Raw genomic sequence first — 68831 nt, forward strand, 5'->3', positions numbered from 1 at the left:
ATGTTTTCTCCAAAAGAATACAGACTTAATAAGGAAGGACTAAAGGACTGGAACAATGCAAGCCACTTGCTGAAGGTTCATGAGGATAGCCGGGAGCACAATACCCACATGGCAACATGGAAGGAGTTGGAGGTCGTTTTGCAAAGTGGCTGATAATAGATAAGAGAGAGATGGCACTCTGAGGTTGAGAGATAATATGTTTGTGCAATGTATTGTGAAATTGACTGCGATGCAAGGGGGCGCCGGCTAAGAACTTGCCTAGGGCACCAAATTACTCAGGGCCGGCACTGGGAGGAGCAACACAACTGAATATGAAAGGCTTCATTTTAGAAGTGAAGAGCTGCTGTGTTCTCTCTGTTCTTCATTCACTACAACTGAAGATAATGCAGCTCTTTTTAATCTGGATGATGATCTTCATGTTTCATGCTGGTAAGTTAACTTTAATCAAGTTTTTATTTGACTAAACTCACTTTAAAGAAATACAAATGTCACAGTGAAATATATGTTTGTTCTTTCAGGATCCTCTGAGGATTTAGTGGAACCATTTAAAGATGTGATGCTGGCTGCGGAAGGAGACACTGTGACTCTCTCCTGCAACTATTCAGGCTCTGTTACCAGCCTCTACTGGTATAAACAGAAGTCCAGTTCATCTCCACAGTTTCTCATGACAGAATATTCAGAGAAAACAGAGAAGTTGTCTGTTTCACATGATAGAGACAGAAAGGAGTTTCATCTGAACATCTCCTCTGCTGCAGTGACAGACTCTGCTGTGTACTACTGTGCTGTGAAGCCCACAGTGACAGGAAACACCAAAACTCTGTACAAAAACCTTTGGAGCAAAGACAACACAATATTCCACAACATCCACTAGAGGGAGTCACACACTGTTAAACTGCAGCTGGATGTTAATATGACATCTACCATCTTTGGACTCACAAAGTCACAAACACAAAACAGTGGAACTGATGAGTTCTCTGTGTGATATCATTGCACCACATGACAGTTTGGTCCAGAAGACAAACAGGAGAATGAAATAATTACTGATTACATTTACTGACACATGATGTGTCTGTCTGTATGTTGACTGTGTTCATCAGTAACACATCATTGTTGATCAAATATTTAATGATGTTATTTCCAACCAGATCAAAGACATTCACCAATGGACAGAAGAACTTGTGTAAAACAAAGAGACATTGTGTGATAAAGAGTATGAGCAGAAACTAGAGTCAGTATTCACACACTTACTCTGTTTAAACTGAAGAAGAGCTGCTTGATGTTCAGCTCTCCCTGTTGACACTTAAAGAAATCATGTTTGTAGAGACTGAACAGAAAAGAGTCTGGAGAGAGAAATTCATGTTTCACAGCTGGGATTTTTTTTTTTAAAGAAGCCTCCATTTAGAAAAGAAATGGGATTAATTAATTCCAGCATGTGTTTCACATGTTTGACTCATCAGCAACACAAAAATACACCAACATGAGTCAAACATGATTTATATGTGTGCTACTGCAGTATCAGCATCATTTCAGAGTTGAAGGTAGAGGAATTTTAACAGAAAGGAGAAAAAATACAGATCTAAGAAGAGACTAAGAGAAATTATGAGTCATTTTCATTATTATCATAATTTGTAATTATCCCTAATAATCACTGATTATTATTGACAGCCAAGTTTAACCCAAAACTCCCTGTTAATGTCAGACTGTAGTTTCTGGGCTCTCTTCATCAAATGTCTCAGTGTGTAGCTTGATGATAAAAGAATTCTGCAGAGGCAAGGCTTGATGGAATGCTGGAGAAATCTTTATTGAAATAGGTCTCCAGCCTGCATCCGAACAGGCAGCCACCCTCTGGTGTTCTCAGATCCTGGCAAAGTTCTGCCCAGTGCTTTGCTCTCTGCTCTACCAGAAATCCTCTCAAACCTTCAATCTTAGGAAATCTATAAGTAACCACCCCGACCATCTCTCCCTGTGCGGGATTTTTTAGAGTCCCTTCTCCAGTTCACACCTACTTCTCCTAATTGGTCACTTTGATAAATTATCCAATAGACTAAAAGAGGAGTTGACCTGTCTCCCTGCTCATCTCCCATAACTCACATAACTTGACTGCGGTTGACCTTATGTCTTCTCCCCAAAATTACAGGAACATAAACGTTTAGGCATCTTTCCCCATTTGACGTGAGGGTCAAAGTAACCTTTAACACACCCACAGCTGAAAAACACCTCAGAGAACCCTGGACCTGCAACCTCCACAATTTCTACATTCCTTCACTCACACAAGAAGAAACAGTTAGTCACCATTAAATCTAAACTAAGTACAATCAAAAATCAGAATGTGTTGACATCCAGATGCCTCACGATGAATCACCATATATGGTTCCCCATGTGAGGCAACATACAACATATATCTCTGCATGTTACCAGTAACAAGATTAAGTTGTACAGTGATGAAAAAGTTTTGACTCTACATTAGGAGTACAGAACAAGTACATCTTCTCTTTACAAACCCTGAAAAGATGATCCATCATTGAAATCATCAGACCTACATTTCTGTAATTAATTCCAGTAATCAGCTGTTACAAACTGTTGCCTTCAGTCTGTTAACCAGGAGGAAGAAGAAGAGGTGAAAATACAGATCTAAGAAGAGACGGAGAGATTCAGGGAGGAGCTGAGCTGTTACTGAACTAACGAAGAGAGAGGAACTTCCATATTCAGCAGAGTTCAATACACAAACCAGAAACATTACCTTTATTCAACATGCTGTCACTGGACTATTATGGGCTGTCTCTGATGTTTCTCACTATTATAATAGGTATGTTACATCATGCTTTTATTCTGTCAACTTAAATTCTGATGTTTTCTGAAGGCAGTTCATTTCTTTTGAGTTTTTTTCCTCCAAAGTATAAAAAAGGCTTCTCTTCCTTTAGGTGTCAGCTGTGAAGAACTCAGTCCAGTCAAGAATGAAGAGTCCAGTTTAGAAGACAGCACTGTTACTCTGTCCTACACATACTCCAAACAAGGTGGTGCTGACTATGTCTTCTGGTATCGGCAATATCCAGGAAAACCACCAGAGTTCCTTTTTTCTCACTCTGGAACAGGATCATCAATATCTGATTCAGTCTCTAGACTGTCCTTTAACGTGAGTGAGGATAAAACCAAAATGCATCTGCAGATCTCCTCTGCTGCAGTGACAGACTCTGCTGTGTACTACTGTGCTGTGAGGCCCACGGTGACAGGAAACACCAAAACTCTGTACAAAAACCTTTGGAGCAAAGACAACACAATACTCCACAACATCCACTAGAGGGAGTCACACACCATGAACCCATTACAGTCTGAGCCAGTGTCAAAGGACTGATGACAAATACAACAAAACATCAACCAATAAAGATTCCACACAGAGCTGCTGTGACAACAGACACAAATGGATTGGTTGAGTTGAAGTGAATAAATAATGTGAAGAGCTGATTGGCCCCGCCCATTTAGCCTCAACTCAACCAATGACATCATTTCTTCCTCATTGTGCTGCAGTGGAAGAACACTGCTCATCTGCTGTCTGTCTGGCTTTAATAAATCCAAAGACATGTTGCTTTACTTCTTTTTACTCTTCTGTCACTTTACAGGTGAGTTTTGGAACACAACAGGAATTTAAGTTTTGTTGAACCTGCTGCATTAACCACATATACACAACCTGGATTTCATCACTTTTCTCATGTCTTTGCTCTGACACTGTACACTTGATATTTTCCACTGTCTTCTCCTCTCAGCCTCATGAACAATGTTAGTCTCATGGCTTCATTTTCTACACTTTTTCTAGGACTAATAGCTGGAGACAGCATCTCTCCTGAAAAAGATGAAGTCAGTGGAAGAGAAGGACAATCTGTCAACCTCAAATGTCAATATGAGACAACAGCAGATTACGTTTACCTTTACTGGTACAGACATCATTCTGACCTTCAGGCTCCTCAGTTTATACTCTGGAAAGGAGCAAAGAGCGAGACAGCTGAATATATTCCAAACAATCGATATGAATCTCAAACAACACCAACATCAACTACACTGACCATCAGAGAGCTAACCCTGGCAGACACAGCTCTCTACTACTGTGCTCTAGAAACACAGTGATACAAAGTGTAGAAGAGGCTGTACAAAAACCTGAACACAGATATCTGACTACTCTTCAAAGAGGAGGGAAGTGGTATTCAAACCACAGCTTCATATCAGATGGATTCTGCTAATTCCTGTTTTATCACAGTCACTGTGGTTACAGCTGTTAACACAGTGACTCCAAACCAATGATGAATTGTTTCACCTCTCTGGATGATGAGGACACACCTGCTGTCATTGACTTATACTGCTAGTCATATATCACATTAATACCTTAATTATAAATTTGCATTCCTTTAGTAGAGTTCATGTCATGTGACCCACTGATGCAAAATCAAATCCAAATTATATTATTACTATGACAAATCAGCATTTTTTTGTCACGTGTCCTGGAAATAAATGATAAAACATGCTGAGTTTTCTAAAGACAATATTAATGTTATAAATAATCAATTTCATTAGAAAATATGACATAAACCTGTATCTCCATAATCTTAACTAATAAGAACAAGCCAGCAGGAAGGTATTGAAAATAACATGATCTTTGTTTCAGTCAGACAGTAATTTATTGACGGACCCTGAGTGAAACCTCTGTGTTTCAGAGGTCAGCTAACGTCCTCTGACTGCCAACACCGGGACAAACTGACGCCGCTGGATCCAGAGACAATGTCTGTCCAACATCCAACCTAAAACAAACTTCACTGTGGGTGGAATATATAAGATACAGTCTATAAATTAAAGTATTTGTAACATACATGGTACATGAAATAATTGACCAACAAAATCAGACTGATTGATGAACAATAATGATCAACCATGAGACTTTAGAAGAGACAGTCTGACAGATGGAAACAACCTTTCTGGTTGGAGCTGAAAATCAAGTTTGTAGGTGATTTATGTTTGTACAGGACTCTCATGATTTGACTGGTCCTCACATGGGACACAATAATGTGAACAGTATTGTTTGAGACAAGTTTCCAATCAGTCATTAATATGGTTGTCATGTGGAAGTGAAGGGGAGCACATTGTCAGATTAAAGACTGAGGCGAGTCAGGACCTTCACATGTGCTGTCAGGTGTAAATCAGTGTTACCTCATCAGCTGCTTCTTACCAGATGGAAATGATGGAAGTTAGTGAATAACAGCAGCACAGCAGTGACAAACACACTATCTGTCAGAGCTGTGAGAGGAAGGAGGGAGGGATTAAGGGAGGAGAGAAACTGAGACTCAAGTTCAGAAAAGACAAACTCTCACAGTGGAGTTTCATACAAAAACAGATTGTCTTGATCTTTAAGATGCTGTCAGTGAACTTCAGTCTGTCTGTCACTTTGTTTCTGCTCACAATAACAGGTAGGTGACATAATTCACTTTACAAGAGCTTCAGTGATGAAATATTTACATCAGGAAGTTACAGAGTTATTTCTTCCTTTAGGTGTCAGCTGTGAAGAACAAAGTCCAGACAAGAATGAAGAGTCCAGTTTAGAAGACAGCACTGTTACTCTGTCCTACACATACTCCAAACAAGCTGATGGCTATGATCATTTCTTCTGGTATCGACAATATCCAAGAAAACCACCAGAGTTTCTGTTCTACATCTCAGGGCTGAATGATACAAGACCTGCAGAGTCTCTGAAATCAGACACAAAGTTCTCGACTAAAGTGTCTGAAGAAAAACGTGGTGTGATTCTGCAGATCTCCTCTGCTGCAGTGACAGACTCTGCTGTGTACTACTGTGCTCTGCAGCCCACAGTGACAGGAAACACCAAAACTCTGTACAAAAACCTTTGGAGCAAAGACAACACAATACTCCACAACATCCACTAGAGGGAGTCACACACTGTTCACCTTCAGTAGGATGTTACTTTGACGTCTGTTATCTTTGGACTCACAAAGTCACAAACACAAAAGAGTTTAACTGATTAGTTCCATTTGTGAGATCATTGCACTATATGACAGTTTTCAGAAGACAAATAGGAGGATCAAATGATAACTGATTACTTTAACTCACACATGATGTGTTTCTCTGTGTGTTCACTGTCCCCAGTAACACATCATCCATCCATCCATTGTCTGTAACCACTTCATCCCTTTTATTGTGTCACAGGGGTTTTTGCTGGAGCCAATCCCAACTGTCTTTGGGCAAGGGCAGGGTACTCCCTGGACAAGTTGCCAGCTCATCGCAGGGCTCACTGATGGTGGAGGCTGCCATGCAAGGTGTCAACTGCACATCAGGAGCAATTTGGGTTCAGTATCTTGCTCAAGGATACTTTGACATGCAGCTCAGCTCAGCCAGGAGCTGGGAATTGAACCAGTAACCTTCCAATCACTAGACTACCTGTTCTACATGCTGAGCTACAGCCGCCCTGTAACACATCATTGTTCATCTAATATTTGTCAAACTAAGAGACATTGTGTGATATTGGAGTATGAGCAGAAACTAGAGCTGAACTAAAGTCAGTATTCAGAGACTCAGTCTGTTTAAACTGAAGAAGAGCTGCTTGATATTCAGCTCTCCCTGCTGACACTTAAAGAAATCATGCTTACAGAGGCTGAACAGGAAAGAGTCAGGAGAGAGAAATTCATGTTTCACAGCTGGGTTTATTAAAAAGAAGCCTCCATCGTCAAACGAAATGGGATTAATTAATTCTAGCATGTGTTTCACTTGTTTGACTCATCAACAACACAAAAACACTGGTTTGTCTCCAACATGAGTGAAACATGATTTATATGATGGCGACTGCAGCATCAGTAACAGTGTAAACCAGTAACAACATTAAGTTGTACAGTGATGAAATAATGTTGTCTCTACTTTAGTAACATAGAATAAGGACGTCTTTTATTTAAAAACCCAGAAAAGATGATCGATCCTTGAAACCATCACAGCTACATTTCTGTAATTCATTCCAGTAATAAAGGAATCAAACACAAAAAAACTACAACAAAGAAAACTTCCCAGCTCCAGCTGTTACAAACTGCTGCCTTCAGTCTGTTAACCAGGAGGAAGAAGAAGAGGTGAAAATACAGATCTAAGAGGAGACGGAGAGATTCAGGGAGGAGCTGAGCTGTTACTGAACTATAGAAGAGAGAGGAACTTCCATATTCAGCAGAGTTCAATACACAAACCAGAAACATTACCTTTATTCAACATGCTGTCACTGGACTATTATGGGCTGTCTCTGATGTTTCTCACTATTATAACAGGTAGGTTACATTATGCAGCATGTAAAATGTTTGAAAGATTCTTGACAGTTTTGTTTCAAAGTATAAATCATATTTCTCTTCTTTTAGGTGTCAGCTGTGAAGAACTCAGTCCAGTCAAGAATGAAGAGTCCAGTTTAGAAGACAGCACTGTTACTCTGTCCTACACATACTCCAAACAAGGTGGTGCTGATTATTTCTTCTGGTATCGACAATATCCAGGAAAACCACCAGAGTTCCTTATTTCTCACTTAGGAACAGGAGAAATATTAAAAAATCAAGACACGAGACTGTCTGCTGAAGTGAGTGATGATAAAACCAAAATGCATCTGCAGATCTCCTCTGCTGCAGTGACAGACTCTGCTGTGTACTACTGTGCTGTGAGGCCCACAGTGACAGGAAACACCAAAACTCTGTACAAAAACCTTTGGAGCAAAGACAACACAATACTCCACAACATCCACTAGAGGGAGTCACACACCATGAACCCATTACAGTCTGAGCCAGTGTCACTGGACTGATGACAAATACAACAAAACATCAACCAATAAAGATTCCACACAGAGCTGCTGTGACAACAGACAGAAATGGATTGGTTGAGTTGAAGTGAAAAAATAATGTGAAGAGCTGATTGGCCCCGCCCATTTAGCCTCAACTCAACCAATGACATCATTCCTTCCTCATTGTGCTGCAGTGGAAGAACACTGCTCATCTGCTGTCTGTCTGGCTTTAATAAATCCAAAGACATGTTGCTTTACTTCTTTTTACTCTTCTGTCACTTTACAGGTGAGTTTTGGAACACAACAGGAATTTAAGTGTTGTTGAACCTGCTGCATTAACCACATACACACAACCTGGATTTCATCACTTTTCTGATGTCTTTGCTCTGACAGAGTCAATGCTCCTCATGTTTTCATCAGATTGACAACATGGATGTTCATTGAATGATATTGTTTGTATGTGACTGTGAAGGAGCACAGAGTAACACTGTACACTTGATATTTTCCACTGTCTTCTCCTCTCAGCCTCATGAACAATGTTAGTCTAATGGCTTCATTTTCTACACTTTTTCCAGGACTAATAGCTGGAGACAGCATCTCTCCTGAAAAAGATGAAGTCAGTGGAACAGAAGGACAATCTGTCACACTCAAATGTCAATATCAAACGAGTGATGACAGGGTTCTCCTTTACTGGTACAGACATCATTCTGACCTTCAGGCTCCTCAGTTTATACTCTGGAAAGGAGCAAAGTCAAACACAGCTCAGTATATTCCTAACACTCGATTTGAATCTCAGACAACACCAACATCAACTTCACTGACCATCAGAGAGCTAACCCTGGCAGACTCAGCTCTCTACTACTGTGCTCTAGAAACACAGTGATACAAAGTGTAGAAGAGGCTGTACAAAAACCTGAACACAGATATCTGACTACTCTTCAAAGAGGAGGGAAGTGGTATTCAAACCACAGCTTCATATCAGATGGATTCTGCTAATTCCTGTTTTATCACAGTCACTGTGGTTACAGCTGTTAATGAAACACTGTGGGAGGATTCCAGTGTTTCACCTAAATACATCTAGCAGCCAGGCACTGCTGTGGAATCATCTCGTTTTAATGAAAGATGAGGAGGGGGACAGGTGAAGACAGGATATGAGGAGTGGAGAGGGCTGTGTTATATCTCTAACAGCAGACCTTTATGATTTAATGCTGTGGATGCTTCTGTAGTGTCTGTGTGTTTCTTACACATCCTGGGCTCTAAGACAATAGTGTATAGTAAGAAGACAGAATGGGACAGGACCAGATGCTCCCCTGAAGACAAGTGTAGGAATGTGAAAGTGCAAGCGTCCCCATGACCAGGAGCCTTGATCAGCTCTGAGGTGGGCATCAGAGCTAAGCTACAGGAAGGGGACCACACCAGAAGTTCAGGGCTGACTCAAGGTCATCTGAGTATAGAGAGACCATCCTGTCCACTTTAGCTGACATCAGCAAAGTTAAGTAACACACACAAGAGATATTTCATAGGGGGTGTGAAGCAGACCCATCCTTCTTTTCTCCCATGGGATAGATGTACCTTTAATCTATCAACGTAACCAATTAGGAGAAGTAGGCGGTATGGAAAATAGACCTTAAGAAAGACCCCCACACCAGAGAAAAGGGGGGTGGTAATTGGTAGATCTCCTAAGATCAAAGGCTCGATAGGATTTCTGATAGGGCAGAGGGCGAAGTATGTTGGCATTGCTTTTACCATAGATTTGAGAATACTAGACTAACACCGCATTCTGTTCAGACACAGGCTTGAGATCTGTTTCAATAAAGATTGCTCTATTATTCCACCCAGCCCGGCCTCTGCAGAATTCTTTTATCAACATACTACTTGCTGACGCCTTCGATGAAGACAGCCCAGAAACTACACTTCATATGAAGGTCAATGAACACGCCTGTGTTTAGGGCATATGAACAGACGAGGAACACCTTCTGATAACTTCAGAAAATAACATCATATTATTGTGTGCTGTTAGACACAAAATAACAGCTTGTTTGTCAGATCGCATAGATGTAAATCTTGGCGGACATAGAGGACCCCTTCCCTCATCCTGGAAAACATGACCACCCTCAGTACCTAACTAGCAATGTTGTTAGGAACACTGTAGTGTTCCTCAGCAGGCAGGGTGATGGAGTGTTCATTAGAGCAGTTACCGCACTACTGTTGATGTTATATTTTCATCCCCACAGGTTTGAATTTTGAAAGAAGTTAAAATGACTGTTTCATCGCACCTGGATGTACTTTACCACAAGCATGACACCTCCACTGCTACAACTCCATCATAGGGGACACATGGAAGGAAAAGAGAAGAAACACAACAGAATGTTTCCAGCTCCAGCTGTTACAAACTGCTGCCTTCAGTCTGTTAACCAGGAGGAAGAAGAAGAGGTGAAAATACAGATCTAAGAGGAGACGGAGAGATTCAGGGAGGAGCTGAGCTGTTACTGAACTATAGAAGAAAGAGGAACTTCCATATTCAGCAGAGTTCAATACACAAACCAGAAACATTACCTTTATTCAACATGCTGTCACTGGACTATTATGGGCTGTCGCTGATGTTTCTCTCTATTGTAACAGGTATGTTACATCATGCTTTTATTCTGTCATGTTAAATTCTAATGTTTTCTGAAAGCAGTTCATGTGTTTTGATCTGTAACATAATATAAAACAGAATTTTTTCTCTTCCTTTAGGTGTCAGCTGTGAAGAACTCAGTCCGGACAAGAACGAAGAGTCCAGTTTAGAAGACAGCACTGTTACTCTGTCCTACACATACTCCAAACTAGCTGATGGCTTTGATCATTTCTTCTGGTATCGACAATATCCAGGAAAACCACCAGAGTTTCTGTTCTACATCTCAGGGCTGAATGATACAAGACCTGCAGAGTCTCTAAAATCAGACACAAAGTTCTCAACTAAAGTGTCTGAAGAAAAACGTGGTGTGATTCTGCAGATCTCCTCTGCTGCAGTGACAGACTCTGCTGTGTACTACTGTGCTGTGAGGCCCACAGTGACAGGAAACACCAAAACTCTGTACAAAAACCTTTGGAGCAAAGACAACACAATACTCCACAACATCCACTAGAGGGAGTCACACACTGTTAAACTGGTTGAAATCCTGGTTTGATGTGTGTGAAACAACATCACAGTGAATCAAACGATGAATGAACAATATCACAATGGTTTCAAACACACAAAAGGGGAATATGTTATTCAGATCAATAGAAGCAAAAATCATCTAAGAGTGAACATTTTAGATGTCAATATTATGTCACCAAATCCTGGTTGGATGTTTGTAAAACAACATTTGCAATCACAGATTATATGAATTGTAATGTTTTACCAGAGTTTAGGAGGAAAAGAAAAACGTATCTTCTTTGTAACATTCTCACCATATATGGGACATTATTAATCAGTCATTAGAAGGGGAACACCTCCATTGATTAAGTCATGCAGTTATGGATGGGCTGATGATGAGGTGAACTTGTAGGTTCAGTGAAGCAGCTGGTCTCACTTCTTCAGGATGATGAGTCCAGGCTCAGACAAGGTCTATCTGAGTCCACAGAGGAGACACACAGCATGTGTTCTCTGGTCTTGTTGTGTTCAGTGACAGGCTGCAGAGTTGGAATGCATGGAGCCAAAAAGTCTTCAAGCAAGCCCTTGCTTCTGGCTTTTAGAAATATTTGGAGTCTTTCTTCTCAGATCAGAGTGAGTTCTTGAGCTTTGTTTGTTCTCAGTAAAAAGTGAAAAACAGAAGCCCACATCCCTAAATGCTTGTCAGCTTCATGTCCAAGTAGGAGGGCTTCAACACAGAGAGCCCCAAAAGTGTGATGAGCCAAGGCGAAGAGTCAGGCCAAGAGGACGACCCGAAAAGAGAAAAGTGACCGTAAGAGGGCGTGTGCTGTAAAGTTTTATAATCTAGGCCTGTATCAAATTGTAAATAAACCATACTGGTTAACATTAAATACACTCATGTGGTGCTGTGTTAAAAGTTATGACCAGAATTCATCAGACAGCAGAGTGGAATCATGTTAATTAACACAACACAGGCACAAAGAGACTTTTTATTAAACCATCAAAATGTTGATGGAAGAATTTGGTCTCTCGTACAGTGCCGTTGAAAAAGTATTCACCCCCCTTGAACTTTTCCATATTTTGTCATGTTTTAACCACAGATGTAAATGCATTTTATTGGGACTTCATGTGATAGACATGAAATAGTGGTGCATAATCGTGAAGTTGATGGAAAATGATACATGGTTTTATTACTATTATTATTATTTGTTATGATGAACAACAGAGGTTGAACCCAAATGCACGACTCGACTCAGGTGATTCTGTTCAAGGTGAGATTTATTGTGACCCAGTGAAAAGTACCACGGTGCAGGAGGGAATAATGGCGCGCTAGGAGGGGTCCCACGAGGAGTGCTGGTGGTGCTGGGTGAAAACGTGGTGATCTCCCTGGTAATGGCGGAGCCGCGTCTCAATGCGGTCTGCGTCTTGCTGGTCGGGAGCTTCCCTAAGATGGAGGTCGGGTGGCTGCAGTGACCGGCAGTGGCAGGAGGAGACGAACAGGCGTGGTAGCAAGTAGGCAGACGAACTGGCAGGCAGGCATGCAGGCAGGCAGGCAGGATTAACTGGGCAGAGGAATCAACAGGTTAGAGATGCTGCACAAGCGAAAACACACAAGAGATAACTAGAGGCGGGTGTCAAACTAGGTACCGCTCAGGCTGAGAGTATGAACTGGCGACGAGTGGCTGGAAATCCGGAGGTTATATGGAGAGGTTGATTAGTGGGATGAGATGCACCTGGCTCTACCTGCTGGAGAGAGAAGACCACGCCCATGCACAACACTGACTGGGAAGGGAAGAGACGAGGATCAAACATACACAGAGCAAACACAAAGGAGAGGAGGGGCTGCCATGATGTAGATCATGACAATTATTATTATTATTTAAATAAAAGCAGAAAAGTATTCATCTCCCTTTACTCTGATACACTAAAATAAAATCCAGTGCAAACAGTTGCCTTCAGAAGTCACCTAATTATTAAATGGAGTCCACCTGTGTGTAATCTAATCTTAGTATAAATACAGCTGTTCTGTGAAAGCCTCAGAGGTTTGCTAGAGAACATTAGTGAACAAACAGCATCATGAAGCCCAAAGAACACACCAGACAGGTCAGGGATAAAGTTGTGGAGAAGTTAAAAGCATGATGATTAGGATATGAAAAAATATTCCAAGCTTTGAAAAACTCACAGAGCACTGTTCAATCCATCGCCTGAAAATGGAAAGAGTATGGCACAACTGCAAACCTACCAAGACATGGCTGTCCACCTAAAGTGACAGGCCGGGCATGAAGAGCATTGATCAGAGAAGCAGCCAAGAGACCCATGATAACTCTGGAGGACCTGCAGGGATCCACAGCTCAGGTGGGAGAATCTGTCAACAGGACAGCTATAAGTCATGCACTCCACAAATCGGGCCTTTATGGTCAGGTGAGACCAAAATTGATGTTTTTGACCTAAATGCAAAACACTGTGTGGCAGAAAACTAACACTGCACGTCACCCTGAACACACCATCCCCACCGTGAAACATGGTGGTGGCAGCATCATGCTGTGGGGATGCTTTTCTTCAGCAGGGACAGGGAAGCTGGTCTGAGTTGATGGGAAGATGGATGGAGCCAAATACAGGACAATCTTGGAAGAAAACCTGTTAGAGTCTACAAAAGACTTGAGACCGGGCGGAGTTTCACCTTCCAGCAGGACAACAAGCCTAAACATCCAGCCAGAGCTACAATGGAATGGTTTAGATCAAAGAATATTCATGTGTTAGAAAGGCGCAGTCAGAGTCCAGACCTAAATCCAATTGAGAATCTCTGACAAGATTTGAACATTTCTGTTAACAGACACTCTCCATCCAATCAGACTACACTTGAGTTATTTTGCAAGGAAGAATGGACAAATATTTCAGTCTCAATATGTGCATCGCTGGTAGAGACTTAACCCTAAAGACTTGCAGATGTCATTGCAGTGAAAGGTGGCTCTACAACGTATTGACTCAGGGGAGTGAATACTTTTGCACACCACACTCTTCTGTTTATTATTTGTAAAACAAATTTAAATTCTAATGACCCCCCCCTCACCAAAAGCAGACATCATCATGTTTTGATCCCATTTAGTGTGAGGGGATATTTTTTGAGCCTTTTATTTTCCTGCATGATTTTAAGTGTTGAATAAACATTTTCATAAAGCAAGCATATTTGCCCTTTCTTATGTTGTTAAAAGTATCAAGAACATGAAAAAAAATACATTAAGGTACATTTAGAACAGAAAACAAAATTGCGATTAATTTGCGATTAATCATGAGTTAACTCTGGTCAAAATGCGATTGATGCCGATTAAAACAAATAATCGCTTGACAGCCGGTAAATTAACACATCACAGGTACAAAGAGCCTTTGATTAAACCATCAAAATGTTGATAAAATAATTTAGTTTCTTCATATATTCCTGTGTTCGGTCCGCTACAATCAGCATGAAGAACATTTGAGCTGAACAGATGAAATGTAAATGAGATGTAAATGTAGAGAGTTCCTCAACAGATGATACAGATGAAGGACCAATGATGTGAAGGCCCAGATCCATCAGAGCATCAATGTTCTTCCTCTCTCTCCTCCCCTCTCACTGCAGACATGAAACACTGGCTGAGAAACATCCTGATTCTGACTCTCTGGCTAGGTAACTCTTTAAACCTACTGATTGTTCTCCTTTAATCAATCATCTTTATTGATTCATCTCTTCCTCTGCATGTTCTCTTCTTCCTCAGGGTGTAAAGGAGCAGACAGAGTGATCCAGCCAACAGGAGATGTCATTGCTGCTGAAGGAGACACAGTTACACTGGACTGCACATTTGAGACCAGTGGAACAAATAATTATCTCTTCTGGTACAAACAGGATGGAAACAACAGCCCTAAATTCATACTGAGCCGTATTCAAGGGAATGACGGGAACACACCAGATGAGGTTCAGGAAAGATTTTCATCCGCACTGGATTCCACCTCAAAATCAGTTCCTCTGAAGATCCAGAAGCTTCAGCTGTCTGACTCTGCTGTGTACTACTGTGCTCTGCAGCCCACAGTGAGAGGAAACACCAAAACTCTGTACAAAAACCTTTGGAGCAAAGACAACACAATACTCCACAACATCCACTAGAGGGAGTCACACACCATGAACCCATTACAGTCTGAGCCAGTGTCACTGGACTGATGACAAATACAACAAAACATCAACCAATAAAGATTCCACACAGAGCTGCTGTGACAACAGACAGAAATGGATTGGTTGAGTTGAAGTGAAAAAATAATGTGAAGAGCTGATTGGCCCCGCCCATTTAGCCTCAACTCAACCAATGACATCATTCCTTCCTCATTGTGCTGCAGTGGAAGAACACTGCTCATCTGCTGTCTGTCTGGCTTTAATAAATCCAAAGACATGTTGCTTTACTTCTTTTTACTCTTCTGTCACTTTACAGGTGAGTTTTGGAACACAACAGGAATTTAAGTGTTGTTGAACCTGCTGCATTAACCACATACACACAACCTGGATTTCATCACTTTTCTCATGTCTTTGCTCTGACAGAGTCAATGCTCCTCATGTTTTCATCAGATTGACAACATGGATGTTCATTGAATGATATTGTTTGTATGTGACTGTGAAGGAGCACAGAGTAACACTGTACACTTGATATTTTCCACTGTCTTCTCCTCTCAGCCTCATGAACAATGTTAGTCTAATGGCTTCATTTTCTACACTTTTTCCAGGACTAATAGCTGGAGACAGCATCTCTCCTGAAAAAGATGAAGTCAGTGAAACAGAAGGACAATCTGTCACACTCAAATGTCAATATGAGACAAGTTACACATCTGTTAGACTTTTCTGTTACAGACATCATTCTGACCTTCAGGCTCCTCAGTTTATACTCTGGAAAGGAGCAAGATCATATAGTCATCTGGACTATATTCCTGATAATCGATATCAGTCTAAAACAACACAAACATCAACCTCACTGACCATCAGAGAGCTAACCATGGCAGACACAGCTCTCTACTACTGTGCTCTAGAAACACAGTGATACAAAGTGTAGAAGAGGCTGTACAAAAACCTGAACACAGATATCTGACTACTCTTCAAAGAGGAGGGAAGTGGTATTCAAACCACAGCTTCATATCAGATGGATTCTGCTAATTCCTGTTTTATCACAGTCACTGTGGTTACAGCTGCTAATGAAACACTGTGGGAGGATTCACATGAGCAGCAAATCCACATCAATGACAAACCAGCTGGATGAAGCTTCAAACACCAGAACATTTGAAAACTAAAGACTTAGTTACAGTCTCTCATCATGTCTTCTGTGTTTTGGTCTGGACCCAGATGTTCTCAAGTTTATCCTGGAAGCTAATGATTTGATGGTTTTCAAGCACTTCCTTGGATTTTTAAGGTTTTCTCTTTATCTCTTTTTCTCTTAATTGTAGTTTAGTTGAGACAGAAGCTCAATAAGAGCAGACAGTGCTATCTGAGGGGCAGATGGAAGACAATAACATCCCACCAGCAGAATATGGTGATTTTTAGATAATTTAACATGAAGAGATATTCTGAATTATGTTCTGGACTCAAAAAGCACTAATTCAACATTTAACACATTTGATTAAAAAAGCCACTTAACTGTCTTTTCTTTGACGTCTGTCCAATAAACACTGTAAACATTAATGCAAATATCTGTACAGATTCTGTAAGCTCTGTTTCTGATAACACAATATCAGGCTTAGAGTTTATCCATATTCTAAACATGTCCATTTAAGAGAATAAACTTCTGACACTGATATGAATAATCCTGAATCCATGAATAAAATCTGCAGGTGTGAGGCATTGTGCAGGAGTGACAGGACCTGGATTTGTCCCAACATATCCCGAGAGCAAAAGCAATAATAAAACAATGAGTTTGTGCTTGATGTTACAGACTTTTACGTCTGTCAGAAGACTGGCGGTGAATACATTTCCAGTAAATGATGTTGTATGAATGTTAAATTGTCCCCTCAACACAAGGAGACAATAACAACTACAAGAAGCCATTTTGACCACATACATCACAACCCTCAGCAAGAGGAGGAGCTACACGACTGAATATGAGAGGCTTCATTTTAGAAGTGAAGAGCTGCTGTGTTCTCTCTGTTCTTCATTCACTACAACTGAAGATAATGCAGCTCTTTTTAATCTGGATGATGATCTTCATGTTTCATGCTGGTAAGTCAACTTTAATCAAGTTTTTATTTGACTAAACTCACTTTAAATAAATACAAATGTCACAGTGAAATATATGTTTGTTCTTTCAGGATCCTCTGATGATTTAGTGAAACCATTTAAAGATGTAATGCTGGCTGTGGAAGGAGACACTGTGACTCTCTCCTGCAACTATTCAGGCGCTGTTAACAACCTCTACTGGTATCAACAGAAGTCCAGTTCATCTCCACAGTTTCTCATCGGAGAAGGTTTCGATAATACAGAGAAGTTGTCTTTTACACACAACAAACACAGAAAGGAGTTTCATCTGCAGATTTCCTCTGCTGCAGTGACAGACTCTGCTGTGTACTACTGTGCTGTGAAGCCCACAGTGACAGGAAACACCAAAACTCTGTACAAAAACCTTTGGAGCAAAGACAACACAATACTCCACAACATCCACTAGAGGGAGTCACACACCATGAACCCATCACAGTCTGAGCCATGAAAACAAAGACAATGACACTGAATCACTCAATAAATCCTCTTTGCAGCCTGTGGTTCATCAGGACACAATCAGCTGCTTCCATTGTTCAAAGTGTTGAGATACACTCTGAACAAACCAATAAAACTCTGACTTATTTGTTAAACAACATTTGCATCAAAATCAACAGTAAATATTTACCATATTTGCATTGACCTCTCATTGCTGCAGATCACCAATATATGTAATATAATATATGATATATGAACCTGTCAATTTATGTTGAGGGAAAAACCTTCTGAAAAGAACATAAAAAGTCACATGTTGTTCAAATATTCATCCTCAGTCTGCTTGTAATCTGTCTGATGATACATTTTAAAGAGTTGTAACATCTTCACAACAGTTAGCACCTTTTATATCCTGTGGATACTGTGGACTGTAACATGGAGCGGGACAGCACAAAACTCGTTTACACGAATTGGGACCTGCTCGCGATCAGGAAAAGGAGAACTGACGGGATGTGTCACCCCATCCCCGGGGGGAACTAAGGTGGAAGTACCGTGGCTGCAGAGCGGGGGCTAGAGTGAAGATAGGCTCAACAAACAGTAAGCGGCGGAGATACAAGCCATCTGTTCCGTCCATACTGATGGGAAATGTCAATGCGCTTCAGAATAAAGTCGACGAGCTTGCAGGCTTGATGAAAACACAGAAGTTTTACCGGAAAAGTAGCCTGATTGTCCTGACGGAGATGTGGCTAACCAGCTGCATCCCAGATGCTAATCTAGAGCTGTCTGGATTCACGGCGGTGAGAGCTGACAGGGACACCAAGACAAGCGGTAAGAGCAAAGGAGGGGGGCTAATACTGTACCCGAACAACAGATGGTGTAATCCTTCTCACCTAACTGTCAAAGACACTCTGTGCTGCCGTTATCTGGAACTGCTAGCTTTTAGCATAAGACCATACTACCTGCCCAGGGAGTTTACTCAGGTCATCGCGGTGTGTGTTTACATCCCTCCCAGAGCTGACGCTGGAGCAGCATGTGAGACCATACACCAGCAGGTGCACGACTACAAACTCAGCCCCCTGAAGCTCTTTTTGTCATATCTGGAGATTTTAATCATGTCACTCTCACCTCAACTCTGGCTGGCTTCCATCAGTTCGTGGACTGTCCAACACATAAAAACAGGACCATTGACTTAATGTATGCCAATGTAAGAGATGCATACACAGCATCCCCTCTTTCACCCCTGGGAAAATCTGACCATAACCTGATTCGCCTGACACCCCTGTACACACCACTGGTCAAAAGACAGCCCATAACAACCCGCTCCATCAGGAAGTGGAAAAAGGGGGATAAAGAGATCCTTAGGGACTGTTTTGAAACCACAGACTGGCATGTCATGTTGGACTCTTTTGGGGAGGACATTGAGGGCTCCACTCATTGCATCACTGACTATTTAAACTTTTGTTTGGATGCAGTAGTTCCTGTTAAGACAGTGAAATGTCTTGTGAACAACAAACCCTGGGTGACCAGTGATGTTAAGGCTGCACTTAACAGAAAGAAACGGGCATTCAAAAACAAAGATCCAGAGGAGATGAGGAGAGCACAGAGGGAGCTTAAAGGCTGCATAAGGGAGGCCAAGGATTCCTACAGGCAGAAGCTGGAGAGGAAACTACAAGTAAACAACATGCGGGAGGTTTGGAAGGGAATGAAGACCATCACTGGTTGCAAGACAGGCGGTGCTGCAGTGCAGGGGAGCATAGAGAGAGCAAACTCCCCCCCCCCGTGCTGTGTCTATTGCACCGAGCCCTCACACACCTCGACAGGGAAAGCGGCGCTGTTAGAATTCTTTTTATAGATTTCTCCAGCACCTTCAACACCATACAGCCCCTCCACCTGAAGGAAAAACTCACCATCATGCAGGTTGACCCGGCCCTCATCAGCTGGATCACGGACTACCTCACTGGCAGGCCTCAATTTGTCAGGTTGGGGCCCACAACATCAGACATGGTGACCAGCAACACGGGGGTGCCGCAGGGGACCGTACTGTCCCCCCTCCTCTTTACACTCTACACAGCAGACTTCAGACACAACACCGCACTCTGTCATGTACAGAAGTTCTCTGATGACACTGCCATTGTCGGGTGTATTAGAGGGGGGGACGAGGGAGAGTACAGGTCCCTGGTAAAGGATTTGACCACCTGGAGTCACCTGAATCACCTGCAGCTCAACACACAAAAGACAAAGGAGATGGTACTGGACTTTAGGAGGCGCCGTCCGTCTCCTCCGCCTGTCACCATCAGTGGCAAGGAGATCGAGATGGTTGCCTCCTATAAGTGCCTAGAGCTGCAGCTCGACCACAAGCTTGACTGGTCAGCGAACACTGACCATGTCTACAAGAAAGTGCAGAGTAGGCTGTATTTCTTGAGGAGACTGGCATGCTTTAATGTCTGCAGAAGAATGCTGCAAAAATTTTACCAGTCTGTGGTCTTTAGCATCCTATTCTATGGAGTAGTGTGTTGGGGTGGCAGCACCAAACAGAGGGACACACAGAGGCTGGACAGACTAATCAAGGCCAGCTCTGTCATTGGTGCAGAGCAGGACTCGGTGGTGTCGGTGGTGTCAGTGACTGACAGGAGAACCCTCTCCAAACTGCTCTCCATCATTGACAACAGCAGCCACCCACTACATAAACTGGTGGTGGGACAGAGGAGCTTGTTCAGTGGGAGGCTGCTCTCACTGAACTGCTCCACAAACAGACTCAGGAAGTCCTTCTTGTCAAGAGCCATCAGGCTCTATAACACATCACTGGGGAGGGGAGGGAGAGGAGTTGTGGAACGAGGGGAACGATGATGTCCCACACATGTATGCACTTGCACTTTCCACTGCAATCCTGCATTTTCATTACCATGGACTATTTATTGTCACCGTTTTTATTGTTTTTATTATTTATTACCTTGAATTTCTTATTCTTAACTATAGTCTCTATGCACTAATTTTATGATCTGTTGTCTTGTTGTTGAATGATGATGTCTATCGTGCAGCCGAGAAAATGAATTTCCCTCGGGATAAATAAAGTATCTATCTATCTATCTATCTATCTATCTATCTATCTATCTATCTATCTATCTATCTATCTATCTTTTATTTGTCTGGGAACAAAATGAATCTGCAGTCTGCAGTTGTTGAACAGAACATATGTCCTCTGATGAGGACACAGAAGACCAGTTGTACTCTGACAGCAGAGTGGCAGTAACATGTGTAGAGTGTAAAGTTGTCAGTAGGGAGTAACACAGGGCTGTAAATGAGCCCTGTCACTGTGATCAGGCTCCTCCTTCTAATCCACCAACTGAGTGTTGATGAAGACTGAACACAGAGATCACAGCCTTCTTTACACTTGCTGTAGCTCACACTTACTCAACACTGCACATATGATGCAGCCTCTGTTCATCTCAGTGCTGCTGGCTGTTATGTGTCTCGGTATGAACACAACTCTGTTTCTGTGATATGGATCCAACACTGACATGATTCTTTAACAGCACACTGATACTGTTTGTTGCTGTTTTACAGAATGCAGAGCACAACAAGACAACGTGCTGCAGCCAGAAGGAGATGTGACTGCTGCTGAAGGAGAGGCAGTAACACTCGACTGTCAATATAACACCAGTTCATCAAATGATTATCTCTTCTGGTACAAACAGGATGGAGACAACAGCCCCAAATTCATGCTGAGCCGCTCTAAGTTTGGTACGGGGAACACAGAGGACGAATATAAGGAAAGATTTTCATCCACACTGAATCCCACCTTAAGATCAGTTCCTCTGGAGATCCAGAAGCTTCAGCTGTCTGACTCTGCTGTGTACTACTGTGCTCTGCAGCCCACAGTGACAGGAAACACCAAAACTCTGTACAAAAACCTTTGGAGCAAAGACAACACAACACACCACAACATCCACTAGAGGGAGTCACACACTGTTAAACTGCAGCAGGATGTGATGATACAGTCTGGAGTGTTTCCACTGACGATAAAATCAAAACAGTTCATCTAACATTAAGTTCAATAACAAATGCACTGCAGTGTGTCCAGAGATGGACAGAGTACTCGACCCTAGTACTTGAGTAAGAGTACAAATACTACTGGTCAAAATTTACTCCGTTACAAGTAAAAGTCGACATGTTACTCGAGTAAGAGTAAAAAAGTACTTGCTTTTAAAGGTACTTAAGTATCCAAAAGTACATGCTTTTAAATGTACTTTAAGTAAAAGTAAGAGTAAGAGTACATTTCTTATTTTTCACATCAATGAGTTACTATAATTTTTTCTAAATGAATTTAAGGACCTTTTAACTCTTGTTTCTGAGAATTAACTCTTTGAAACCACCTGCACTGATGTGCTTGCTTTTAGAACCACAATGTTATATAAAGCCTGCAGAAACACTTATAAAAACAGATCAAATGAATGGGATCACAGGAGGACAGCAGATGTTGCAGATGTTTATTAACAATCATTAAAACTGTAACCAAATGAACCTGCACTGTCCAACTAACTCTCTATCATTTAGCTAAGTTGGGAACTGGAACCCCCTCAAAGACCAATGTTGTCCCCAGACCACTGGTTGAGAATCACTGCTTTACAAAAAACTACATGATGCAGCCATTGTCGCGGTTTTGTGTTGACAAACACAGTCGAGAGCGTGGCTACTTTGGTGGTATCCTTATGGGGAGGGATGACGTATTTCCGCTTTTACGTAGATCCCAGTGGAGAGCGTGAACTGTGATAGGTTTCCTTCTTTGACAAACACAACTTGTGTCCAATAGTATTTTAGAAAAAAAAAAAAAAAAAAAGAGCAGACCTGAAAGTAACGAGTACGTTTCAGCCTTCCTAGAAATTAACTCGGGTAAAAGTAAAAATATTTGTCTTGGAAATGTATTCAAGTAAGAGTAATAAGTACCAAAGAAATCTAATACTCAAGTAAAGTACAAATCCTCTGGATATGTACTGAAGTACAGTACTCAAGTAAATTTACTCCGTTACTGTCCACCACTGCAGTGTGTCTTGCTCAAAGACATGTCACCATGTACAGAAGACATGTTGGGGATTTAACCAACCTTTTGACCTCCATTACCTCCTGAGCCACAGCTGCTCCGACTGAACTTTAGTTAACCTTCTTCTGGTATTGTAATGACATTAAGAACTGATACTGGACTTACTGTAAGCCCTCAGACTGGTTAATGAATGTAGATTTTATTATGTGTCAGTTTAAGCTGAGAGTGTCTCCTTAATGTCCTGTACTGAGCCATCAACCAGTTCTCCACATGTTGAGGCAGGACAGACTGGGGGAGTTTTCACTTGTTGTTGATGATGTTGGCCTGTGAAGCCCATCGGTGGATGTTGGACTGCACCAATAAACTAGACTTCCTCTCAACATCCAGGTGGTCTTTTCTTTGTTTGAGTGACAATTGACAGTTAATTGCTTCTGTAAATACAACATTTCAGACATGTGAGAAGGTGTTGAAACAGCACAGAAGAAGAACGTTTAACCAAAAAAAGTACCGAACACACAGGTCATCAGATAGTAACTGGACCATGCTGCTGGAGTAGATGAAGTTTCAAAAACATCTTTAATGCTTCTGTGTGCTGATTCTGGCTGACCACTTGATGACTCTGTAACAGTTTTAATCTGAGCTGCAAAAGGTTTCTGTCCTGACTGGAGGAGAAACTGGAGTGTCTGAAAAGAGATTGATTTGAAGATCACTCACTGTAACCTTTAACAAGAAATGTCATATTCAGCTGACTGAACTGTTATGGCCCCCACACACTGCCCAGACGTCCAACTGCCTTATCCGACCACTCCGTTGCCTCTTGTCTGACCCGTTTGGCAGAAAGGCGGCGTTGAACACACCGCTTTGACGTGCTGCCTACTCCACAGTAGCGTGTATGTTCTGCGCTTGCGCGAGATGCAATAAGCGGGTGGCACTTGTGTTGTGAGTTGTAAACGAGAGGCTTGTGCACGCAACTCTCTTTACTTTCGATCAAAGCGAAACTTAACTATTTCCGATAAAATCAGCTGCATACTAAACATGCAGCAAGGCATTACCAAACTAACACAGATTAATTCGTCCTGAATGGACATAACAACTAGTCTGGTGCCAGTACTGTGAAACATGAAAACGGGGAATGATGGAAAGGAGTGCATAGAAAAACTAAGCGTACACAGTATTTCTCCCCTTCCACACAACGCCCTGATTTGCCAGCACACTGCCAATCAGAACGACCATTCAGCTGGCACACAACCGATCAGAGGATCCAATGGCTCAGACGTCCGACGGCCCTCCTCCTCAGACTTCGCATGCTCAGTCAGATCCGACAACGTCCGCGCGGCTCCGAAAGCTTCCGATGCAGCTGAACACACCAAACATATTTGTTCCCGACCTCGTCCGATTCTCTCCAAACGCTTCAGATGTCCAACGGTTGGGCCGGTGTGTTCCTGCCTTTAGTGTTTGAGATCATGTGGACCAGATGACTCCTCTGGGTACATGAGCCACATGCACTGTAGTCATGAAGAAGATTTTATGTGCACAACATGAGAGAAACATGATTTATGTGATGGTGACTTCAGCCACCAGCATCATTTCAGAGCTGAAGGTCGAGGAAGTGTGACAGAGAGGAGAGAAAATACAGATCTAAGAGGAGACGGAGAGATTCAGGGAGGAGCTGAGCTGTTACTGAACTATAGAAGAGAGAGGAACTTCCATATTCAGCAGAGTTCAATACACAAACCAGAAACATTACCTTTATTCAACATGCTGTCACTGGACTATTATGGGCTGTCTCTGATGTTTCTCTCTATTATAACAGGTATGTTACTTTAGGCTTTTATTCTGTTGATTTAAATTCCAATCTTTTCTGAAGGCAGTTCATTTCTTTTTTTTTTTTAAGCACAACATAAAACAGATTTCTCTTCCTTTAGGTGTCAGCTGTGAACAACTCAGTCCAGTCAAGACTGAAGAGTCCAGTTTAGAAGACAGCACTGTTACTCTGTCCTACACATACTCCAAACAAGCAACTGCTAGTGATTGGTTTTACTGGTATCAACAATATCCAGGAAAACCACCAGAGTTCCTTATTTCTCACTATGGAACACAAATATCTGATTCAGTCTCTAGACTGTCCTTCAATGTGAGTGAGGACAAAACCAAACTGCATCTGCAGATCTCCTCTGCTGCAGTGACAGACTCTGCTGTGTACTACTGTGCTGTGGGGCCCACAGTGACAGGAAACACCAAAACTCTGTACAAAAACCTTTGGAGCAAAGACAACACAATACTCCACAACATCCACTAGAGGGAGTCACACACCATGAACCCATTACAGTCTGAGCCAGTGTCACTGGACTGATGACAAATACAACAAAACATCAACCAATAAAGATTCCACACAGAGCTGCTGTGACAACAGACACAAATGGATTGGTTGAGTTGAAGTGAATAAATAATGTGAAGAGCTGATTGGCCCCGCCCATTTAGCCTCAACTCAACCAATGACATCATTCCTTCCTCATTGTGCTGCAGTGGAAGAACACTGCTCATCTGCTGTCTGTCTGGCTTTAATAAATCCAAAGACATGTTGCTTTACTTCTTTTTACTCTTCTGTCACTTTACAGGTGAGTTTTGGAACACAACAGGAATTTAAGTGTTGTTGAACCTGCTGCATTAACCACATATACACAACCTGGATTTCATCACTTTTCTCATGTCTTTGCTCTGACAGAGTCAATGCTCCTCATGTTTTCATCAGATTGACAAAATGGATGTTCATTGAATGATATTGTTTGTATGTGACTGTGAAGGAGCACAGAGTAACACTGTACACTTGATATTTTCCACTGTCTTCTCCTCTCAGCCTCATGAACAATGTTAGTCTAATGGCTTCATTTTCTACACTTTTTCCAGGACTAATAGCTGGAGACAGCATCTCTCCTGTAGAAGCTGAAGTCAGTGGAACAGAAGGACAATCTGTCACACTCATATGTCAATATGAGACAAGTGAATCAAATCCTGCACTTTACTGGTACAGACATCATTCTGACCTTCAGGCTCCTCAGTTTATACTCTGGAAAGGAGCAAAGAGCGAGACAACTGAATATATTCCTGATATCCGATATCAGTCTAAAACAACACCAACATCAACCTCACTGACCATCAGAGAGCTAACCCTGGCAGACACAGCTCTCTACTACTGTGCTCTAGAAACACAGTGATACAAAGTGTAGAAGAGGCTGTACAAAAACCTGAACACAGATATCTGACTACTCTTCAAAGAGGAGGGAAGTGGTATTCAAACCACAGCTTCATATCAGATGGATTCTGCTAATTCCTGTTTTATCACAGTCACTGTGGTTACAGCTGTTAACTCAGTGACTCCAAACCAACGATGAATTGTTTTACCTCTCTGGATGATGAGGACACACCTACTGTCATTGACTGATACTGCTAGTCATATATCACATTAATACTTTACTAATTTGCAGTATTTTCAGCAGAGTTCTTGTCATGTGACCCACTGATGAAAAATCTAAATCATATAATTACTATGACAAATCTGCATTTTTGGCACATGATCCTGAAGCAAATGAGAAAACATGCTGAGTTTTCTAAAGACAATTTTAATATTATAAATAAAAAATATGTGGTAAAAATATGACATGAACATCTTTGTCCATAATTTTCAATTGGGTCAAGTCGACAGGAAGGAATTTAAAATAACATGAAGTTTGTTTCACACATCATAATTAGTTACCATCTCACATGATCATAAATTATTATTGACAGCCAAATTTATCCTCAAACCCTCTGTTGATGTTGCATGAAGCACTATACATGGTACCCCCTGTGAGGCAGTGTATAATATATATGTCAGAATGTGACCAATGACAAGATTAAGATGTACAGTAATTAAATAATGTTGTCTCTACTTTAAGAACATAGAATAAGTCCCTCTTTTCTTTGCAAACCCTGAAAAGATGATCCATCCTTGAAACCATCACAGCTACATTTCTGTAATTCATTCCGGTAATGAAGGAATCAAACACAAAAAAACTACAACAAAGAAAACTTTCCAGCTCCAGCTGTTACAAACTGCTGCCTTCAGTCTGTTAACCAGGAGGAAGAAGAAGAGGTGAAAATACAGATCTAAGAGGAGACGGAGAGATTCAGGGAGGAGCTGAGCTGTTACTGAACTATAGAAGAGAGAGGAACTTCCATATTCAGCAGAGTTCAATACACAAACCAGAAACATTACCTTTATTCAACATGCTGTCACTGGACTATTATGGGCTGCCTCTGATGTTTCTCACTATAATAACAGGTAAGTTGCATTATGCTTTTATTCTGTCAACTTAAATTCTGATGTTTTCTGAAGGCACTTCATTTCTTTTGAGTTTTTTTCCTCCAAAATATAACAAAGGCTTCTCTTCCTTTAGGAGTCAGCTGTGAATAACTCAGTCCAGTCAAGAATGAAGAGTCCAGTTTAGAAGACAGCACTGTTACTCTGTCCTACACATACTCAAAACAAGCTACTGGTAGTGATCAGTTTTACTGGTATCGACAATATCCAGGAAAACCACCAGAGTTCCTCATTTCTCACTATGGAACAGGATCATCCATATCTGAACCAGTCTCTCGACTGTCCTTCAAAGTGAGTGATGACAAAACCAAACTGCATCTGCAGATCTCCTCTGCTGCAGTAACAGACTCTGCTGTGTACTACTGTGCTGTGAGGCCCACAGTGACAGGAAACACCAAAACTCTGTACAAAAACCTTCGGAGCAAAGACAACACAATACTCCACAACATCCACTAGAGGGAGTCACACACTGCTAAACTGGTTTAAATCCTTGTTTGATGTGTGTGAATCAACATTAGACTGAATCAAACGATGAATGAACAATATCACAATCCTTTCAAAAATACAAAAAAGGGAATACGTTACTCAGATCACTCGAAGCAAAAATCATCAAAGAGTGAACATTTTAGATGTCAATATTATGTCACCAAATCCTGGTTGGGTGTTTGTTAATTAATATTTGTTTTCACAGAAAATATAAAATGTGATCATTGACCAGAGTTTAGAGGGAAAACTAAAATGTATTGTCTTTGTAATATTCTCATAATTTATAACTCCGCTCCTCTTGATCCTCTGGGGTATCATTTTTGACTCTTTTTGATTTTTTCACAATATTTCACCTTAAAACTAACTAACAAACCACTTTTATTACTTATAATACAAATACAAATTGTTGTTTACAAAATTTGCACATAAGTTTTTGAAATTCACAAAGTTATGTGTAACTATTTACATTTAAATGCAGGCAATGCCTCAGGCTCAGGTCTGCATCAGCTCCTCCAGCTGAATGAAGAGCTGCGCTGCCTGCTTCACATTCAGCAGTCTCCTCATTGTTTTGACTCATTAAACAAAAAACGACTCCACTACACACTAAACACACTACACTAAACACTATATAACACACTAACTATACACTCCAAAAACGCCAAATGTCACAAATCTCTCAACTCCCAAAACACATCTTCCCCCTGCTTCTCAGCAACCAAATCATGTGGTTTGCCTTATAATTTTGTGATTGGCTGGTGTGGTGCCTTTTTCCACCAATAGGAACGTGTTTTTTTGCTTGCAAACACATCCTGGTTGCGGAGACATTCATGAGAGAAGACCGTTTTTACCGTCTCTTCCTTCACCGAACGCACTGCAAACGTGATGGCAACGTTAGCGAAAAAGCTTGCCTCACATAATATATCGTAAATCTGGTTTTACTTGGCCTATTTACCCGATTTAAAAACTGGTATTTAGTTTGAAGTCTGCTTCAACACAGAGTTGGAACTGAGACTGACAGAGGCTCCGTCTCGCTGCTACGTTATCTTAAATTGGTCACGTGATTTTAACGCGCCGCTGCGTCAAATGAAATCAGAGGATTAATGCTGCAGAATGTTCCTTTCATTTGAATGGGCCTTCCCAACATTCGGCTATCAATTATTTTCGTATAATAAACCGCTGCTAAGCACATTTGACTATCGTCAAGGAAAGTGGCCTTTTTGCCTCTGAATCAAAACGTTTTTGATGACAGAAACATTGATAAAATAGAAGAGGATCGACACACGAACTAAACACAAAAAAAGAGCACGGTATGTGCCATGTCAGTTTTAAAAGACTGGTTAAAGGACTTGAATTTCAGCAGACGATTCATCAGCTGTGGTCTAAAGAATGTTCTGTTCAACGTCTTTGTCATCGGTTTGGCAACTATATTTCTCTGCTGAAAAACACTATAAATGGTTACAAATAAATTGCGGTAAACCTTAGGTCTTCTCCTCAAAATGATCTCTCTGTCCTTCTACAGGGAGATAAACGTTTAGCCATCTATCACCGTTTGACGTGAGAGCCAAAGTCAGTTTAGTGCTTTATGGTGGCCTTGCCGTTTGCTAACCTTTAACACACCCACAGCTGAAAAACAACTCCGAGAACCCTGGACCTGCAAGCTCCACAATGTCTACATTCCTTCACTCACACAAGGAGAAACAATTAGTCATCGTTAAATTTAAACTAAGTAAAATCAAAGATCAGAACGTGTTGCCATCCATATACCTCAAGATGAATCACTATATATGGTTCCCCATGTGAGACAACATACAACATATATCTCTGCATGTTGCCAGTAACAAGATTAAGTTGTACAGTGATGAAACATTTTTGTCTCTACATTAGGAGTATACAATGTGTATGTCTTCTTTTCAAAAACCCTGGAAAGATGATCCATCATTGAAATAATCAGAGCTACATTTCTGGAATTAATTCCAGTAATCAGCTGTTACAAACTGCTGCCTTCAGTCTGTTAACCAGGAGGAAGAAGAAGAGGTGAAAATACAGATCTAAGAGGAGACGGAGAGATTCAGGGAGGAGCTGAGCTGTTACTGAACTATAGAAGAGAGAGGAACTTCCATATTCAGCAGAGTTCAATACACAAACCAGAAACATTACCTTTATTCAACATGCTGTCACTGGACTATTATGGGCTGTCTCTGATGTTTCTCACTATTATAACAGGTATGTTACATCATGCTTTCTTTCTGTCGAGTGAAATTCCAATCTTTTCTGAAGGCACTTTGTTTCTTTTTAGTTTTTTTAAGCACCACATCAAACAGATTTCTCTTCCTTTAGGTGTCAGCTGTGAAGAACTCAGTCCAGTCAAGAATGAAGAGTCCAGTTCAGAAGACAGCACTGTTACTCTGTCCTACACATACTCCAAGCAAGCTACTGCTAGAGATTATTTCTACTGGTATCGACAATATCCAGGAAAACCACCAGAGTTCCTCATCTTTCACTTGGGAACACAAAATGAAAAAAACAACAGACTGTCTGTAAAAGTGAGTGATGATAAAACCAGAATGCATCTGCAAATCTCCTCTGCTGCAGTGACAGACTCTGCTGTGTACTACTGTGCTGTGAGGCCCACAGTGACAGGAAACACCAAAACTCTGTACAAAAACCTTTGGAGCAAAGACAACACAATACTCCACAACATCCACTAGAGGGAGTCACACACTGTTAAACTGGTTTAAATCCTGGTTTGATGTGTGTGAAACAACAACACAATGAATCAAACAATGAATGAACAACATCACAATGGTTTAAAAAACACAAAAAGGGGAACATGTTATTTAGATCAGTAGAAGCAAAAATCATCTAAGAGTGAACATTTTAGATGTCAACATTATATCACCTAATCCTGGTTGGATGTTTGTAAAACAACATTTGTTTTCACAGATAATATGAATTGTAATGTTTTACCAGAGTTTGGGAGGAAAACAAAAACATATCTTCTTTGTAATATTCTCACCATATATGGGACATTATTAAGCAGTCATTAGAAGGGGAACATCTCCATTGATTAAGTACTGTGGTGATTGATGGGCTGATGATGAGGTGAACTAGTAGGTTCAGTGAAGCAGCTGGTCTCACTTCTTCAGGATGATGAGTCCAGGCTCAGACAAGGTCTATCTGAGTCCACAGAGGAGACACACAGCATGTGTTCTCTGGTCTTGTTGTGTTCAGACAGGCTGCAGAGTTGAGATGCATCAAGCCAAAAAGTTTTCAAAAGTGAACTAGATTGAATAAAAGAGGATATATAATCCTATAAATTTAAAGACACAAAGAGCCTCTTGATTAAACCATCAAAATGTTGATGAAAGGATTTATTTTCTTTCTATATTCCTGTGTTCAGTCCACTACAATCATCATGAAGAACATTTGAGCTGAACAGTTGAAATGTAAATGAAATGTAAAAGTACTCAAAGTTAACTATATAGAAAGACAGAGAGGATATATAATCCTGTAAATTAACACAACACAGGCACAAAGAGACTTTTGATTAAACCATTAAAATGTTGACGAAAGAACTGTGTTCCTATGTATATTCCTGTGTTCGGTCCGCTACAATCATCATGAAGAACATTTGAGCTGAACAGATGAAATGTAAATGAGATGTAAATGTAGAGAGTTCCTCAACAGATGATAAAGATGAAGGACCAATGATGTGAAGGCCCAGATCCATCAGAGTATCACTGTTCTTCCTCTCTCTCCTCCCCTCTCACTGCAGACATGAAACACTGGCTGAGAAACATCCTGATTCTGACTCTCTGGCTAGGTAACTCTTTAAACCTACTGATTGTTCTCCTTTAATCAATCATCTTTATTGATTCATCTCTTCCTCTGCATGTTCTCTTCTTCCTCAGAGTGTAAAGGAGCAGACAGAGTGATCCAGCCAACAGGAGATGTCATTGCTGCTGAAGGAGACACAGTTACACTGGACTGCAAATTTGATACCGCCAGTACATTGTCCTATTTGTTCTGGTACAAACAAGAAGTAAACAACTTCCCAAAGTACATTCTGAAATGTTTCTCACAAACAGCAGAAAATGCTGCTGACTTTGAGAAAGACAGATTTAATGCTGCAATCAACAACAAGTCAGTTCCTCTGTAGATCCAGAAGCTTCAGCTGTCTGACTCTGCTGTGTACTACTGTGCTCTGCAGCCCACAGTGACAGGAAACACCAAAACTCTGTACAAAAACCTTTGGAGCAAAGACAACACAATACTCCACAACATCCACTAGAGGGAGTCACACACTGTTAAACTGTTAAAGAGTGTAAGACTTATTATAAAATCAACTTAAGTTGAACTTGTTCTGGTATTGTAATGACATGAAGAACTGATGCTGGACTTACTGTAAGCCCTCATACTAGTAAATGAATGTAGATTGTATCATGTTTCATTTTAAGCTGAGAGTGTCTCCTTATTGTCCTGTACTGAGCCATCAACCAGTTCTCCACATATCGGGGCAGGACAGACTGGAGGACTTTTCACTTGTTGTTGATGATGTTGGCCTGTGAAGCCTGTCGGTGGATGTGATATTTGACTGCATCAATAAACTAGACTTCCTCTCAACATCCAGGTGGTCTTTTCTTTGTTTGAGGGACAATTGACAGTCATTTGCTTCTGTAAATGCAATATTTCAGACACGTGAGAACATGTTAAAACAACACAGAAGTAGATGTTTAACCCAAAAAAGTTCTGAATATACAGATCAGCAGATAATAACTGGATGATGCTGCTGCAGTAGATGAAGTTTAATAAACATTTTACATGCTTCTGTGGTCTGATTCTGGCTGACCACTTGATGACTTTGTAACAGCTTTTAATCTGAGCTGTGTAGTTTTTGGGCTCTCTTCATCAAAGGTGTCTGCTTGTAGTATGCTGATAAAGGAATCTGTGGAGGTGAAGCTGGGTGGAATGATAGAGCAATCTTTATTGAAACAGGTCTCAAGACTGTGTTCGAACCAGGCGGTCGCTCGCTGGTGTTCTCAAATCTATTACAAAGTTCTGCTCTCTGCTCTATCAGAAATTCTATCGCGCCTTCGATCTTAGGAAATCTGTAAAATACCACCACTCTTCTCCACTTCTGCAGGCCTATTTTAAAAGGCTCACTAGCACCTTCCTACGTTGTGTAATTGCTCACTTTGGTGGAGCGAGGGCCCATCGATCCAATAGTAGAAAGAAGCTGACCTGCCTCCTTCTTCTGTACATTATCTAACTCTGCTGAGATCACTCCGTGGAGCTTACAGCCTCAAGCGGACAAGATTGTCTCTCCATGCTTATATGGAAATGTATACTAAACAACTGGCATGAGAGATAAATTCTGTTTTAGTGTTCTATTGGGCCATGTCCCTTAGCCAAACCACCTAACGCACACACAGAGCTGATGACAGGCTCCAAACCCATTGAAAACATGTAAACAACAAACAGCCACGTTTGTTACCTCTCCATAAGAAAACACAAACTGTCGCAGTTAAGTCTTAAATCGGAATGTGTAGCTGTGCAGACAACTCAGCTGCAAAAGGTTTCTGTCCTGGCTGGTGGAGAAACTGGAGTGTCTCACAACAGTTTGATTTACAGATCGTTCAATGTTACCTATAACAAGAAATGTCATATTCAGCAGAGGTTGGCTGACTGAACTGTTAGTGTTTGAGATCATGTGGTCCAGATGACTTCTCTGGGTACATGAGACACATGCACTGTAGTCATGAAGAGGATTTTATGTGTCCAACATGAGAGAAACATGACTTATGTGATAGTGACTTGAGCCACCAGTTTTATTTCAGAGCTGAAGGTCGAGGAAGTGTGAGAGAGAGGAGAGAGCATACAGATCTAAGAGGAGACGGAGAGATTCAGGGAGGAGCTGAGCTGTTACTGAACTATAGAAGAGAGAGGAACTTCCATATTCAGCAGAGTTCAATACACAAACCAGAAACATTACCTTTATTCAACATGCTGTCACTGGACTATTATGGGCTGTCTCTGATGTTACTCACTATTATAACAGGTATGTTACATCATGCTTTTATTCTGTCAAGTAAATTCTGATGTTTTCTGAGGACAGTTCATTTCTTTTGAGTTTGTGTTTTATCGTAAAAAAAACAAATTTTCTTCCTCTAGGTATCAGCTGTGAAGAACTCAGTCCAGTCAATAATGAAGAGTCCAGTTTAGAAGACAACACTGTTATTCTGTCCTACACATACTCCAAACAAGCTGATGGCAGTGATAATTTCTTCTGGTATCGACAATATCCAGGAAAACCACCAGAATTCCTTATTTCTCATTCTGGGACAGGAAAACTATTATCTGATTCAGTCTCTAGACTGTCCTTCAAAGTGAGAGAAGATAAAACCAGAATGCATCTGCAGATCTCCTCTGCTGCAGTGACAGACTCTGCTGTGTACTACTGTGCTGTGAAGCCCACAGTAACAGGAAACACCAAAAATCTGTACAAAAACCTTTGGAGCAAAGACAACACAACACACCACAACATCCACTAGAGGGCGACATCATCAAGTAGGCGGTGCACTACTTCTGCACTGTGTTCAACCATTCTGTCAATAATAACTGCTGCTGTGAAGAGAACAACTCTCACACTGAATGTTGAACATCAGCTAGTATCTCCTGTTCATTAAAACCTTGTTGGAGAGATGGAACATTGGCTGTGGATTATTCTTACTGCTCTGTTCTTTGGTGAGACACAAAACACAACAAGTTGATTTTTGTTTGCATCTTGTACATAACTCATATATTTGAATGTGACAGCAGTCAGTAAAAATCACAACTATTCTACATGTCTGTGTGTCTGGCTATCTGGCTAGGTAACTCTTTAAACCTACTGATTGTTCTCCTTTAATCAATCGTCTTTATTGATTCATCTCTTCCTCTGCATGTTCTCTTCTTCCTCAGAGTGTAAAGGAGCAGACAGAGTGATCCAGCCAACAGGAGATGTCATTGCTGCTGAGGGAGACACAGTTACACTGGACTGCTCATTTGAGACAACAAGACAAAGTCCAACTTTGTTCTGGTACAAACAACAAGTAAACAACTTCCCAAAGTACATGCTGAAATGTTTCTCAAATACAGTGGAAAATGCTGCTGACTTTGAGAATGACAGATTTAATGCTGCAATCAACAACAAGTGTCCACAGAGGAGACACACAGCATGTGTTCTCTGGACTTGTATTCAGTTTCAGGCTGCAGAGTTGGAATGCATTGAGCCAAAAAGTCTTTAAAAGTTAACTAGATAAAAAAGGGAGGAAACATTATCCTGTAAATTAACACAACACAGACATAAAGAGCCTTTTGATTAAACCATCAAAATGTTGATGAAAGAATTTAGTTTCTTTGTATATTCCTGTGCTCTGTCCGCTACAATCATCATGAAGAACATTTGAGCTGAACAGATGAAATGTAAATGAGATGTAAATGTAGAGAGTTCCTCAACAGATGATACAGATGAAGGACCAATGATGTGAAGGCCCAGATCCATCAGAGTATCAATGTTCTTCCTCTCTCTCCTCCCCTCTCACTGCAGACATGAAACACTGGCTGAGAAACATCCTGATTCTGACTCTCTGGCTAGGTAACTCTTTAAACCTACTGATTGTTCTCCTTTAATCAATCATCTTTATTGATTCATCTCTTCCTCTGCATGTTCTCTTCTTCCTCAGAGTGTAAAGGAGCAGACAGAGTGATCCAGCCAACAGGAGATGTTATTGCTGCTGAAGAAGACACAGTTACACTGGACTGCAAATTTGAGACCAGTGACCCAAGTTATTATCTCTTCTGGTACAAACAGGATGGAAACAACAGCCCCAAATTCATACTGAACCGCCCTAAGTTTGGTACAGGGAACACAGAGAAGGAATATGAGGAGAGATTTTCATCCACACTGGATTCCACCTCAAAATCAGTTCCTCTGAAGATCCAGAAGCTTCAGCTGTCTGACTCTGCTGTGTACTACTGTGCTCTGCAGCCCACAGTGACAGGAAACACCAAAACTCTGTACAAAAACCTTTGGAGCAAAGACAACACAATACTCCACAACATCCACTAGAGGGAGTCACACACTGTTAAACTGCAGCAGGATGTGATGATACAGTTCGGAGTGTTTCCACTGATGAGACACAGTTGTGATAACGAGCTTCACAAATGAAGGTAGTCTGACATATGAATCTCTTCCTACTGACTCTAGAGGAGCTTCATGACAGAACTGTTTGATTTCAGCTGTGAACATCAGACCAAACACAACTCAATACACTCATTCACACTGAACATTCAATTACAGCATTTCACCTCTGTCAACATGGAAAAACTCACTGCAATTTTGTTCTTTTCAACTCTCGTAGGTATGGATGATTTTCCCAATGTATGATTCAAATGATGTACTTCTGATTGAACTGAACTCTAAATATAACGTGTTGTTTCCTTCACTAGGTAACACCTTGGAAGATGATATTGCTGCCAGTAGAGCTGAAGTGTTTTCATCAGAGGGCAGTAGTGTGACTCTGTCCTGTAACTATTCAGTTAAAGCTGATAATCTCCAGTGGTATCGACAGGATCCTGGATCAGCTCCTCAGTTCCTTCTCTTGATCACTGATACAAAAGAGCCTTCAGTGGTGAGAGCAACATCTCCACACCCTCGACTGACTGCCAAACTGAATGACAAGAGAAATCAAGTCCATCTGCAGATCTCCTCTGCTGCACTGACAGACTCTGCTGTGTACTACTGTGCTCTGCAGCCCACAGTGACAGGAAACACCAAAACTCTGTACAAAAACCTTTGGAGCAAAGACAACACAACACTCCACAACATCCACTAGAGGGAGTCACACACCATGAACCCATTACAGTCTGAGCCAGTGTCACTGGACTGATGACAAATACAACAAAACATCAACCAATAAAGATTCCACACAGAGCTGCTGTGACAACAGACAGAAATGGATTGGTTGAGTTGAAGTGAAAAAATAATGTGAAGAGCTGATTGGCCCCGCCCATTTAGCCTCAACTCAACCAATGACATCATTCCTTCCTCATTGTGCTGCAGTGGAAGAACACTGCTCATCTGCTGTCTGTCTGGCTTTAATAAATCCAAAGACATGTTCCTTTACTTCTTTTTACTCTTCTGTCACTTTACAGGTGAGTTTTGGAACACAACAGGAATTTAAGTGTTGTTGAACCTGCTGCATTAACCACATATACACAACCTGGATTTCATCACTTTTCTCATGTCTTTGCTCTGACAGAGTCAATGCTCCTCATGTTTTCATCAGATTGACAAAATGGATGTTCATTGAATGATATTGTTTGTATGTGACTGTGAAGGAGCACAGAGTAACACTGTACACTTGATATTTTCCACTGTCTTCTCCTCTCAGCCTCATGAACAATGTTAGTCTAATGGCTTCATTTTCTACACTTTTTCCAGGACTAATAGCTGGAGACAGCATCTTTCCTGAAAAAGATGAAGTCAGTGGAACAGAAGGACAATCTGTCAAACTCATATGTCAATATCAGACAACAACAGATTATGTCAACCTTTACTGGTACAGACATCATTCTGACCTTCAGGCTCCTCAGTTTATACTCTGGAAAGGAGCCCGTTCGTGGAAAGATGATGAGTATATTCCTAACAATCGATATGAATCTGAAACAACACAAACATCAACTTCACTGACCATCAGAGAGCTAACCCTGGCAGACACAGCTCTCTACTACTGTGCTCTAGAAACACAGTGATACAAAGTGTAGAAGAGGCTGTACAAAAACCTGAACACAGATATCTGACTACTCTTCAAAGAGGAGGGAAGTGGTATTCAAACCACAGCTTCATATCAGATGGATTCTGCTAATTCCTGTTTTATCACAGTCACTGTGGTTACAGCTGCTAATGAAACACTGTGGGAGGATTCACATGAGCAGCAAATCCACATCAATGACAAACCAACTGGATGAAGCTTCAAACACCAGAACATTTGAAAACTAAAGACTTAGTTACAGTCTCTCATCATGTCTTCTGTGTTTTGGTCTGGACCCAGATGTTCTCCAGTAAATCCTGGAAGCTAATGATTTGATGGTTTTCAAGCACTTCCTTGGATTTTTAAGGTTTTCTCTTTACAATTAAGAGAAAAAGAGATACTTTAGTTGAGACAGATGCTCAATAAGAGCAGACAGTGCTATCTGAGGGGCAGATGGAAGACAATAACATCCCACCGGCAGAATATGGTGATTTTTAGATAATTTAACATGAAGAGATATTCTGAATTATGTTCTGGACTCAAAAAGCACTAATTCAACATTTAACACATTTGATTAAAAAAGCCACTTAACTGTCTTTTCTTTGACGTCTGTCCAATAAACACTGTAAACATTAATGCAAATATCTGTACAGATTCTGTAAGCTCCCTTTCTGATAACACAATATCAGGCTTAGAGTTTATCCATATTCTAAATATGTCCATTTAAGAGAATAAGCTTCTGACACTGATATGAATAATCCTGAATCCATGAATAAAATCTGCAGGTGTGAGGCATTGTGCAGGACTGACAGGACCTGGATTTGTCCCAACATATGCTGAGAGCAAAAGCAATAATAAAACAACAAAATGGTGCTTGATGTAACAGACTTTTACGTCTGTCAGAAGACTGGCGGTGAATACATTTCCAGTAAATGATGTTGTAGGAATGCTAAAATGTTCCCTCAACACAAGGAGACAATAACAACTACAAGAAGCCATTTTGACCACATACATCACAACCCTCAGCAAGAGGAGGAGCTACACGACTGAATATGAGAGGCTTCATTTTAGAAGTGAAGAGCTGCTGTGTTCTCTCTGTTCTTCATTCACTACAACTGAAGATCATGCAGCTCTTTTTAATCTGGATGATGATCTTCATGTTTCATGCTGGCAAGTCAACTTTAATCAAGTTTTTCTTTGACTAAACTCACTGTAAAGAAATACAAATGTGACAGTGAATTATATGTTTGTTCTTTCAGAATCCTCTGAGGATTTAGTGAAACCATTTAAAGATGTGATGCTGGCTGTGGAAGGAGACACTGTGACTCTCTCCTGCAACTATTCAGGCTCTGTTAACAGCCTCTACTGGTATCATCAGAAGCCCAGTTCATCTCCACAGTTTCTCATCAGAGAAGGTTCAGAGAAAACACAGAAGTTGTCTGTTTCACATGATAGAGACAGAAAGGAGTTTCATCTGAACATCTCCTCTGCTGCAGTGACAGACTCTGCTGTGTACTACTGTGCTCTGCAGCCCACAGTGACAGGAAACACCAAAACTCTGTACAAAAACCTTTGGAGCAAAGACAACACAATACTCCACAACATCCACTAGAGGGAGTCACACACTGTTAAACTGCAGCAGGATGTTACTATGACGTCTACCATCTTTGGACTCACAAAGTCACAAACACAAAAGAGTGGAACTGATGAGTTCTCTGTGTGAGATCATTGCACTACATGACAGTTTGGTCCAGAAGACAAACAGGAGGACAAAATAATCCCTGATTACTTTAACTGACACATGATGTGTTTGTCTGTATGTTGACTGTGTTCATCAGTAACACATCATTGTTGATCAAATATTTAATGACGTTATTTCCAACCAGATCAAGACATTCACCAATGGACAGAAGAACTTCTGTAAAACAAAGAGACATTGTGTGATATTGGAGTATGAGCAGAAACTAAAGTCAGTATTCACACACACAGTCTGTTTAAACTGAAGAAGAGCTGCTTGATATTCAGCTCTCCCTGCTGACACTTAAAGAAATCATGTTTGTAGAGACTGAACAGAAAAGAGTCTGGAGAGAGAAATTCGTGTTTCAGAGCTGGGATTTTTTTTTTTTTTTAAAGAAGCCTCCATTTAGAAAAGAAATGGGATTAATTAATTCCAGCATGTGTTTCACATGTTTGACTCATCAACAACACAAAATATATCCAACATGAGTCAAACATGATTTATATGTGTGCTACTGCAGTATCAGCATCATTTCAGAGTTCAAGGTAGAGGAAGTTTAACAGAAAGGAGAGAAAATACAAATCTAAGAAGAGACGGAGAGAAATTAAATGTCATTTTCATTATTATCATAATTTGTAATTATCCCCAATAATCACTGATTATTATTGACAGCCAAGTTTAACCCAAAACTCCCTATTAATGTCAGACTGTAGTTTCTGGGCTCTCTTCATCAAAGGTGTTGGCGTGTAGTTTGATGATGAAAGGATTCTGCAGAGGCAAGGCTGGATGGAATGATGGAGAAATCTTTATTGAAATAGATCTCAAGCCTGCATCTGAACCAGTGGCTGCCCTCTGGTGTTCTCAGATCCTGGCAAAGTTTTGCCCAGTGCTTTGCCCTCTGCTCTACCAGAAATCCCCTCGAACCTTCAACCTTAGGAAATCTACAGATAACCACCCCAACCATCTCTCCCTGTGCGGGCCTTTTTAGAGTCCCTTCTCGGGTTCACACCTACTTCTCCTAATTGGTCACTTTGGTAAATTATCCACTAGACTAAAAGAGGAGTTGATCTGTCTCCCTGCTCATCTCCCATAACTCATATAACTTGGCTGCGGTCGACCTTAGGTCTTCTCCCCAAAAATAGCTGTCTGTCTTTCTACAGGAACATAAACGTTTAGGTATCTTTCCCCATTTGACCTGAGGGTCAAAGTAACCTTTAACACACCCACAGCTGAAAAATAAGTAATAGAACCCTGGACATGCAAGCTCCACAATGTCTTCATTCCTTCACTCACACAAGGAGAAACAATTAGTCATCATTAAATCTAAATTAAGTAAAATCAAAGATCAGAATGTGTTGCCATCCAGATATCTCAAGATGAATCACCATATATGGTTCCCCATGTGAGGCAACATACAACATATATCTCTGCATGTTACCAGTAACAAGATTAAGTTGTACAGTGATGAAAAAGTTTTGACTCTACATTAGGAGTATAGAATAAGTACGTCTTCACTTTACAAACCCTGAAAAGATGATCCATCATTGAAATTATCAGACCTAAATTTCAGGATTTCATTCCAGTAATCAGCTGTCACAAACTGCTGCCTTCAGTCTGTTAACTAGGAAGAAGAAGAAGAGGTGAAAATACAGATCTAAGAGGAGACGGAGAGATTCAGGGAGGAGCTGAGCTGTTACTGAACTATAGAAGAAAGAGGAACTTCCAAATTCAGCAGAGTTCAGTACACAAATCAGAAACATTACCTTTATTCAACATGCTGTCACTGGACTATAATGGGCTGTCTCTGATGTCTCTCACTATTATAACAGGTATGTTACATTATGCTTTTATTATTGTTTTAGTTAAATTCTAATGTTTCCTGAAGGCAGTTCATTTTTTTTTTTCACGTGATATAATACGTATTTCTCTTCCTTTAGGTCAGCGGTCCTCAATAGGCCGCATCCGGCCCGCCGGCCTCCTGTTTGTGGCCCCCGAACTATTATTCCTTCACTATGTGTTTTGGTTGGGTCAGCACGTGTATACCGGGACTTTTCTCCATGCCAACGATACACAGACAGAGCGCAACTTTTAACTTTCACTTTCGTTTTCGGAGCACTTCGCGTATTCACATTTTGCTGGTGGTAAGAGATTGAATATGGCGTGTTTCCAAGTAAACTGTTATGACAAAGTGGACAGTGATAATCGGTAACTCGCAGAAATAGGATCTTCAAAGTTGCATTTATTCTGCCTCCAACCGGGACAATCTCCACGTATCTGACAGTGCAGCGGTTTTAAATCCTTCGTCTTACGTTACCACCTTGCGAAGTTTGACAAGTTTTAGCTAGCGATCTCATGTATATTCAATGTTACAAAGAGTGTAACGGACGGGGAGTTTCTCCCGGCAAACACCCTTTCACTCACGGTGCCAAAATTTGTATCATCCTTGTTAAAACACCATTTAATCAAGAACAAAGGACGTGAAATAACCCACAACCATCTTACATATCATCTTATTCACAAACACATTCACGAACCATAATTACACCAACAACAACAGAATACCCAAGATCCATTGCGCCACAGTCCACAAGTGGCGTTACAATATGCCAGGAGAAGCTGTGATGAAGATTTCCAATTTGAAACGGCATTATGAGACGAAGCATAGGAATTTTGAAGAGACATTTCCTCAAAATTCAGAGATAAGCAAACACAAATAAATGCACTGAAATCGTCATATCAAGCTGCAAGCAGGATTCTTGTCACATCTATGTCACAATAAAATAAAATAATGCATGACTGAAGTGATGGACACAATGTTTGAAGGCAAACCAAAAGAGGAAATATTCAACTACGTATTTTAATTTATGTTAAAATGGAAATTACATTTTATTTTAGTTCGGATTTTGTTGTCTAGAATGAAAAGGACATTTTGTTTTGAATATGACAGTATTATTGCATGTGGCCTGACCGACCTCAATACATGGACCTCTGAGTCATTCAAAAAAATCTTTGTGGCCCTTTAAGATTTGTATTTGAGTACCCCTGCTTTAGGTGTCAGCTGTGAAGAACTCAGTCCGGTCAAGAATGAAGAGTCCAGTTTAGAAGACAGCACTGTTACTCTGTCCTACACATACTCCAGTAAAGCAACTGGTACTGATAATTTCTTCTGGTATTGACAATATACAGGAAAACCACCAGAGTTCCTCATCTCTCACTTGCAAACACAAAATGACATAAACAATAGACTGTCTGTCAAAGTGAGTGAAGATAAAACCAAACTGTATCTGCAGATCTCCTCTGCTGCAGTGACAGACTCTGCTGTGTACTACTGTGCTGTGAGGCCCACAGTGACAGGAAACACCAAAACTCTGTACAAAAACCTTTGGAGCAAAGACAACACAATACTCCACAACATCCACTAGAGGGAGTCACACACTGTTAAACTGCAGCAGGATGTGATGATACAGTCTGGAGAGTTTTCACTGATGAGGAAATGATTTAAAAATCAAACTACACACACTGAACATTCACCTGCATTTTGCCCTTGTAACCATGGCAACACTCTTGCCATCATTTCACTAGGCTCATCAGATTTGAAAAGAAAACCTAAAATAGAAAGAAAATATTTAAAAAACAAATCTATTTGAGTGTAAAGTCTGTAGAGGAGTCAAAATGCCTTCAACATAGATGCTAACTGTGTTAACAACAAATAAACATGACATTTCAGAGCTGTGACTGGTTAATGATCAGTCAGTTCTGTTGGACGGTTACTCCTTCAACGATGTCTTTACATAAATTGGACACTGTCAGACAACAAATCCTCTGAGAACTGAGCTAAAAGCTGAGAATCGTCTTTTATAACTGATGAATATTGAAAAGTACATCAAAATCAGGATGTCAAGGTTATTACTTAGAATCTTAGAAATTAATGGCATTCAGCCTGGAAGTGAATTATGTAAAACAATATATATTAATAAATGACATACAATATTTTGCAAACAAGTGTAAGGACTTCTGATGAAACAGGTTTAGATCAATTCCACCTTTTGTCATGTTACCGACAGTGATGCACAATACAGCTTTATCTGCCCACCCACTCTGCCACACTGCTGTGAAACAAGAGAAGCAAAGCATGGAAGTTCATTCTCCACTTTCAGTATGTCCGGAGCTTTAAACTGATCATTGCTAAAATAAAATATTAATATTAGTATTTCTTCACTGTGTTTAAAGGATCTATGAAACAGCCTCCATGTTTCCAGAGTAAAGACTAAATGTTGAGGTGATCAAAGCTTCCTTCTCCTGTCACCTGCCTCGGTCTCACAGAGCTGTGAAGGACTGAAACTGCCTGGGTAGCTGGCTATTGGCTAATATGGCGAAAGTAGAGCCGCTATTGTTCTACTTTATGTTGATGTAGCTACTGTAATGAAAAGCACGGGCGCTTGTGTATTGATTAACTGATATTTTATTCCAAAAGTCGTCAAAAAATAAAGAGAACCACCACATTTAACAGCCTGGAGGACGGAAGTAGATAAACCCGGTAGAAACAGTGCCCGTCCGTATGCGACGCTCCTTGAAGTCCAGCGAACGCACCCGCAAAGAAGCGGGGATAATCTGATTGGTCAAGAGTAGCCGGCCTTCTATTGGTTGATAGTGTTGATACACAAGAAAAATCCGTGAGCAGAGGAGAGATCCGAGAGCAGAACTTGACCTGTGAGCAGGTGTGTGTTCTGAGCGCGTGCACTTAGACCTGAGCGCGCAGAGGGCACATTTGAATGCGAGCGAAATTTTTGTGTGCAAGAAGGAGAAATGTGAACACAGGCATGTGATTTTTGAATTCAAGCAGACATTTTGAAAGTAAGCAGAAGAAATTTAAGTGCGAGGACAAAATGTGAGCATATGGAGAACAAATCTGAGCACGCGAAGGAGCTGTGTCACTGAAAAGGAATGAAATCATGCTCTCAAACTGAAAATCTATGCTCTTGATTAATGACCTGATTTAACTTCCATATTAAACAGCCTCCATGTTTCCAGAGTAAAGACTAAATGTTGAGGTGATCAAAGCTTCCTTCTCCTGTCACCTGCCTCGGTCTCACAGAGCTGTGAAGGACTGAAACTGGACATTCAGTCAACATTTCTCTGAACAGCTGGATTCACAAATCAACTCACCGGCTCAACTGAACTTTAGCAGGCAGAGAATGTCTAAAAAGGTTTTTCTTTGGCTCCACCCACTGACCTTTAACTGAACCAATGAGATGATTTCTGTCTCTGGAGCAGAAGTGTTTGAGGAACTAAAAGCACAATCAGCTTGATGTTGAGGAGAAGAGCTGACATCTGCTGTCTGTTTGACTTGAACAACTCTAAAGACATGTCGCTCTACCTCTTTATACTTTTCTCTCACTTTATAGGTAAGTGTTGGAACAGAGATCAAAGTCTCATTAACCTGCTGTCTGAACCACATATTTGGTCTCCTTTAATGACTGCAGCTGTATCTGTGGACGGTAACAATATCCACGATAGAAAAGAACATTTGGTTTATTAAAGAAGGTCTGCTGAGTCTCTTGATGTCAGAATGTTTCTGACGACTAACATGAATAACACTCATTTTGCAGCGCTGGGTTCCATGAACAGCATAAAGCCAGAAAGAAGTGAAGAACATGTTGAAGAGGGAAGGAACATCAACCTGACCTGTAAATATGAGGGTGCTATCTACAATATCCAGTGGTACAGACAATACCAGAGATCCAGACCAGAGTTCCTGCTCTCCATCACAGAGGGAGGAATCATTCATCAAACTGACTGAGTTCTCAGCTGACATCAACAAAGCAGACAAACGTGTGGATCTGAACATCATCTCTGCTGCAGTGACAGACTCTGCTGTGTACTACTGTGCTCTGCAGCCCACAGTGACAGGAAACACCAAAACTCTGCACAAAAACCTTTGGAGCAAAGACAACACAATACTCCACAACATCCACTAGAGGGAGTCACACACCATGAACCCATCACAGTCTGAGCCAGTGTCACTGGACTGATGACAAACACAACAAAACATCAACCAATAAAGATTCCACACAGAGCTGCTGTGACAACAGACAGAAATGGATTGGTTGAGTTGAAGTGAATAAATAATGTGAAGAGCTGATTGGCCCCGCCCATTTAGCCTCAACTCAACCAATGACATCATTCCTTCCTCATTGTGCTGCAGTGGAAGAACACTGCTCATCTGCTGTCTGTCTGGCTTTAATAAATCCAAAGACATGTTGCTTTACTTCTTTTTACTCTTCTGTCACTTTACAGGTGAGTTTTGGAACACAACAGGAATTTAAGTGTTGTTGAACCTGCTGCATTAACCACATATACACAACCTGGATTTCATCACTTTTCTCATGTCTTTGCTCTGACAGAGTCAATGCTCCTCATGTTTTCATGAGATTGACAAAATGGATGTTCATTGAATGATATTGTTTGTATGTGACTGTGAAGGAGCACAGAGTAACACTGTACACTTGATATTTTCCACTGTATTCTCCTCTCAGCCTCATGAACAATGTTAGTCTAATGGCTTCATTTTCTACACCTTTTCCAGGACTAATAGCTGGAGACAGCATCTCTCCTGTAGAAGCTGAAGTCAGTGGAACAGAAGGACAATCTGTCAACCTCATATGTCAATATGAGACAAGTGCATCAAATCCTGCACTTCACTGGTACAGACATCATTCTGACCTTCAGCCTCCTCAGTTTATACTCTGGAAAGGAGCAAAGAGCGAGACAGCTGAATATATTCCTGATATCAGATATCAATCTAAAACAACACCAACATCAACTACCCTGACCATCAGAGAGCTAACCCTGGCAGACACAGCTCTCTACTACTGTGCTCTAGAAACACAGTGATACAAAGTGTAGAAGAGGCTGTACAAAAACCTGAACACAGATATCTGACTACTCTTCAAAGAGGAGGGAAGTGGTATTCAAACCACAGCTTCATATCAGATGGATTCTGCTAATTCCTGTTTTATCACAGTCACTGTGGTTACAGCTGTTAACACAGTGACTCCAAACCAACGATGAATTGTTTTACCTCTCTGGATGATGAGGACACACCTACTGTCATTGACTGATACTGCTAGTCATATATCACATTAATACTTTACTAATTTGCAGTATTTTCAGCAGAGTTCATGTCATGTGACCCACTGATGAAAAATCTAAATCATATAATTACTATGACAAATCTGCATTTTTGGCACATGATCCTGAAGCAAATGAGAAAACATGCTGAGTTTTCTAAAGACAATATCAATATTATAAATAAAAAATATGTGGTAAAAATATGACATGAACATCTTTGTCCATAATTTTCAATCGGGTCAAGTCGACAGGAAGGAATTTAAAATAACATGAAGTTTGTTTCACACATCATAATTAGTTACCATCTCACATGATCATAAATTATTATTGACAGCCAAATTTTATCCTCAAACCCTCTGTTGATGTTGCATGAAGCACTATACACGGTACCCCATGCGAGACAATGTATAATATATATGTCGGAATGTGACCAATGACAAGATTAAGTTGTACAGTGATTAAATAATGTTGTCTCTACTTTAAGAACATAGAGTAAGTCCCTCTTTTCTTTGCAAACCCTGAAAAGATGATCCATCCTTGAAACCATCACAGCTACATTTCTGTAATTCATTCTGGTAATAAAGGAATCAAACACAAAAAAACTACAACAAAGAAAACTTCCCAGCTCCAGCTGTTACAAACTGCTGCCTTCAGTCTGTTAACCAGGAGGAAGAAGAAGAGGTGAAAATACAGATCTAAGAGGAGACGGAGAGATTCAGGGAGGAGCTGAGCTGTTACTGAACTATAGAAGAGAGAGGAACTTCCATATTCAGCAGAGTTCAATACACAAACCAGAAACATTACCTTTATTCAACATGCTGTCACTGGACTATTATGGGCTGTCTTTGATGTTTCTCTCTATTATAACAGGTATGTTACATTATGCTTTTATTCTGTCAACTTAAATTCTTATGTTTTCTGAAGGCAGTTCATTTCTTTTGAGTTTTTTTCCTCCAAAATATAACAAAGGCTTCTCTTCCTTTAGGAGTCAGCTGTGAAGAACTCAGTCCAGTCAAGAATGAAGAGTCCAGTTTAGAAGACAGCACTGTTACTCTGTCCTACACATACTCCAAACAAGCTACTGGTAGTGATCAGTTTTACTGGTATCGACAACATCCAGGAAAACCACCAGAGTTCCTCATTTCTCACTCTGGAACAGGATCATCCATATCTGAACCAGTCTCTCGACTGTCCTTCAAAGTGAGTGATGACAAAACCAAAATGCGTCTGCAGATCTCCTCTGCTGCAGTGACAGACTCTGCTGTGTACTACTGTGCTGTGAGGCCCACAGTGACAGGAAACACCAAAACTCTGTACAAAAACCTTTGGAGCAAAGACAACACAATACTCCACAACATCCACTAGAGGGAGTCACACACTGTTAAACTGGTTTAAATCCTGGTTTGATTGTGTGAAACAACACCAGAATGAATCAAACAATGAATGAACAATATCACAATTGATTCAAAAACCCAAAAAGGGGAATACAATACTCTGGTCAATAGAAGCAAAAATCATCTAGGAATGAATATTTTGGATGTCAATGTTATATCACCAAGTCCTGGTTAGATGTTTGTTAAACATTTGTTTTCACAGAAAATATTAAATGTGATGTTTTACCACAGTTTAGAAGGAAAACTTAAAAACATCTTCTCTGTACCATTCTTATCATATATGAGACATTATTAAGCAGTCGTTAGAAGTGACACCACCTCCATTGAATAAGTCACTGTCATCTCTGGGCTCTCTGCATCAAAGGTGTCGGCGTGTAGTTTGATGATAAAAGAATTCTGCGGAGGCAAGGCTGGGTGGAGTGCTAGAGCAATCTTTATCGAAACAGATCTCAAGCCTGCGTCCAAGCCAGAGGCGGCCGCTTTCTGGTATTGTCAAATCTATGGGAAAGCAATGCCAAAATGCTTCGCCCTCTGCTCTATCACAAATCCTATCAAACCATCGATCTTAGGAAATCTACCAATTACCACCTCACCTTCTCTACTCATGCAGGCCTATTTAAAGTCCCCTTTGCTGTACCTGCCCACTTCTTCCAGTTGCTGGGCTGAGGGTCCATCTGTCCAATGGACTAGAAAAGGAGTTGGTCTACCTCCCTGCTCATCTTCCATAAATGACTAAATATGTTACTGTCACTCCTTAGGTCTTGTATCCCATAGCTACCATAAATGATCTCTCTATCCTTCTCTAGAAATGTACAAGATTAGACATTTCAATCCATCTAAAATGACGGTCAAACTCTGTTTTATTCCTCTATAGTGGCCTTGTCTTCTGTTAACCTTTGACACACACAGCTGAATACTGAATCCAGGGACCCTTGGAGCTGTTAGCCCCACACTGTCTACATTCCTTAAATCACACAACATGGAAGAACAGGTTAAATTTAAACTGAGCTGAATTAATGACCAGAATGTGTTGCAGTCCAGATACCTCATCATGCAGTGATGGATGAGCTGATGATGAGGTGAACTTGTAGGTTCAGTGAATCAGCTGGTCTCACTTTTTCAGGATGATGAGTCCAGGCTCAGACAAGGTCTATCTGAGTCCACAGAGGAGACACACAGCATGTGTTCTCTGGTCTTGTTGTCTTCAGTGACAGGCTGCAGAGTTGAGATGCATCGAGCCAAAAAGTTTTCAAAAGTTAACTAGATTGAATAAAAGAGGATATATAATCCTCTAAATTTACACAACACAGAAACAAACTGGTTCAAATCCTTGTTTGATGTGTGTGAATCAACATTAGACTGAATCAAACGATGAATGAACAATATCACAATCCTTTCAAAAATACAAAAAAGGGAATACGTTACTCAGATCACTCGAAGCAAAAATCATCTAAGAGTGAACATTTTAGATGTCAATATCATGTCACCAAATCCTGGTTGGGTGTTTGTTAATTAACATTTGTTTTCACAGAAAATATAAAATGTGATCATTGACCAGAGTTTAGAGGGAAAACTAAAATGTATTGTCTTTGTAATATTCTCATAATTTATTACTCCGCTCCTCTTAATCCTCTGGGGTATCATTTTTGACTCTTTTTGATTTTTCCACAATATTTCACCTTAAAAACTAACTAACAAACCACTTTTATTACTTATAATACAAATAGAAATTGTTGTTTACAAAATTTGCACATAAGTTTTTGAAATTCACAAAGTTATGTGTAACTATTTACATTTAAATGCAGGCAATGCCTCAGGCTCAGGTCTGCCTGAGCTCCTCCAGCTGAATGAAGAGCTGCGCTGCCTGCTTCACATTCAGCAGTCTCCTCATTGTTTTGACTCATTAAACAAAAAACGACTCCACTACACACTAAACACACTACACTAAACACTATATAACACACTAACTATACACTCCAAAAACGCCAAATGTCACAAATCTCTCAACTCCCAAAACACATCTTCCCCCCGTTTCTCAGCAACCAAATCATGTGGTTTGCCTTATAATTTTGTGATTGGCTGGTGTGGTGCCTTTTTCCACCAATAGGAACGTGTTTTTTTGCTTGCAAACACATCCGGGTTGCGGAGACTTTCGTGAGAGAAGACCGTTTTTACCGTCTCGTCCTTCTCCGAACGCACTGCAAACGTGATGGCAACGTTAGCGAAAAAGCTTGCCTCACATAATATATCATAAATCTGGTTTTACTTGGCCTATTTACCCGATTTAAAAACTGGTATTTAGTTTGAAGTCTGCTCCAACACAGAGTTGGAACTGAGACTGACAGAGGCTCCGTCTCGCTGCTACGTTATCTTAAATTGGTCACGTGATTTTAACGCGCCGCTGCGTCAAATGAAACAGAGGATTAATGCTGCAGAATGATCCATTCATTTGAATGGGCCTTCCCAACATTCGGCTATCAATTATTTTCGTATAATAAACCGCTGCTAAGCACATTTGACCGTCGTCAAGGAAAGTGGCCTTTTTGCCTCTGAATCAAAACGTTTTTGATGACAGAGACATTGATAAAATAGAAGAGGATCGACACACGAACTAAACACAAAAAAAGAGCACGGTATGGGCCATGTCAGTTTTAAAAGACTGGTTAAAGGACTTGAATTTCAGCGGACGATTCATCAGCTGTGGTCTAAAGAATGTTCTGTTCAACGTCTTTGTCATCGGTTTGGCAACTATATTTCTCTGCTGAAAAACACTATGAATGGTTACAAATTGCGGTAAACCTTAGGTCTTCTCCTCAAAATGGTCTCTCTGTCCTTCTACAGGGAGATAAACGTTTAGCCATCTATCACCGTTTCACGTGAGAGCCAAAGTCAGTTTAGTGCTTTATGGTGGCCTTGCCGTTTGCTAACCTTTAACACACCCACAGCTGAAAAACAACTCCGAGAACCCTGGACCTGCAAGCTCCACAATGTCTACATTCCTTCACTCACACAAGGAGAAACAATTAGTCATCGTTAAATTTAAACTAAGTAAAATCAAAGATCAGAATCTGTTGCCATCCAGATACCTCAAGATGAATCACTATATATGGTTCCCCATGTGAGGCAACATACAACATATATCTCTGCATGTTGCCAGTAACAAGATTAAGTTGTACAGTGATGAAACATTTTTGTCTCTACATTAGGAGTATACAATGTGTATGTCTTCTTTTCAAAAACCCTGGAAAGATGATCCATCATTGAAATAATCAGAGCTACATTTCTGGAATTAATTCCAGTAATCAGCTGTTACAAACTGCTGCCTTCAGTCTGTTAACCAGGAGGAAGAAGAAGAGGTGAAAATACAGATCTAAGAGGAGACGGAGAGATTCAGGGAGGAGCTGAGCTGTTACTGAACTATAGAAGAGAGAGGAACTTCCATATTCAGCAGAGTTCAATACACAAACCAGAAACATTACCTTTATTCAACATGCTGTCACTGGACTATTATGGGCTGTCTCTGATGTTTCTCTCTATTATAACAGGTAGGTTACATTATGCTTTCTTTCTGTCAAGTGAAACTCCAATCTTTTCTGAAGGCACTTTGTTCCTTTTTAGTTTTTTTAAGCACCACATCAAACAGATTTCTCTTCCTTTAGGTGTCAGCTGTGAAGAACTCAGTCCAGTCAAGAATGAAGAGTCCAGTTCAGAAGACAGCACTGTTACTCTGTCCTACACATACTCCAAACAAGCTACTGCTAGTGATTATTTCTACTGGTATCGACAATATCCAGGAAAACCACCAGAGTTACTCATCTTTCACTTGGGAACACAAAATGAAAAAAACAACAGACTGTCTGTAAAAGTGAGTGATGATAAAACCAGAATGCATCTGCAGATCTCCTCTGCTGCAGTGACAGACTCTGCTGTGTACTACTGTGCTCTGCAGCCCACAGTGACAGGAAACACCAAAACTCTGTACAAAAACCTTTGGAGCAAAGACAACACAATACTCCACAACATCCACTAGAGGGAGTCACACACCATGAACCCATTACAGTCTGAGCCAGTGTCACTGGACTGATGACAAATACAACAAAACATCAACCAGTAAAGATTCCACACAGAGCTGCTGTGACAACAGACAGAAATGGATTGGTTGAGTTGAAGTGAAAAAATAAGGTGAAGGGCTGATTGGCCCCGCCCATTTAGCCTCAACTCAACCAATGACATCATTCCTTCCTCATTGTGCTGCAGTGGAAGAACACTGCTCATCTGCTGTCTGTCTGGCTTTAATAAATCCAAAGACATGTTGCTTTACTTCTTTTTACTCTTCTGTCACTTTACAGGTGAGTTTTGGAACACAACAGGAATTTAAGTGTTGTTGAACCTGCTGCATTAACCACATATACACAACCTGGATTTCATCACTTTTCTCATGTCTTTGCTCTGACAGAGTCAATACTCCTCATGTTTTCATCAGATTGACAAAATGGATGTTCATTGAATGATATTGTTTGTATGTGACTGTGAAGGAGCACAGAGTAACACTGTACACTTGATATTTTCCACTGTCTTCTCCTCTCAGCCTCATGAACAATGTTAGTCTAATGGCTTCATTTTCTACACTTTTTCCAGGACTAATAGCTGGAGACAGCATCTCTCCTGAAAAAGATGAAGTCAGTGGAACAGAAGGACAATCTGTCAACCTCACATGTCAATATCAGACAAGTGTTGACAGTGTTGCCCTTTACTGGTACAGACATCATTCTGACCTTCAGGCTCCTCAGTTTATTCTCTGGAAAGGAGCAAAGAGGAATACAGATGAATATATTCCTGATACTCGATATCAGTCTCAAACAACACCAACATCAGCTACACTGACCATCAGAGAGCTAACCCTGGCAGACACAGCTCTCTACTACTGTGCTCTAGAAACACAGTGATACAAAGTGTAGAAGAGGCTGTACAAAAACCTGAACACAGATATCTGACTACTCTTCAAAGAGGAGGGAAGTGGTATTCAAACCACAGCTTCATATCAGATGGATTCTGCTAATTCCTGTTTTATCACAGTCACTGTGGTTACAGCTGCTAATGAAACACTGTGGGAGGATTCACATGAGCAGCAAATCCACATCAATGACAAACCAACTGGATGAAGCTTCAAACTCAACACACCATGAAAACAAAGACAATGACACTGACTCACTCAATAAATCCTCTTTGTAGCCTGTGGTTCATCAGGACACAATCAGCTGCTACTAATAAAACTCTGACTTATTTGTTAATCAACATTTCCATCAAAATCAACAGTAAATATTCAGCATATTTGCATTTGACCTCTCATGGCTGCAGATCACCAAAATATATGAAACTGTCAATTTATGTTGAAGGAAAAACCTTCTGAAAAGAACATAAAAAGTCAAATGTTGTTCAAATATTCATCCTCAGTCTGCTTGTAATCTGTCTGATGATAAATATTAAAGGGCCGTAGCAACTTCACAACAGTTATCTTTTATTTGTCAGGGAACAAAGTGAATCTGCAGTCTGCAGTTGTTGAACAGAACATATGTCCTCTGATGAGGACACAGAAGACCAGTTGTACTCTGACAGCAGAGTGGCAGTAACATGTGTAGAGTGTAAAGTTGTCAGTAGGGAGTAACACAGGGCTGTGAATGAGCCCTGTCACTGTGATCAGGCTCCTCCTTCTAATCCACCAACTGAGTGTTGATGAAGACTGAACACAGAGATCACAGCCTTCTTTACACTTGCTGTAGCTCACACTTACTCAACACTGCACATATGATGCAGCCTCTGTTCATCTCAGTGCTGCTGGCTGTTATGTGTCTCGGTATGAACACAACTCTGTTTCTGTGATATGTATCCAACACTGACATGATTCTTTAACAGCACACTGATACTGTTTTTTTGCTGTTTTACAGAATGCAGAGCACAACAAGACAACGTGCTGCAGCCAGAAGGAGATGTGACTGCTGCTGAAGGAGAGGCAGTAACACTCGACTGTCAATATAACAGCAGTTCAACAGATTATTATCTCTTCTGGTACAAACAGGATGGAGACAACAGCCCCAAATTCATTCTGAGCCGCTTTAAGATTGGTACGGGGAACACAGAGGACGGATATAAGGAGAGATTTTCTTCCACACTGAATCCCACCTTAAGATCAGTTCCTCTGGAGATCCAGAAGCTTCAGCTGTCTGACTCTGCTGTGTACTACTGTGCTCTGCAGCCCACAGTGACAGGAAACACCAAAACTCTGTACAAAAACCTTTGGAGCAAAGACAACACAATACTCCACAACATCCACTAGAGGGAGTCACACAATGTTAAACTGCAGCTGGATGTGATGATACAGTCTGGAGTGTTTTCACTGATGATGAAATGATTTAAATATCAAACTACTCAGAGTGAACATTCACCGGAATTTTGGCGATGTAACCATGGCAACACTCTTGCCATCATTTCACTAGGCTCATCAGATTTGAAAAGAAAACCTAAAATAGAAAGAAAGTATTTAAAAAACAAATCTATTTGAGCGTAAAGTCTGTAGAGGGGTCAGAATGCCTTCAACATAGATGCTAACTGTGTTAACCTGTTCGCACCCACCTATTTTCAGTAACTTCACCTATTTAGCATACCCAAATGGAAAAGCTGATAACACAAGAACTACAAGTCCGAGATGGATGTATGATACGCCATTTGAAAGCTGACAACCTCTAGTTTCTGTGAATGTGTTTATTTAGCATGTACCATACACACAACCAAAATGACATCAGTTCAAACATGGCTCTAAATAATTTTTTTTGTCTTCGAAAATAATAGGTCATATTTGAATAACAATAACTAGGATGTGCTTTATGTAAGGCATATGGCAATATAGCACATACCTTCCTAATCTTGTCAACTACACCTGGGTGAAATTTTAGACTTCTAGGCCTACCCTTATGGGAGTTATGGAGGTTTTAGTTTGTGGTGTCACTGGCGTCCACGAACCTCTCCAAAACGTCTCCAAATGGCCAAATTGTGCCAAATGCTTTTACTCACTTCTGTGACACTGGAAACATTACTGAAGCATTCTGGTGAGTATAAAACCTTTCTCCATGATTCAAAACATAATTTATTCACACATTCATTTGATGGGTGGTTGGAGGGGTTTCCACACGCTTCTAGGTGGCCATATTGAGATATTGTCATGTGACAAGACACTACAGAATAGTAACCATTATACAAAAATGACAGACTATACTGAACTGAATTTCAAACAAGGATTGTATTATCTATCAATACACTATTACTGTATGTATAACTGTGCCAATATCAAGAAAATATCAGTGTTTGCCATCAAAGTCCCAAGCACTGCGTCGGTGAAGAACAGTCTGAAAAACTGCAGTGGACTGGTTGCCACTCTGGTCTCCTGCTGTGGTCCGGGCTGTCTCACCGGCATGAAGGCAACTTGAGCAGGTTCAACGTCGTCATCCCCCACATCATGCCACTGTTGTTCCTCCGTGTGGGAGCTATGTGCTCTGGAGGATCCTCCTCTTCTGCCCCTCCCCCGGGCACGTCTGGCAGCACGGGAACGTCCAGCAGTTGGTGTAGAAGCTGCAGCTTCCCCTGAGCCAGAGGGGGCAGTGAAAGATGCAGCGGGGGAGGTAGCACTGGTGGATGCAGACGATCGTTGCCGCTTCTGCCGACCAACTTCAGCAGGAGATGGGGTTTGGCGTCTGAGTGTCCTACTTTGAGGCTCCCAATCCACGTCACTGTCAGACTGTGACCTACAAAACACAATGCAATGCACAAATGTTACCAAATATAATGAAAAAATATATAAATGCATTTCAATGGGGTGTTATTTACATAGGAAACAAATAAACACGGATATGATATTATATATTACACAAAAACATCAGGGAAATAACTGTACATAAACAGAATAATTGAATTGGGGGAATATTCCCAGTGAAGAAGATCTAGTTCAGTTTGTTTACAAGCTTGAAAAAAAAAATCTAAATAAAAGGGAATTAGAGGATAGTCCGTCCCGGGGGGTGGGGGAAGAGAGAGACATGGACGGACGGACGCTCATCGCCGTCAGCCGGGGGACGGACGCTCGTCACTGTCACGCGCGGAGTATAGCGCCGCTGACCTAGCGGTATAGCAGGGTAGCGCCGCTGTTCCACCGTCTGGGGAGAACCCTGCTTAGGCGGGAGGCAAAAACGCTTGGGCGCCGCGCCTAAGCCGTATAATGTCAGGGAAAACCCTGACATTATAGAATAGGATTACAAGGATTACATAACTTTAGTTGAGTAGTTGAGTAGCTAGCTAGCTAGCTAGGCTTAGCAAGGCTAATTAGGCCCTGGGGCGCTAACCATTTAGCATCATTTATGACATGCTAATGTATACTGTACTGTTCACTGTAATCATAAAAAAAACCCCACCCACTAACTTTCATTCAAATTTCACTCATGGCTAAATAAATAAATAAAACATGATCAAAGATAACGTTACTCACCGATCTAAGATGTCGTCAAGTCCCTGAGCGAACATCTCCTCTCTCTCAGAGTCATACTCACTGTCTTGACTCTCATCAGATGATGCTATAGTCCATTCCTGGTCATCTTCTCGGATATATTTGGATTTCTTCCTGGCTTTCGCCATTGTAAACTCTGAAAATGCCTACGAAGAAATGTAAATGTTTGCTGCGTCTCTTCACCGTGCGTCTGCTGCGTAAAGTCCGCCCACGAGTCGCCAGACGCACGGAAACCCCTCGGCTCATAAATACCTGACCTGGGCACGCCTGCCCTCATTAGAAAGGTAAAATAATTGGCTAGAAGCCTGAGTTATTGACATGTCGATAGCCAATACGCTATTCCTATACTAAGGCAGCGAAAAACAGTAAACAAAGTATATTGGTCCTTCAAACAGGCAGCGCTCGATCTACTTCAGGGGCTCTGCTGGGGTGAAAACTGAACAGAAAAAGATGGGGACACTTTTATTTTGTAGCCAGCAAAGTGATGAAAACAAGCATACCCAACATCACCATACAGGAACTAGAAAACATTTCGGTGCGGCCGGTAAAGTATGAACTTTATATGCCGGACAAAGTTGGCAGACGGTAAACAAATGGACTTTACAGGACGATATTCACAAGCTGGAATAATTTTATGAAAAACCATTTTTATGCTTTTGATCAGTGGATTCTTACGGACAACTGGAATATAGATAATTGAGGAATGGACACATATTACGGCTTTATGGCCGCTTCAAAGGTAGGGAGTCGCCGTGTGTTTCTTGTGTCTCACGTTTACCATGCTGGTGAATATCAATGATTTATGGTTTGGTGCTCATGATTTCTGCAAAATCAACTGGATGAATGAATTGCGGAGATTCTCCTCTTTCTAACGACGTATAGTATGTCCATATTGATGAAAGTTGAAGCGGGATACGTCACTGCGCAGTGTAGACATACAGTCATTTATCTGAAATCGCCCGTCGGCGGGCGGGTGGGTGCGGAGAGGTTAACAACAAATAAACATGACATTTCAGAGCTGTGACTGGTTAATGATCAGTCAGTTCTGTTGGACGGTTACTCCGTCAACGATGTCTTTACATAAATTGGACACTGTCAGACAACAAATCCTCTGAGAACTGAGCTAAAAGCTGAGAATCGTCCTTTATAACTGATGAATATTGAAAAGTACATCAAAATCAGGATGTCAAGGTTATTACTTAGAATCTTAGAAATTAATGGCATTCAGCCTGGAAGTGAATTATGTAAAACAATATATGTTAATAAATGACATACAATATTTTGCAAACAAGTGTAAGGACTGCTGATGAAACACGTTTGGATCAATTCCACCTTTTGTCATGTTACCGACAGCGATGCACAATACAGCTTTATCTGCCCACCCACTCTGCCACACTGCTGTGAAACAAGAGAAGCAAAGCATGGAAGTTCATTCTCCACCTTCAGAATGTCTGGAGCTTTAAACTGATCATTGCTAAAATAAAATATTAATATTAGTATTTCTTCACTGTGTTTAAAGGATCTATTAAACAGCCTCCATGTTTCCAGAGTAAAGACTAAATGTTGAGGTGATCAAAGCTTCCTTCTCCTGTCACCTGCCTCGGTCTCACAGAGCTGTGAAGGACTGAAACTGGACATTCAGTCAAGAGTCATTTCTCTGAACAGCTGGATTCACAAATCACCTCACTGGCTCAACTGAACTTGAGGAGGCAGAGAATCTCTAAAAAGGTTTTTCTTTGGCTCCACCCACTGACCTTCAACTGAACCAATGAGATGATTTCTGTCTCTGGAGCAGAAGTGTTTGAGGAACTAAAAGCACAATCAGCTTGATGTTGAGGAGAAGAGCTGACATCTGCTGTCTGTTTGACTTGAACAACTCTAAAGACATGTCGCTCTACCTCTTTATACTTTTCTCTCACTTTATAGGTAAGTGTTGGAACAGAGATCAAAGTCTCATTAACCTGCTGTCTGAACCACATATTTGGTCTCCTTTAATAACTACAGCTGTATCTGTGGAAGGTAACAATATCCACGATAGAACAGAACATTTGGTTTATTAAAGAAGGTCTGCTGAGTCTCTTGATGTCAGAATGTTACAGATGACTAACATGAATAACACTCATTTTGCAGCGCTGGGTTCCATGAACAGCATAAAGCCAGAAAGAAGTGAAGAACGTGTTGAAGAGGGAAGAAACATCAACCTGACCTGTAAATATGATGCTGATATTAACAATATCCAGTGGTACAGACAATACCAGAGATCCAGACCAGAGTTCCTGCTCTACATCACAGAGGGAGGAATCATTCATCAAACTGACTCTGAGTTCTCAGCTGACATCAACAAAGCAGACAAACGTGTGGATCTGACCATCATCTCTGCTGCAGTGACAGACTCTGCTGTGTACTACTGTGCTCTGCAGCCCACAGTGACAGGAAACACCAAAACTCTGTACAAAAACCTTTGGAGCAAAGACAACACAATACTCCACAACATCCACTAGAGGGACTCACACACCATGAACCCATTACAGTCTGAGTCAGTGTCTCTGGACTGATGACAAATACAACAAAACATCAACCAATAAAGATTCCACACAGAGCTGCTGTGACAACAGACAGAAATGGATTGGTTGAGTTGAAGTGAATAAATAATGTGAAGAGCTGATTGGCCCCGCCCATTTAGCCTCAACTCAACCAATGACATCATTTCTTCCTCATTGTGCTGCAGTGGAAGAACACTGCTCATCTGCTGTCTGTCTGGCTTTAATAAATCCAAAGACATGTTGCTTTACTTCTTTTTACTCTTCTGTCACTTTACAGGTGAGTTTTGGAACACAACAGGAATTTAAGTGTTGTTGAACCTGCTGCATTAACCACATATACACAACCTGGATTTCATCACTTTTCTCATGTCTTTGCTCTGACAGAGTCAATGCTCCTCATGTTTTCATCAGATTGACAAAATGGATGTTCATTGAATGATATTGTTTGTATGTGACTGTGAAGGAGCACAGAGTAACACTGTACACTTGATATTTTCCACTGTCTTCTCCTCTCAGCCTCATGAACAATGTTAGTCTAATGGCTTCATTTTCTACACTTTTTCCAGGACTAATAGCTGGAGACAGCATCTCTCCTGTAGAAGCTGAAGTCAGTGGAACAGAAGGACAATCTGTCAACCTCAAATGTCAATATGAGACAAATGCTCCAGGTCTTTATCTTTACTGGTACAGACATGATTCTGACCTTCAGGCTCCTCAGTTTATACTCAGGAAAGGAGCAAAGTCGAACACAGCTCAGTATATTCCTAACACTCGATATGAATCTGAAACAACACCAACATCAACTACACTGACCATCAGAGAGCTAACCCTGGCAGACACAGCTCTCTACTACTGTGCTCTAGAAACACAGTGATACAAAGTGTAGAAGAGGCTGTACAAAAACCTGAACACAGATATCTGACTACTCTTCAAAGAGGAGGGAAGTGGTATTCAAACCACAGCTTCATATCAGATGGATTCTGCTAATTCCTGTTTTATCACAGTCACTGTGGTTACAGCTGTTAACACAGCCACTCCAAACCAACGATGAATTGTTTTACCTCTCTGGATGATGAGGACACACCTGCTGTCATTGACTTATACTGCTAGTCATATATCACATTAGTTAATACTAATGATACATTTGCATTCCTTTCAGTAGAGTTCATGTCATGTGACCCACTGATGCAAAATCAAATCCAAAGTATTTTATTACTTGCTTCAATGGCTCTGACCCCGAGCCTGTTCACTGTTTCAAGATGTCTCTCCACTGCATTGATGTAATTAGTGGCATTGTCTGTTCCCTTTTTAATGCCATAAATGTCCAAGATCTCTTGAATGCATTCGCCTACATGCTCTGCAGTGTGGCTTTCCGTAAGCTCTTTTGTCTTAAGCACAAATTTGTGCATTTCCCAGTCACTTGAATTCCAGTGGGCCGTTGCCGTATCATAGGATGCTGTTGCTACGGAGGTCCACCCATCCGGTATAACAGCCACATCTTGGTCTTTGAGTAACTCCTTTATATTGTCTGATGTACTAAGTCTATGATTCTACTGGTGATTTTTCCATGGCTCGGAATATGGTACTTGGTTCCGTGCCATCAACGATACTGATATGCCTCATGTCCTTGCATATGAATGAAGCTAGTTTTGCCGTGCATGCCTCTTGTCGTGCTGCAGACAGCTTGCGGTGGGCGGTCAAAAATATGAATCGAGACGTGGCTGTTTAGTTGGAGTTACACAAATGGCATGCACGATTGGGTACACAGTTTCAAGATGTGCCTTCATGTTGCTTGTGGTCGAATGATAAGCTAACCGTCGCTTACTCACCTTGCATACCACTTTATCTCGCTGTTCTGCATTTTTGCCTTCTACTGGCCAAAATCCAGAGTATTTCCAAACGGGGCTTTTGAGGTTGCAAGGAGTCCAAACCACTCTCTCTGCTGCTGAGTTGGACTCTGAACTTTCTGCCATTTGGATTTCTCTCTGCCATCTGCGTCACACTGTGCATGTGCGACTCCTGTGACCTGTCCCTGACCTGTCACGCAGTACGCCCACTTGAAATGAGCCAGTGTTTTTAATTTTCACAATCGAATCTCTGTTCTTTTTAAAATTCAAATATATCATATATTCAAATTTAGAATATTCGTTGACAGCCCTAATACACGGCACATCAAATAATTGAGCAACAAAATCAGACTGATTGATGAACAATAATGATCAACCATGAGACTTTAGAAGAGACAGTTTGACAGACAACAATGCAGACAGGCTGAGCGGCGGTGGAAAAAGGACAAACTGCATGTATCACTGGGTTGGTTAAGGGACAGTTTGGCTGCTTATCAGAGAGCTGTGAAGGAGGCAAAGTCAGAATATTTGTCCTCTGTTATAGCCAACAGCTATAATCATCCGAGAGTGCTATTTAAAACCATTGACTCTGTTATAAACCCATGCTCTACTGTCCTGTCCGATGCCTCCACCACAGCCTGTGAAGAGTTTGTCTCTTTTTTTATAGACAAAGTGGCATCAGTCAGGCAGAATATCAGTAATGTGCTTATGTCCCCTGATGATGATGATGTGTGTGTTCCTCCTGCACAATCTGCTGTTTTCGAGCAGTTTGAGACTATTTCTCTTTCATCTCTCACTAAGGTGGTTAGTGGCCTAAAACCCACTAACTGTCCCTTAGACATTATTCCAGCCAAGTTTCTGAAGGAGGTTTTTAGTTCTGTTGGATCAAGTTTGCTGGTTTTTATAAACACCTGTCTTAGCTCAGGGTCTGTCCCAGCTGCCTTCAAACACGCTGTGGTTAGGCCCCTCCTCAAAAAACCACATCTTGACCCCTCTGTGCTTTCCAATTTTAGGCCTGTCTCTCACTTGCCTTTTCTTTCTAAGGTATTGGAAAAAGTTGTTTTTATTCAATTACAAACTTTTTTAGAGATTAATTCTGTCCTGGATAAATTTCAGTCTGGCTTCAGATCCCGGCATAGCACCGAGTCAGCACTGTTAAAGGTGCATAATGACATTGCCTTGTCCGTGGATGCTGGGAACCCCGCTGTGCTGGTACTGCTGGACCTCACAGCGGCTTTCGATACAGTCGACCATGCTATCCTTGTATCTCGCCTAGAGCAGTATGCAGGCATCCGTGGCACCGCCCTCCAATGGTTTAGGTCATACCTGGCAAATAGGAGTTTCTCTGTAACGATTGGTGACCTCTGCTCCTCACAGGCATCCCTCTCTTGTGGGGTGCCTCAAGGCTCTATTCTTGGCCCTATTCTGTTTTCATTGTATATGCTACCTCTGGGATCAATTATAAAAAAACACAATCTGTCTTTTCATTTTTATGCTGATGATTTACAGTTATATTTGCCCATGAGACCCGATGAAAACACTGTACCTACTCAGTTACTGGACTGTATCACTGATATAAAACAGTGGCTGGCTCTGAACTTTTTGCACTTGAATGACAGCAAAACCGAATGCATTTTGTTTGGCACGCCATCTATGTCAAATGTTTTAATTACAAGCTCTGGGACTCTGGCGCCCTTTTTTAAACCACATGTAAAGAATCTTGGGGTAACATTTGACAGTGGGCTCAGATTCGATAAACAGATTAGGTCTGTTGTCAGCACAAGTTTTTTTCAGCTGCGTCTCCTGGCCAAAGTGAAGCCTTTTTTAAGTCGGCAGGACCTCGAGAAGGCGATCCACGCGTTCATCAGTTCAAGACTGGACTATTGCAATGCACTTTATGTCGGCCTCAGCCAGTCTTTAATTTCACGTCTCCAACTTGTCCAGAACGCTGCTGCACGATTTTTAACAGGCACGTCCAGGCGTGAACACATTACCCCTGTGCTGTCGTCACTCCACTGGCTTCCAGTTCGTTTTAGAATTGATTTTAAACTTTTATTGTTTGCTTTTTATGCCATTAATGGCCTGGCTCCCTCCTACCTGTCAGAGATTTTAACTGTCCGTGATCATGGCAGGGCCCTCCGTTCTTCCGGCCAGCTCCTGTTAGAGGTCCCAAGGTCAAGACTTAAACAGTGGGGCGATCGTTCTTTTGCTGTCACAGCTCCCAGGCTGTGGAACAGACTGCCCCCTGACATTCGCACCACTACTGACCTCAGCCTTTTTAAATCAAAGCTGAAGACACACTTTTTTAAATTGGCATTTAACTCTGACTAGGGTAGTCCTGCTTTTAGGTGTACTTATTTTGCCTGTTTTTATTTTATGCACTTTTAGAGGGCCTTTAACACCCTGCAGCACTAGTAGCACTTTCTTGTGTTTTCTTGCAGCACTGTAGCACTTTCTTGTGTTTTTATGTACTATTTTATTGCTTTGATGTAAAGCACTTTGGGTACCGTCCGGATATTGTAAAGGGCTATACAAATAAAATTTGATTGATTGATTGATTGATGATTCTTTAACAGCACACTGATACTGTTTGTTGCTGTTTCACAGAATGCAGAGCACAACAAGACAACGTGCTGCAGCCAGGAGGAGATGTGACTGCTGCTGAAGGAGAGGCAGTAACACTCGACTGTCAATATAACAGCAGTTCAACAAATGATTATCTCCTCTGGTACAAACAGGATGGAGACAACAGCCTCAAATTCATGCTGAGCCGCTTTAAGATTGGCACGGGGAACACAGAGGATGAATATAAGGAAAGATTTTCATCCACACTGAATCCCACCTTAAGATCAGTTCCTCTGGAGATCCAGAAGCTTCAGCTGTCTGACTCTGCTGTGTACTACTGTGCTCTGCAGCCCACAGTGACAGGAAACACCAAAACTCTGTACAAAAACCTTTGGAGCAAAGACAACACAATACTCCACAACATCCACTAGAGGGAGTCACACACCATGAACCCATTACAGTCTGAGCCAGTGTCACTGGACTGATGACAAATACAACAAAACATCAACCAGTAAAGATTCCACACAGAGCTGCTGTGACAACAGACAGAAATGGATTGGTTGAGTTGAAGTGAAAAAATAAGGTGAAGGGCTGATTGGCCCCGCCCATTTAGCCTCAACTCAACCAATGACATCATTCCTTCCTCATTGTGCTGCAGTGGAAGAACACTGCTCATCTGCTGTCTGTCTGGCTTTAATAATCCAAAGACATGTTGCTTTACTTCTTTTTACTCTTCTGTCACTTTACAGGTGAGTTTTGGAACACAACAGGAATTTAAGTGTTGTTGAACCTGCTGCATTAACCACATATACACAACCTGGATTTCATCACTTTTCTCATGTCTTTGCTCTGACAGAGTCAATGCTCCTCATGTTTTCATCAGATTGACAAAATGGATGTTCATTGAATGATATTGTTTGTATGTGACTGTGAAGGAGCACAGAGTAACACTGTACTCTTGATATTTTCCACTGTCTTCTCCTCTCAGCCTCATGAACAATGTTAGTCTAATGGCTTCATTTTCTACACTTTTTCCAGGACTAATAGCTGCAGACAGCATCTCTCCTGTAGAAGCTGAAGTCAGTGGAACAGAAGGACAATCTGTAACACTGATATGTCAATATCAGACAACTGCATCAGGTCCTGCACTTCACTGGTACAAACATCATTCTGACCTTCAGGCTCCTCAGTTTATACTCTGGAAAGGAGCCAAAGGGAGCTCAGCTCAATATATTCCTAACGCTCGATATGAATCTAAAACAACACCAACATCAACTTCACTGACCATCAGAGAGCTAACCCTGGCAGACACAGCTCTCTACTACTGTGCTCTAGAAACACAGTGATACAAAGTGTAGAAGAGGCTGTACAAAAACCTGAACACAGATATCTGACTACTCTTCAAAGAGGAGGGAAGTGGTATTCAAACCACAGCTTCATATCAGATGGATTCTGCTAATTCCTGTCTTATCACAGTCACTGTGGTTACAGCTGTTAACACAGCCACTCCAAACCAACGATGAATTGTTTTACCTCTCTGGATGATGAGGACACACCTGCTGTCATTGAGTTAAACTGCTAGTCATATATCACATTAATTAACATGAGTTATAAATTTGGATTCATTTCAGTAGAGTTCATGTCATGTGACCCATTGATGCAAAAATCATATAATTACTATGACAGATCTGCATTTTTGTCACATTACCCTGCAGCAAATTAGAAAAACATGCTGAGTTTTCTAAAGACAATATCAATATTACAAATTCAAAATATATGATAAAAATATGTACAGGGTTGTCCATAATCTTCAATCGGGTCAAGTCGACAGGAAGGAATTTAAAATAACATGAATTTTGTTTCACACATTATAATTAGTTACCATCTCACATAATCATAAATTATTATTGACAGCCAAATTTATCCTCAAACCCTCTGTTGATGTTGCATTAAGCACTATACATGGTACCCCGTGCGAGACAGTGTATAATATATATCTCGGAATGTTGCCAATGACAAGATTAAGTTGTACAGTGATTAAATAATGTTGTCTCTATTTCAAGAACATAGAATGAGTCCCTCTTTTCTTTGCAAACCCTGAAAAGATGATCCATCCTTGAAACCATCACAACTATATTTCTGTAATTCATTCCAGTAATAAAGGAATCAAACACAAAAAACTACAACAAAGAAAACTTTGCAGCTCCAGCTGTTACAAACTGCTGCCTTCAGTCTGTTAACCAGGAGGAAGAAGAAGAGGTGGAAATACAGATCTAAGAGGAGACGGAGAGATTCAGGGAGGAGCTGAGCTGTTACTGAACTATAGAAGAGAGAGGAACTTCCATATTCAGCAGAGTTCAATACACAAACCAGAAACATTACCTTTATTCAACATGCTGTCACTGGACTATTATGGGCTGTCTCTGATGTTTCTCTCTATTATAACAGGTAAGTTGCATTGTGCTTTTGTCCTGTCAAGTCAAATTCTAATGTTTTCTGAAGGCAGTTCATTTCTTTTGGTGTTTTTTTCAAGCACAACATAAAACAGATTTCCCTTCCTTTAGGTTTAAGCTGTGAAGAACTCAGTCCAGTCAAGAATGAAGAGTCCAGTTTAGAAGACAGCACTGTTACTCTGTCCTACACATACTCCAAACAAGCAACTGCCCAAGAAACTTTCTTCTGGTATCGACAATATCCAGGAAAACCACCAGAGTTCCTTATCTCTCACTCTGGAACAGGATCATCCATATCTGATCCAGTCTCTAGACTGTCCTTCAAAGTGAGTGATGACAAAACCAAAATGTATCTGCAGATCTCCTCTGCTGCAGTGACAGACTCTGCTGTGTACTACTGTGCTGTGAGGCCCACAGTGACAGGAAACACCAAAACTCTGTACAAAAACCTTTGGAGCAAAGACAACACAATACTCCACAACATCCACTAGAGGGACTCAACTAAACTCAACTAAACTTCAGCTGGATGTTACTATGACATCTAGCATCCTTGGACTCACAAAGTCACAAACACAAAAGAGAGGAACTGATGAGTTCTCTGTGTGAGATCATTGCACTCCATGACAGTTTGGTCCAGAAGACAAATAGGAGGATAAACTGATCACTGAATACTTTAACTGACACATGATGTGTTTGTCTGTATGCTGACTGTGTTCATCAGTAACACATCATTGTTGATCTAATACTTAATAACTTTACTTTCAACATGAACATTTATCAGTGGACAGAAGAACTTCTGTTAAAGGAGTCATCACCTGGTTTTTTACATATCCAGTCCCTCTTGGATCGCTTTGGATCAATCCTTAAAACTTATTAGAATTTTTTATTTTTTTAAAAACCAAACATAGAGCTTGTTCTGACACTTTTTCATACCGCGACTTTCTCACGCGAGATTATGCGCGAGGTTTTGACCGGTCCGGATGTGCATTGTATTAATATGTAATGAGGCACGCGTTGATTGGCCGCAGGAAGGACAGAGCCGGAATGGGGGGCGAGCCTGCATGCACACACAGACTCCAAAACATAAACAGCCCGCTGTCATGGCGCACACACTAAATGACGAACCTTACGGAATTCAGGCATTTATGTACGAGCCAGAGTCGGAAACCGAACGGGAGAGTGAAGAGGCAGAGACGGTGGAAGAGACACGTTTACAGCAGGACGTCTCTGAATGGTAAATTCTTTTTTTTTCCGTCTTACTTTTCACACTCGTGTTTTACATGTAAGATCTGAGTTTTAATGCTGGCGGTGACGATGTATGGCGTGAAAATGACAGAGAAATAAGCAGATTCGGCGTGCTCACTCAGAAAGTCTGGCTGAGGACGGCTGTGAGCCGATGCTTAAAGGTCCCATATTATGGTCATTTCTGCATCTTAACATGGTTCCTTGAAGTCTAAATGGAATGTTAGTAACATGCTTTGGTCGAAAAAAGCTGAAGGATTGAGCACAGCAGGGTTCTTGAAACACCAGTTTCACAGCCCTGCTCCAGGTGGCCTGTTTCAGTGCCTTTCCCTTTAAATGCTAATGAGCTGCTGCGCGCCGCCCACGGTACCGCCCACCTCTTCCTGCCTGCGGAAGACGTGAGGACGGCATCATGTGACCATGGCAACGGCGGAGTTTCAGGAAGTAATGGCCGCTGGACAACAGACTGCGGTCCGACCCAGAACAAAAGGCTCCAGAAGAAAGTAAGCAGCCAATAATTAACATTGATGTTTCTCAGTGGTTAGTAGTTAATTTGTTACCTCGACATTACTTTTATGTTACTGCAGACTAAGTAAAGTTTTACGGGCTTACTGGCCGTCTGCCCCGCGTTGTTTCAAATAACAGCCCCCTTCTCCTGCCTCAAGTGTTTACATCATAAAGCTTAGCCAAACCTCGGCTGGTGTTTACTGCTGTCCAGTTGTTGTAACGCGGATGCAATTTAGCAACAGCCGTTACAAGACAAAAGCGTAACCCCATATTATTATTTACCTTATGTAACCAGGTAAGTTGATTGAGAACCTGTTCTTATTTGCAGTGACGGACCTGTAATTAGCTACTGCCAGTAATTTTCAACTGTAGTTTTCAGTAAGCCAGTTGCCCCCCATCACCTCTCTACCAGTAGAATTGTTTTTAACCAGTTACAACGGTTTATAAACTTTAGATATATCACCAAAGAAACAAAGCGACGTGATTAGCGATTATAGTTTACAATGAATAATAAAATTCTGCATAAAAGCAGGTGTTCCTGTGGCAATTGTGAACAAATGTCTACATAACCTGAGAATATCTGCTGTATGGAAATACCACAATGAAGTGTGAACACTGGGCAAACATGGTTGTCATTTTGCAGTCTATCTTTTCTGTAATCTATTGTCACTCACTTACCTTTCATAATTTCTAGGTTACACGAAGACTACAGCAGCTTCCTGAGCCACCATCATGCATGGTGGACCCTCCTGGCCTGTAACCTGTCTGCCTGAATGTATCTGCACTGCAGAATGCACTGAACATTTATTGGGCCAGACTATGGACCTTTACGTCTGAGGGGAATAGTGCAGTAAGCTTTTAGTCACATAAATACTATTCATTTATTGCAAAAGTGTTATGATAAAAAGTACATAACTGATTCCTCTATCTTACATTGCTTATAGTTTATCTTTTACTTATTACCATGAAAATTACATAGCAATCAATGAAAACACAGAACAGTTAGGAAAAATGTTTATTGTAAGAAACATTTTTAAAGTGTTTGACATGAATGAAATAATAACAAGAAGAAGAAAATAAATATCTGAAGTGAACCAGTTTAACTTTATATATTAACTTCAATATCAATAAGAAATAATAACCAAATAAAGTATCTAGTTGCCATAGGTGTAAACATTCAGTGCTGACTTTATATTGAATTGTGTTCAGCCTATATAGCCTACAGAAGCTTTGTAAGCTGGTGCTGGGGCTCTCAGGGGTGGAGAGTGAGAGTTGTGCTGCCTGTCTGTGTGGTCCGAGAGGTCTTCAGGGATTATTAGTTTCAGCACCTCTTTCACATATGGGGCAGGGTCCTGGAGAACCTTCTCGAGATCAGGTCCAACAGTGCATCACCGCAGTCTGCAGTGCAATAAACAAAAATGTATGTTTACAGGAAAATTGCAGTAGAACCAAAAAGCCTTGTGCTGTACTGTTGTAAAGTTTCTCTTATTACTTAATTACTTAGTGCTTGTGTTTGTTTTCAACCTTTTGTGTGATGCCTGTGTGTCCATGTTTATTTTAATTTGAGAAGTTCAA

At 41.0% G+C, this 68831-nt stretch overlaps 1 long non-coding RNA gene and 4 gene segments (V, D, J or C); 4 read left to right on the forward strand and 1 right to left on the reverse strand.

Annotated features, from left to right (window-relative positions):
* Positions 1 to 10398: 10398 nt before the first annotated feature.
* On the forward strand, positions 10399 to 10896 carry LOC115577794 (T cell receptor alpha variable 12-2-like; the record flags this gene model as incomplete). The annotated part of the segment is given in 2 exon segments: positions 10399 to 10420; positions 10535 to 10896. Coding segments are annotated over 2 exon segments (384 nt in total), but the record flags the coding sequence as incomplete, so codon positions are not given.
* Positions 10897 to 12176: 1280 nt separating this feature from the next.
* On the reverse strand, positions 12177 to 12775 carry LOC115577796 (uncharacterized). The gene is made up of 2 exons (XR_003983280.1): positions 12564 to 12775; positions 12177 to 12478 (listed from the first exon to the last, which is right to left on the reverse strand). It is a non-coding gene; the product is annotated as an uncharacterized LOC115577796 (long non-coding RNA).
* Positions 12776 to 18163: 5388 nt separating this feature from the next.
* On the forward strand, positions 18164 to 21500 carry LOC115577784 (T cell receptor alpha variable 18-like; the record flags this gene model as incomplete). The annotated part of the segment is given in 2 exon segments: positions 18164 to 18438; positions 21175 to 21500. Coding segments are annotated over 2 exon segments (516 nt in total), but the record flags the coding sequence as incomplete, so codon positions are not given.
* Positions 21501 to 31271: 9771 nt separating this feature from the next.
* Positions 31272 to 35520, forward strand: LOC115577795 (T cell receptor alpha variable 14/delta variable 4-like; the record flags this gene model as incomplete). The annotated part of the segment is given in 2 exon segments: positions 31272 to 31317; positions 35219 to 35520. Coding segments are annotated over 2 exon segments (348 nt in total), but the record flags the coding sequence as incomplete, so codon positions are not given.
* Positions 35521 to 44251: 8731 nt separating this feature from the next.
* LOC115577786 (T cell receptor alpha variable 12-3-like) lies at positions 44252 to 58519 on the forward strand (the record flags this gene model as incomplete). The annotated part of the segment is given in 3 exon segments: positions 44252 to 44431; positions 44636 to 44747; positions 58342 to 58519. Coding segments are annotated over 3 exon segments (387 nt in total), but the record flags the coding sequence as incomplete, so codon positions are not given.
* Positions 58520 to 68831: the final 10312 nt, after the last annotated feature.

The sequence above is a fragment of the Sparus aurata genome, unplaced genomic scaffold, assembly GCF_900880675.1.
Source record: "Sparus aurata unplaced genomic scaffold, fSpaAur1.1, whole genome shotgun sequence".
NCBI lineage: Eukaryota > Metazoa > Chordata > Actinopteri > Spariformes > Sparidae > Sparus > Sparus aurata.